Raw genomic sequence first — 72,089 nt, 5'->3', positions numbered from 1 at the left:
TTCATAGAAAAAAAATTGTCCCCAAAGAATTAGATAATTCACTATCTTATCTTTTATCTATCTCTCCTCCTTTGTCAACATCAAAAACAAATCATGAGCAGAAGGAAGAAAAACATTTAGCAGTTTATAATGAATTAATAGAGTAGAGCATGCCATATCGTTCAAAGTACCATTTCTTGGCCTAATAGAGTTAATCTTCATCAAAAGAAATTATGAAGATCAAATGATAGCAAAAGGCCTTTATGACATAATTGGTGAACACGTGATAAACTATATTTAAGATCATTAATAAGTAAAACATTTTTTATGGAGGTAGAGGAATTCGTACCTATTTTTCTAACTCCAACAATTTTACCTTTGTTGTTGTCTCCATAGGTCACATGTTCACTATTTTTTAGAGAAATATGAAGAAACTTTGATACATCTCCCGCCATGTGTTTGGAGTAACCGCTATCAATGTACCAACTTTGCTTCAAGGAGTCCATCATTCATATAATCATATTTTGATTTTGGTACCCAAATTTTCTTGGGTCCTTGAATGTTAGTTTTGACTAAAGATCCTTTTGGAACCCATACCATTTTTTCCAATGCTACTACCATTCTTTCTAATATAACATGTTGATGCACTATGACCTTTCTTACCACAATAAGAGCATGTTAAGAAGGGAAAGAAATTTTTATGCATCCTTTGTTGATTTTCAGGATTATGTCCTAGTCCAGCCTTATCAAAAACACTTCTTTGTTTGCCTAATATAATATCTAAATTATTTTTACCAAGAGTAAATTTGGCAAGAGCAATTTTTAAATCTACAATTTCTTCTTTGAATTTATCACAACATTCACATGAATGAGATGCTTTATTGTTTTCTTGTAATAAGCATTTTGTAGATGATTGGTCTTTATCTACTGATTTTAATGTTTTAACTTCATATTTAAGATTTTCTAACTCTACATTTAAATTCAAAATTTCCTTTTCTAAACTTGAAATGGTTTTCTTAGAATATGAAACTAATTTGGCAAGTTTGATAGATTCTTTATGCAAGTTATTGAATGCATCTTGAAGTTCATCAAAAGAAATAGATAAGTCATAGTTAGAAGACATCACCTCTTCTCCGCTTTCATAATCATTGGCCATGAGGCCCAGATTTATGATTTGATTTTCTGAATCACTTGATGAATCCATGACATTATCTTCCCAAGTGATGTATGCTTTCTTTTCTTTCTTTGAAATTTTTCTTGTCAGATTTTTCCATTCTTCTTTTAAAGACAGGACATTCAAATCTCAAGTGCCCGGGTTGATTGCATTCATAGCATTTCAGAACTAAGGAGGAATCTTCTCCTTTCTTCTTTGGATTGAAGTTTGATCTCCTTTTATTTCTTTTGTTTCTCAAAAATTTATTGAATCTCTTCACAAAGAGACTGAAATCATCATCTTCTTTTATTTCATTCAAGTCCTCTTTGTCACTTTCTTCTTGAATAGAAGATGAGGCTTTAAGTGCAATTCCTTTCTTTTTCTTGCCATTTTCTTCATGTTGGTTTAGTCTCATAAGTTCCATTTCATGTTCTTGAAGCTTTCCAAAAAGAGTTGCAAGAGTCATGTTAGCGAGATCTCTCGATTCTGCAATTACAGTTACCTTTGGTTGTCATTGTCTGCTTAAACATCTTAACACTTTGTTAATGAGATCTTCATTAGGAAATATTTTTCCCAATGATGCAAGATGATTAACTATATGTGTAAATCTCTTTTGCATATCTTGTATGGTCTTATTTTGATTCATTCTAAACAATTCATATTCATGTGTGAGAGTGTTTATTCTAGATCTCATAACATCAGTTGTGTCTTCATGTGTAACTTGTAATGTATCTCACATTTCTTTTGCATTTTTAAAATTTGAAACTCTGAAATACTCATCCATGCCTAATGCAGAAGTAATTATATTCTTGGCTTTTAAATTATATTGAACCCTTCTTATTTCATCTTCATCCCATTGTTCTCTAGGTTTTTCTATAGTTGCATTGTCCACTATCATTGTAGGAATGAAGGGACCAATTTCAATGGCTTCCCATATATTTAAATCTATGGCTTCTATAAAGATCTACATTCGGGTTTTCCAATAGTGATAACCCTCGCCATTGAAAATAAGAAGCCTATTAATAGAATTTCTCTCAGGAAATGGAAAGTTAGATGAAGCCATAATTATTCTTGAAGCTTTTAAACTTTAAACAAGAATCCTGCTTTGATACCACTTGTTGGACAAGTGGCCTCAATAACTTAAGAGGGGGGAAGGGTGAAATAAGTTTTAAAATTTTCCTACTAACAAAATTTAACCCCCTTTTAAATGATAGGCTCAGAATGCAGAAGAAGAAGCAACAATCAATTTAATCGATGTTCTTTAAACGTGCAAGACAAAATTGATTACAATAAAATAAATGAGAAAAGGGAAGAGAGAAATGCAAATTCAATTTATACTGGTTCGGCCACTTCCTATGTAAATGTCCAGTCCTCAAGCAACCCACTTGAGATTTTCCACTATCTCTATAAATCATTTACAAACTTTGAACACACCTTGAGATCCTTCACCCTTGTGTTCAAGATTCTCCAAGAGACAATCAGTCTCTTGATTACAATTGAGTTTTTGAGATGAACAAAAAGATTTCTTTCCTTTAGAGTAGATGATACAAATTGAGGATCCTAGAGGAATTTCTCTCTTTTAGAAATGATAATACAAATTGAAGTTCCTAGATGAATTCTCAATAAATTTGCAAGTGTTTGCCCAATAGTTGTTGAGAGAGCATTTGACAATTAAGTTCTCTTAGAACATCTCTCTCTTATTTTTCAAAGTCAGACACACATATATATAGGCCCATTGTGACTTTTCAAAATGGTTTGAAGAGATGTGTCTTATCAAAAAGCTTTTCTGAAATTTTCTCACTGGTAATCGATTACAGGTTTCTGGTAATCGATTACACAGTTATATTTTGAAGGGTCATGACTTTTCAATTTGAATTTCAGGAGTTCCATTACTGTTAATTGATTACAAACATCTAGTAATCGATTACAAGATTCAAATTTCAAAACCCTTTTGAAAAGCTTATTTCCAAATTTGTCTTTGGTAATCGATTACTAGTGCCTTTGATCTCTTGGAAACAATTTGTTTTGAGGCAAAAACCAATTAACCAGTGAGATTGTTTGAGGCCTTATCTTTTTCTTGATCTTGTTTGGTTGACCTTGAATTAATCTTGAAGCAATGCTTAACCTTTGATTGTTTGTTGAAGCAACATTGTATGATTCTACTTTGACATCATCAAAACTCTGTATTCATACATTCACAAGAAGAACTTTGTCTCTCTCATCTGGGGTCCATTGTTCTTTTAGTTTGTGTATTTTAGCTCTAGTTTGATTTCTTTTCTATGGTTTGTTAGGATCAATCTATATGATGTCCCATAGATCCTCATCTTGAGATTCTAGGAATAGCTTTATTCTACCTTTCCAATAGTACATATCTTTTCCATCAAAACCAGAAGGCCTATTGGTTGAGGCACCTTCAGGTATGAACACTATTGGAACATGTCCAACCAACACTTCTTCCAGGATCTTCCTCTCACACTATCAAGTGTGCCTAACCCTGAGAGTTAAGCTCTAATGCCAATTGAAGTGGCAAGAATACCACAAGAACGGGGTGTTGAATTGAGATTTTGAAAACTTCGGTTTCCTTTGAAAACAAAAGGTTTGTGATGTTTGTTAAGAATGAACTGAGTTCCGATGAAGAACTGTTCTAAGCTCAAAATAGAAATATAAGTTGCTAAGAATGAAAATGCAACCAGTTCTAGAAATATCTTTTTTTGCAATTAAAAGCTTTTGCTTCAAAGATATTCGTATTTGATGAATTCGGTTGATAAAGTTCAGATTGATATCCCATTCTAATGTAGCACAATCTCATCACTCTTTAACACTAATTCACATGTTCATGCATTCTGAAGTTGGTTACTTCAGAAAGACTAAGTAGAAGTTTAGTTGTTGGATTGTTAGTGTTTTGTCCAAGGTCAGATTGAGTGACATTCTTCAATCTTTCATTCTAATGATTCTCATCAATGTTTCTTATGGATAGCTTCAACTTTCAACAGACTTGTATCTTCCTTATGTTGATGGCTTTCACTTTCCAATGTATCTTCAGTATATGTGACCTCATATGGAAGAATAGATGTTATCCTTGTGATGCATTCTGATGTTCAGAAAATCGTAGTCCAGATCTTTACCATTCTGATGTAGACTCTGCCATAACTACATTTTGAGGTTGGATTCTCTTCATGTAGCCTTTGATAAGTCTTCTATGTAAGGCCATGTTGTTTAGTTTCTTGCCAAGAACCAAGTACTCAGAGTGAAACAACCTTCATCATTCTTATGGGCTTCAAGAAATCTTCTGAGTTCTTAATTTGGACAACTGTTTTGAACCATTTTGAGCACTTCAGAATGAATGAACATGTCTACTTCTTAAAGTAGTAAACATTGAAACACTTAAGCATAAGGTTAGTTATCACTGAAACCCATCGTCTTTTCAATTTGTATTGCTAATGATTTGTCATAATTAAAACCAAGGATGTGGATTCAACACAAAGGAGACCTTTTTCCTCTCCTTTTGATGTTGTTTGCCTAAGCCTTGGAGTGGCAAACACCTCTTCTTCCTCCCTTTAACTTCATTTTTGTTTTTCTCATAAAGCACCCATTAGAGCTCATGAAAAAGCTTTATTTTTGGGTTTTTGATTTTATTTGTGGTCATTTTTGGATTTTGGGTGATGTTGTGATGGGCTTGCTATTAGAGTGGAGGAAAGCTCCTCCTTGGACCCAAAGCTCATTCCTTTATCCTTCTTCTTCACAAAGTTCTTTTTCTTCTTCTATAGAGGTAAGAAAAGCTTAAAATTCTTGTTTTATGATATGTTCGATGTTTTAAATGGTGATCTTTGGCTTATATTGTTATAAACTATGTCTTTTTGAAATTATTGAAGCATTGGGTACCATTTTGGAAAGCCATGGAGTGATTTTCAAAATTTTCTAAAAGTTGCACACCTCAGGCTTATGCACGAGTTTTTTGGGGCTTAAGCACGATAATTTTTAGGGATTAAATAGAGCATTTTGGGGGGCTTAAGCATGAAACTTAAATGAGCTTAGTTTTCTTTTATATATCCCAATATGATTCTGCAAATCGAACCCAAATGTAATTAACTTATCTTGTGAACTAATATGAGATTTATGAAGTTGATGTCATGCTATTATCATGTAATTAACTTTGTTTTACGAACTAATATAAGATGATTATGATATGTTATGTTGAGTAGTTATATGTACATGAGGACTTATAAATATTAATTGTTGAAGTGGAGATACATGTATATTTCTTAATTATTGTAGTATGAAATGTTCTTAATTTTGCATGTATTGATGAAGGATTAGGGTTGTGTTGGTTGATATCTTGATTATGATATGAGATGTGGTTGAGATGATGTTGTTTTATGATTAGAGTTGACTTTATGTTGAGATCATGAGATTCACATTCATATGAGGCGGCTAAGAGGTGGCCCCGTGTTCTTGGGAGACTCCATGGATATGTGTACTTGAATGTGAAGATGTGATTTTGTATGTTGTTTCTTTCTTAGCATCTTGTATAGTGTTGACTGGTTCAAAGTCTAAGAAGTTTACCTTTATAGAGTTGTATATGTTTATATGCATGTTATGAAGAGTTATGAGTTGCTATGATATTGTATAAGTTTATGTTATGATGGAGTGCCACAAGACACATAATTATTCAGTTGTATAGATATATCAGATGATGTTTTATCTTTGTATCATATGTCTTAACTTTGGCCTTTAAAACATGAAAAGTTTATGAGTATTTTCATAATTAAATTAATAGAAGAGTTTAAAACGAATTAAAGTTAAAGTCTTCTATTTGAGTTAGTCCTTAGTTTCATGTAATGGCATTGGGTCGTTACATTTATGGTGTAAGAGTTGAGCATGTCTTTTGGGAACAAACCTATAGGGAATTTGTTTGTTGTGTCTTCCATTGTATAGTTTTGGTTGTTAGTTTTGTTACGAATACCTTTCCAAGAGTAGAGTATGACATTTTGTTGGTCCTAGTTATGTGTTAGATCTCTAACTTGAGTTAAAAATCCTTTGTTTGATTGTCTAGTCCACTAGAAGTGGTTAGAATGCGATTGTGAGATTGATCACCTCAAAATCATGTTTGGGCACTAAAGGTGGGAGACGACATTTTATGACAAACTTGTTGAAAAATAGGTCTTTAGTCTTCTTCATTGGGTGTTGTGAAATCATTTTCATGAGATAATGATTATTTGTTGTTAAACCATATTTAGTTGATTCTATAAGGAGATCACTAATATGATGTTTGTTGCGCGTTGAGTACAGTTATTCTTAGAGGAGAATAATTGTAGTCGATGAGTATGCTTGTGCAATCTTACTATGATACCTAATCAATTCGCATTATTAGAGACTCTTTGTGAGATATGGGTTGTCACAGTTCTTCGTGTGAGAGCCCTCAAGTTTGTGATATATCGATCATATGGTTTATGATAGATGAAGATGTGAGTAAGGCCAAGATTCCCTAAACTGAGAACTCATCTCAGATAGAATATGTTGAGGCTAGTAATCCTCAAGGCAGTATTGTGTACTGAGTGAGATTTCCTTTTGATATAACCTATGATGCTGATATGATATTTTCATTGTTATTTCTTTGTTTCCTTTCAGTGTTTTAACATGTTTGGTGTTGTTGGAAATTGGTTTTTCCTTGAAAATGAAGATGTTGTTTTATCGTTTTGCCCAAAGTGGTTTTACAAAGGTTTTTGATTTATAGGTCTTGTTTTCTATATATGTTGGTGTGACCTCATATAAACATGTGTTAACTTGTTTGACGTTGTCTAAAGTGATTTCTTCTTTGAGAATAAAGATGTTTCTTTTAACCTTATTTACTCAAATTGTTTAGTAAAGGTTGGTGTTTAAACAATTTGTCCATTTATGTTGTTGTGTTTTCTCAATGGTATCTTTTTGTTTTAAAAAATCGGTTGATTTTATTGATTCAATTACAATGTATTTAACTTGGTTTTGCTTATCTACTTTATGTAAAAACAAACTACATCTTTTGATGCAAGATTTATGTTTTACAACCTAAGGTGTTCTAAACTCGTTTTGTGAAGTTGTTTCCTTATGTTTTTTTTTCTTTACATATCCCTTAATGCTTGTTTATTTGAAAGTTAGTTATGATGCATGTAGTGTTTTTCTATAATATCTTTTAGAACTTATTTCTAAAGATGAAAAAACATTTTAGTAATTTTCTTATTTCCGATAGAAAGTTTTACTATTTCTTCATTGGTGGAAATCAATTTTGAAAGATTTAATCCTTTGCATACATTTCTTCAATTTTGGAATTTCATTTTCTGAAATAGGAAATTGATTTGTTATTAGTCTATTATTGGTTCTTTTTATATTTGTGTTGATTTACCTTAATTGTTTCAAGAGAAATCTAAATTTGAATTAAGTGATATAAAGCCAATTAAAGGAGCATCTCATAATAACTTGGTTCATTGATTGTTTTAATTTGAAAGATTTCAAAAAGAAGTTTGGAAAGATTTTTAAAAAATAATAAGTTTTTGAAAAATGTTTTTAGTGATCCAATTCTCTTATTGTATTTATTAGATTTGCTATTGCCACTATTGATTTGACACTGTGGTTGTTTTTGACTCATCACCGTAGAAACACTCCCTTAAACTAATTTTAATGGTATTTTTAAAGCATATTTTAGTAGGGTTGAAAACTTTTAAAAGGAGTTTTTCTTGAAACTAAAATTAAATACTAATTGTTGTTTTTTTTAAACTCAACTAAAAGTCACTCCAAATAAACCCTTAATTTTTCTATTTCAAATAGAATATCTTTAAAAAAAAAACTTGTAGTTAGTAGTAGATATAAAAAATATGATTATTCTTCTACATTTAAATTAGTATAATTATCTTAAATAAAAATATTTTTAGATGTTATTGTGTAACGAGATTATTTTAGCCTTTAAGTGTTCTTTTCTGATGTTACAATGTTTTTAATCTCTTATTTCTTTCTACCTTTTTTAATCTTTATTTCTAATTTAAATTTTATTATTTTTAATAAAATCATCATTATTTAAAAAAGTCTCATATCACAAAATAAATTATTTATTATAAACTTAAAACATAATTTATAATTTATATATTAAAAAATTATTATAAATTTTATTGTAATATAGTTTTTAATATTTAAAAATATTTATTTATTTATTATAATTTTTAGGTTAAAATATATTTTTCACCCTCACAAATATGAAAATGTTTAGAATTCATCCCTTCAAAAATTTTAATATGTTTTTTATCCTCACAAAATTAAAATGTCTCAAATTTTGGCTTGGATGTAGGTTTATATAACCAAACCTAAATCTGAACCTATGTGTGCATTGATGTGGGAGAGATTAGGTTTTTTTAACTTTTTGCATCGGTTAGATGTATAACTAATGTAAAAAAAATGACACAAGCAACTCTCACCTCCATCGTCATGGGTGTCATCACCTACCTACCACGACTCCATTCAATTTCCCCCTTCTTTCCTAAATCCTATCTAATCTTCGAGAAAAAAAGTTCCTTTCTACAAGGCCATCAATCACAAAGGGAAAGAAAAAAGTTGCAAATGGGAGCACAATAACCAATTAGCAAGGGGAAAATACCAATAGAACAGGAATTTCAATCACTCCAACATGCAACAAAGGAAGGAATTAATTTAGAACAAACAAATTAATTTCCTACCACATTAAAACAAAGAAAATAAAAAGATTGAGATGCAACATTATATCTACAATACAATTGAAGAAGTAGCATTGGATAAGAACCCAATGTTACTCCTTAGTTTTGTTGTTCTGACCTTATATATGGTATTTCGAACACTAGATTTGGTTTTTTCATCCTCAGATCTGCCACAAACAACACATTTGGTTATAAAGAGGTGGCGTTGATAACATCAAAGAGACCTCACAACAAGAGGACGATGTCGTTGGCAATGAATCTAGTTATCACTTTGCAGCTACAAGAGGAAGACGTTGAAAGGAGATGGGTTCACTGCTACAAAGATGGACCACTACGAGCCACGAGAGAGTGAGAGGAGCATAGAAGAGACAACTCTATGAGAGGGAGGAACAATAGTGGAAGAGGGAAGAGAGCTTTGTGAGAGGAAAGAACAACAATGGTAACAAGAGAGGGAAGGAGAAGTCAAGAGCTGAGAACTATGGATGAGGGTTAGTGGGTGGGTGATGACGTTGGTGGATGAGGTTGTTGGAGGAGTCACCAGAGACAATGGAGGGGGTGTCGTAAAAGAAGATAAATAAGAGGGTGGGTTTAATTGGCAAAGATTTTAACACATGTTGGTGTCCAATTGACCAATAGAGTGACTCATGTATATAGTCATCAGAGATGTAGGTTCCTTATATCTGAACTGATGTTCAGACCAAAATTTAACACATCTTAATTTTGTGAGAACATAAAATAGATAATTTTTTTTTACAAAAACAAATTCTGAATATTTTGATATTGAAAAACATATTTTAGTCTAAATTTTAATTATAAAAATAGCTGATAATCATTCACACGCATAATAACAAAAGTTGCTTCCTCCCTAAAATTCCTATCCCTTTGTTGCTTCTCTCACATTCTTCGTACGTGGACACCAATGCATCCTAATGAAGTTTCTAACTTATTATTTATTAATTAAAAATAAAACAATTTAGCCCTCCCAAATCCCAATTAATCCAAACAATTATTTTTCTAATGACATTATTAAATACAAGTAATCAATCAAACAAAACAAAGCCACCAAAGTAAAAGAAAAAAAAAGAGGATAAATAGTCACTTTTGTTCTTAAATGTGTAATTCGCTGATAAATGTGTTCTTGAAAGATGAAAATACAAAATTTAGTCCCTATAAGTGTAAAAAGTGCGACAAATATATTTGACCGTTAACTTTCGTCCATCACTGTTAATAAAATACCATACGTGGCACAAATAGACAAATTTATCACTGAAATGATTACCAACATGACCATCTCTAATTTTCACCATAGAGACATATTTGTCATATAATATTTTTTGACTTTTCGATGTGTCCCTGAACGATGAAAATATAAAATTTAGTCCCTGAAAGTATAAAAAGTGCGACAAATATATCTGAACGTTAATAATAGATTGTGAATAATTATTATTATTTTAAAAATTATATAATGATTGTGACAAAATTTTGGGAGAGTTATATTATGGTGGTAAGTGTTTGTGTTCTGTTATATACGTTTTAAACTATCAACACAAAAAATATAAATTTTACTGTAAAATGATAAAAAAATCATTGTTTTTGTTTAATCAAACACTATTTATTTAATTATTTTTTTTTATAAATTTTTCATAATAAAATATGAATGTCTATTAATATATGCAATGACATCAAATTCCCAATATACACTACTTGGGTCACTTTTCCCCGTCCGAGAATATCCATCTGCTCTAATTGGGCAAGCTAGAATCCTTATGTGAGGTTGGTTGTTCAAAAGACATTTCTTTTCTCTTTACCCTTTGCATCTTCATCTTTTCGAAAGCCTAGACCCATTCTTCTGGATCTTTATTAGTCCTAGGTGCAAAGCCTCTTCAATCAATAAAGACCTTTTTCTCCTCCACTCCATTTATCATTTGGTTGATTGAAAGAGGATAAGTGTTATCCATTGAGTAAAGGGAGGGACGTAAGCCTGGTTCTTCAATGAAGGACAGGCGAAAGCCTTTCCTGCCCTGCCTTTCTAGTTGGATAGGCATTCAAGCTGTTCTATTATCCCCGATCTCTGGGCTTATGTTGGACTATTTATGATCTCTTATCCCTAGGCTGATGATAGAAGAAAAAAAGGTCGGTAGACAGAGGACTTCGCTGCATAAAAGACCACATTTTCTGATTTAGACGGCACAAGTCAATGAAGCAGTAGAGCTTGATTAAGCGATGGCAGAATCTTCTATTCTACTAGAGGTTCTCCCTTGTTCTTTGAATTCGATGGATTGATCAACCCATGACACTAGACGCTTAGATAAGATGTTCTGAAGAAAGATCTATCTGACTGATAGGGATTCTCGAGTTATGTAAGGTTCTCCTTTGTAACCTCAGTCCGAGAACATCCCATCCTCTGCAACAGAAGACTATTTGGCTAAAACAACCTATTTTGGAAAAGATCTTATGTTAGTGTTAGGAGACATTAGATGAGTCTTAAGTGGGCGCGGGTGATGAAGCTGTAGTGGACTCCCTTTTCCTTTGGGTAGTCTCTGTTTCATCTCTCTCTTTTTTGTTTTTGTTTTAATTTAAAATATTATAAAATATAAATATTATATTATATAATTTTTTTAATTGGTTTTAAAATTACTTATTTATAAATTAAATTTTATAATTTTGTTTTTTATTTTTTTAAAGAAAAAATATACAGATAAAGAAAAATAAAAAAATTGAATAAAATTATAATACAATTTTTTAGTTACTTTGTATGTACTTTTGTAGTTAAATTTATATGGTGTTGATATTTTTTTTTGTTATGTTTGTTAATTAAAAAAATAAGAAAATTAGTTAGTAGTATTAAAATAAACTAAAAAACACACTAAAAACATAATTGCTACATCTATCGTATACAATACATAGAATTTCAAAGAGTAGTAAATGAATTATTTTTTATAATAAAAATATATTAAAAATATCTGTAAAGATATTTAATCAGCAGTTATTTTTTTATGGCACCCGAATCAATGCGACAAAAATGCGAACGAGATTAGTGGAATCTTGATCCAAGGAGAAAGAGGACGGTAAAAGATCGTCCTGAAATCTTCTCATTTTCAATTAAATCTAATGACATGAACAAGTTAATTATATTTAATAATATAATTATATTAAAAATAATTATATTAGAAAATTTAGATTTTAAATAAAAATATTCATCTAAAAAATATGTTAAGTAAATTAAATAATAAAACAAAAATAATTATATTTAATAATATTATTTTTTAAAAAAAATTAAAAAAAATTATAAAATTTAATTTAATAAATAAATAATTTTAAAACCAATTAAAAAAATTATATAATATAATATTTATATTTTATAATAGTTTAAATTGAAAAAAATAAAAAGAAAAAATAAAATCTCAAATAATATATATTAAAAATTAAACTACAACAGTAGATGGAGAAAAAATAAAAGAAAGGAAATATGTATTTCCGAACAAAACCATGCTAAGGTCATAACAAATTTATTCCCGTGTCATAACATTTTGAATACTAAATTTTATATTAAGTATTTATTAACGAATTACACATCCTAAACATAAAATGTTGATCTCTCCGTAACACTGAAAATTTTCTTAAAGTAAAGAAAGTATCTATTCAAAAAACTTGGGAAGTTTTCTGACCTCAATCCGTCGTCGCGTCCTTCTTGTTCTCAGAACCAAAACCCGGTCTTCGTTTGAGTTTCTTTGGAGAATCCGTTTTCGATATTCGGAGTCTAGGGTTTGTGGATTCGACGGCGGCGGCGATGGCGCAGGCGGCGGGGCGGAGCAGGGTGGTGGGAGACTACGTGGTGGGGAAGCAAATCGGCGCGGGGTCGTTCTCCGTGGTGTGGCACGGGAGGCACAAGGTGCACGGCACCGAGGTGGCGATCAAGGAGATCGCCACGCTTCGCCTCAACAAGAAGTTGCAGGAGAGCCTCATGTCCGAGATTTTCATCTTGAAGCGGATTAACCACCCTAACATTATCTCTTTGCACGATATCATAAATCAGGTTAGGTTTCAATTTTATTTTGTTTTATTTGTTTTCGTTGTGGATTGCTTTTGTTTAGTTAGGACCTTTTAGTTTCATGGTAGCACCTTAGGGTATTTATTTCCGTAAGTTTCGATCCTTTAGGCAGATTATGAAGCCAATCCTAGGCTCAGTAGCTACTTGTCCCTCTCTGAGGATGTATTATTTGCCAATTGAATCATACTATTGGATTGGTGTGGATTGTTGAAGTTATAATCCTAGGTTTAGTCATACTTAAAGTTTCTTGTCTCTCTCTGAGGATGCGTTATGCGGGAATTGAACACAGGTCCTCTTCCGTTTTGTCAACTAAGTTATATCCGTTGGGTTGGTGTGGATTGTTGGAAGTTTTATTTGTTAGTGTAGTCTGATGATGTGGTTTGGTTGTTTAGTTTGTAAGTTATAACTTATAACGTGATCTAAGTTTACTGTGTGATTTGGTAAATTAGGAAAAGTTATTAGTGTGAGGATTATTATTTTTTTTTTGTGGGGTGCAGGAGTTTTTACACACACACACACATAATAGTTGTTTTAATTAAATTGTTTTCAGGGCATGACAATGGCTGACATATTATTAAAATATATGGGCTTATATATATATATATATATATATATATATATATTTATTTATATATATATATAGACTTCTTTACAATGAACTAGTGATGTTTTAGTTTTAGGAGCTTGAGGATGTGCGATGAGTTTGGTAATTTTGAAATTGGTGTTTTTGCTTTTCTATGTGGTTGGAACTAGAAAGATTTGAACAGTTTGTTTTTTAGTGGTGAGAATGTTGGCAATCTTCTGTTTGACCTGAGGAAGAGAAAAAATTCTTTGGAAAAAGTGCCTTGGTTCATGACAAAACCATGGTTGCAGCTGTGTGGGTTCTGTACTGTAGGATTTGAAGAAGAAAAAGATTTGACCATTATGGGGGTGTGTGTGTTAGATCTAAGTGATTATGTATGTTACTATTTATAAGAAACTATTTTGCTGTGGAGTGTAATTGCATCCCACTGGCATTTCGGTTCATTGCTTATCTCTATTTTGAGAAAAACAATATGCAAGTTCTTGCTATTAACGATGATGCAGTATTTTTCTGTCTAGTTGCATCGGGGGTGGGGGGGATTCGTGATTATAAAGCACTGTGTGGCTAAAGCTGGGTTTAGTGTAGGAATGAAGAGCATTGTATGGAAAACAAAGGAGTGATGGTGACCACTTGATTGTAAAATGACATTTGTTGTTTAAAATCTGTTAGTATGCTTCTGGATTTGTGCCGGCAAAATGGTAGCCTGCCTTAGGTAGATGATAAGTGGAGCATCATGGCATTGGATCTATCTAGGCTGGATTTATCTTGTGCTGATGGCAGACAAAATATGGTTGTCTCATAGGGTATGAATCATGGTTTAAGTATTAGGTTTGGCTTATTTTAGTCAAAACCAAAAATATGAGGTTTGAGTAAGAATTGTAGCCAGTAAAATTCTAAGAATAGATTGGTCCGGGTTAAATTATTATTTGTGGCAGGTGTGATGCCAAATGAAATACACATTCATTGGTGCATCAGAAAGTCCCTGCTTAGAAGTGTCATTCACTTTATGTAGGTTCCTGGGAAGATACATCTTGTGTTAGAGTACTGTAAAGGAGGAGATCTTTCCTTGTACATTCAACGCCATGGAAGGGTACCAGAGGCAACTGCAAAACATTTTATGCAGCAGTTGGGTATGTTTCAACTGTATACAGTTATGCTTTCTTTAAATGTTCTGGTATTAAATGACTACTCTGTGTTTCAGCTGCTGGTCTACAAGTTCTTCGGGACAATAACCTTATTCATCGAGACCTGAAACCACAGGTTTTTATTTTGATTCTATTCCTTACAACATAAATGCCTATCAATTGGTTTATGTCTCATTAGTTCAGAGTTCTAGCTGATCCCATTCCACATAAAACTTAATCTTTGTATGAAGATTGAAGGTTGCTTTGTTATTTTATCCAAGTATGGTAATCACTATCGTCCTTGAAACAGAACCTTCTTCTCTCCCGAAATGATGAGAAGTCAGTGCTGAAGATTGCTGACTTTGGATTTGCAAGGTAGCCTACTTATTTCTACTTCATTCATATCCGTATTCTTTAAAACCAGAAAATGATTAAGATCTCAATAAAAGCCTAATTTTTTCCAGAAGTATTACTCTTTATGTTTGTGGCTCACTATTTGACTTGAGATAATTAGTGAAAATATGCTTTTAAATGAGTTCAATGTGATCATAATAATACAAATAAATTTGGGTTTCAAGCCCCCATGAATTTCTAAGTCTTTGCACTGTGATCTGACAAATTACACCATGTTGCTTGCTTTGACATTCATATGTTCTTTATGCCTTCCAAATTTCTGGGTATTCTTTCAAGAAAAAGTTCTTCTCTCTATACTCCTTTCTGTAATCTAGCCATTAAAGCACATTTTTCTTCTCGGGCAGATCTTTGCAACCTAGGGGGCTTGCTGAAACCTTGTGTGGTTCACCACTCTACATGGCTCCAGAAATCATGCAACTACAGAAGTATGATGCGAAGGTGATTTTAATTTTATATCTTCAGAACACAAAAGCATTCATGATTAGTTTCCTTCCTATTTATCTCAAATTAAATATGCAGGCAGATCTCTGGAGTGTTGGTGCAATCTTATTTCAGCTTGTTACAGGAAGAACACCTTTCACTGGAAACAATCAAATACAGGTATAGAATTGATAATAGTGCCTCCTTTTTTTGTAGTCTTTTGAGTATTCTTTCAATGCTAACAAAGTAATTCTTTCTAACCAATAATCTATATTGTTTGGTGCTATAGTGTTGTCCTCCAATGGGCATGAGTCTTTTTGCCACCTTAATTAACTTAATGTAACTTGTAATCATGAACTCTGCAGTTACTACAAAATATTATGAAATCAACAGAATTGCAGTTTCCGTCTGATAGCCCAAGTCTGAGTTTTGAATGCAAAGATTTGTGTCAGAAAATGCTACGTCGGAATCCAGGTATGTTTTGATTTTAGAGCAAATTACATTTGCACTCCCTCAACTATGGACTTATTACGCGCACACCCCGTCCAATCATAATCCCTACACAAACCTCCCTCAGGTTTACATTCTCATTACACTCGCACCCCCTCTGTTAGAACAATGTTGGTTCTGTTAACCCAAGTGGTCACATGCAAGGCACATGGGTTATATAATGAACTTTTTGGACAGAATTGCCCTAATATCTTTCCCTGCATACATTAGACAAACTTCCCAGCTTAACAAATATTCCCCAACAAGCAACACTGTCCCTGCATATTCCATTTGCTTTCAACATCTAAAATACCAATTCATGTGGTATTTTCAATCAAGAACAAAAATGCCTCGTGACAGATGTTCAACTAATACTGAAACCACAAAAATTGGATAAGTTTCCCTGCATATTCCGCTCCTCATCTATGATCCTTTACATAGCAACCTCCCGCTCCAGACTTAGAAAATAACCAAGACGAGCCAACACACAAAGAAAGTCCTCTCAGATTCACATGAACAAAGCCCTATGTCCAGATGATCTAGCAATCTCCAAACAAAGCCCTTGTAGATTCACACTGCCGCATTTCGCAAACCCTAGTAGAGCAGATTTGGGGATTTCTAATTTGAGAGAGTTTACATGAAGGTCTTCAATTCAGGGTGGGGTCAAGTGTTAAGGGTAAATTGGACATTTCATTTATTTTATCACTGTCATTTATGGTGAAGGTTTAGGGGGTGTGGAAGAAATGTATTTGAAGGGAGGAGGTGAGCATGTAATAAGTCCATGGTTGAGAAGGTGCAAGTGTAATTTGCTCTTGATTTTTTTGAAGATTAAAATTTGAGACATAAATGAAGGGTGAATCTGTTGGTCAGTTTAAGATATTTAACAGTATCATTGGTAATTATTAAATCACTGTTACTTGTCTAATATGGTTCGTGATTTCCTTGGTATCATTTGTGACTAATTTCCTGGGAAACTAGCTCCAATAGAGAGGGTGGGGGAATGCATGTGTGTTTCAAACTTTCCTATGTAAAATTAGGTTTGCTTTGGTTAGCATCAGCATGACAGCTCCTTCACAAAATTGAGCTGACAAATCTGATTTTCCTTGGTGTTTCAGGCTTTTAGCTAACTGAAATCATCCTCCTGCTAACCAATAGCATACTAACAAGAATCAAGGGGTATTTTCATTTTGTTCTTTTTGCTAATGTAGATCAGACCACTTGATAGGTGAATGCTTATTTTAGCTTTCTGTGCAAGATTTAGATACATAACTACTTGATACAAGGGTCCTGTTGCAGAGGTTAGTTATTACAAATTGTTAGGAGTATAGGCAAGGCAACTTTCAAAGAGTCTTATGAATTAAGGAAGGGTTGCCCTACGTTCAAGGGGTAGTTAATTTGGGGATTGATAACAGACGATTAGTTGGAGCTTGATTTAGTGATGATTGATTGATAAAATATGCTTGTACTAATCTCTAGTTTATAATATAAAATATAAATTGAGGGAAATTTACATCTTGTGTTCCAACCTACAGCCCTTCATGCTCTACTTTTTCAACAGTTTTTTTGTGAGATAAACAAGGAAAAGGGGATGATATAAGTTCATAGGGTGCTTTTCATGATTTTCAGTACAACCCTACCTTATTCTGATACACTGTTCTGACTTCTGTATCTTTCTTTAACTTCAGTGGAACGTCTAACTTTTGAAGAATTCTTTAACCACCCTTTCCTTGCTCAGAAGCAAACAGAACGGGATGAGTCATTGAGGTAAAAACAAAGGCTCTTAGAATTTATGATTATTATGGTTTTTCAGTTTGCAAATATAAATAATGTGTAGTTTGCAGGAATAGAAGTTCTTCAAGGATGGATGGTGGGTTTTGTTCTACAGTGTCTGATTTGAGAAGAACCGAGGAAAATTATCAAGAAGATTGTTTGCCTTTCATGTTAGATGACGACTCTAGTGGCCCCGAGGGGAGTTCATCCTTTTCAAGGAAGAAGTCCTCAATGAAGTCGACCTATGGATTTGATCTAAATGCTAAACTAGATAAAGCAGAGTCATCATCTCCTATTTCAGGATTTGGTAGTATGACACAAAGATCTGAAAACACTACTAAAAGATTGGACAACCATACAATTTCAAGAAATCTCACTGATCCTCTAGAATCTCCAGAGCAGCTTTTCGCAAGTCCTTATCCAAAAGGTAATGCGATACTAAAATTTCTATCTTCCTTTTCTGTTTTTATGGTTTGATTAAGCACATATTTTTTTCTGAATAATGTATAATACTGCTTATTTATGTGGAATATGTTGCAGTTATGGATTCGCTGGAGAATATTGATCAAGAATATGTTCTGGTGTCTGGCCCCACTATAGATGTTTCATCTTTGTCAGTGGGTGCTTCAAGGCCCATCCATACCCCAAGTCGGTCAGGTAGTTTACCCCAAGAGTCTTCTAGTACAATCACAAGACTAAGTGCTCCAATGCCAATAGTTGGTGTACCTACCAATAGTGTATGCCAAATTGGAAGTTCAGGAAGTCAGGACTCTGCTCCTGGGACATCACTTGGATCAATGGATACAGGTGATGAACAACCATCTGCTCACTGCATGACAAGGGTGAAATCATTGCAACAGTGTGCATCTTCCATCACAGAATTAGTTAATGAAAAGGTAAATGCTGCTAAAAGTTTGCTTTCTACCATGTCTTAAAGTGACTGTAATTTTGCTCACTACATGTGCATGTATGGGAAAATCATGAACTAATTTTTCATTCTTTGTCTGTTGTGGAGCCTATGAAATAATCTTTTAAACTAATCAGAATCAAGACATTGCTTGTAGTGTGAGTGATACAATATGTTTCATATAATGGATACATGCATTCTATTTAAACAATAGGTTAGCTAGGTGTTTTTGTTTGGCTTTTACATATAATAGAATTAATCAACAGGATAGGGCTTATTTAATGTTAACAAGTTAATACAGGATACTGGTCTTAAATTACTGTGGAAAGCTGCGGATGTGAGATAATGCCTAAAGCCTAATGCAACTTTTGGTCACCCCCTCCTTGCCCATTGCACTAGAAACATGCTGGCATTGTTATTACTTATACGATAATAAAAAAACAGTATAGCAATTAGTTGTTCCTTCAGTATGCATTATGAGGATCTTTCCCTTTGGTGGGAAATGAAAATGATTGAAACCTGTTTCCTTTTCATTGACCCTTGGTATGTCTTGTGCTGCTGCCTTTGGCATTATGTAAAGTGGTTATAGTGTCTGAATGCTATGTTTTTATTTGTGTGGTGATAATATATTAATGATACTCACCCTGTTGATTGCTCCATGTCTGTCTCTTCTCTTAAAAAAATGTAAAAGATGGAGGCAGGAAAGCATCTAGAAGCATTTTCTATTCAGCTTGTAATTCTTGCAATCTGGAAGCAAGCACTTCACATATGCCATACACAAGCTGCCTCAGCCATGGAAGGAAGTCCAAATCAAGAAACTTCAAGATATAGAAGGAGCACCAGTAGGAAGCATGGTAGTCCTGATTCTGAAGAATGCCTTGATGGAAACACCCTAGGGCCAAAGGATATATTATCTCAAATTGAAAGTGAATTTTTGAGGGAATTTGAGCATGCTGAAGAACTTGCCAAGACCATTGAGCCTGGTATGGCTTCTTTTATTTTAATTTATGAGCTGAATGGATAATTAAGTTGTCTTTTTTTTTTTTAAATAAGCTATCTTCTGCACTGATGCTCATAAGATAGAAGTTTCAATTCTCAGATAAAATATGTCCGCATTTCCATGCTTCTTATGTAAAAGAGTTTTCTATGTTTAAACATTTAGATTTTATGAGCTGATGTGGTGTCAACTAAATTGGATGTGATGTTGTTGAGAGTCATTATTGGAGATGATGAAGAAAGAAAATTGTTGTTAGCTATGGATAATGATAGATTTATTCCAGCAAATATTTGCAAATTTTTCAAACTTGAGAATCTCATGAACTCGTAAAGCTTCCATAAACATGACTTGTAGATTCAACTTATAATGAGGCATTTACTTGCACTTTTGTTTTCTATTTTCATTTTCTGTTTTTACTTTTTAATTACCAAACTGCCACCTTGTTTTCAATTTGTTTCCTGTTTTCAAAGATTTGTACAGGAAAAAGAAAAAAACGAAAACCCAAAAAAAATGTTTTCAATGTTTCATGTACAAATCTTAGAAAGCAAGAAACGGATTGAAAGTAGGTGGTGCTTAGTTTGAGTTTTTTTTTGTTTTCATTTTCTAAGAAAACAAAAAATAAGTGAAAATATGTTTGCTTAAAATTTAGAAAACATTTTCTCTGAAAATATTTTTAAAAACAAACCCAAAACTGAAAATAACAAATCAACGTTTTCAGCCTTTTCTGATGAAGTGAAAATGCAGTGGTACCTTAGAGTACTTTCTTCTAATACATGTTCTCTAGATCTTGAAAATTTGAAAATGGAAGTTATTTTCAGAAAATGAAAACAGAAAACAGACACTCAAACCAAGTGCCACCTAAGGTGGCAATTTTGTAATTAAAAAGTGAAAAAAAAAATGAAAACAGGAAGCAAAAGTGAAAGTAAACGCCCCCTAAACTCTTCAAGAGTTTTACCTAATATAAAAATGTTTAAAAAACTGGTAATATTCAAAGCTTCAAACATAGAGGTAAAAACCTATCACAGGTCATGGTAGAGACACAAAAAAAAAGGATGTGTGTTATTAAAATGACATTTGATTTGGTTCCAAAACTCTAGTAAAAAGGATGTGTTATTAAAATGTCACAGGCTATAGTTATATTAGGTTTTGTGACATGATATATTAGATGGATATTATGGTGTTCATCTAGAAAGTAGTGCATATCAAAGCACAAGAGCTTAGTTCTTGTTTGTGCAAAGCCCCCTATTTTATATATCCTTTCTCCTTCACAATGGGCTTTACAATATTGGATTCTTGCGTTGTTGGGTTCACACTTCACAGATGTTGTCACAATAGAAAGCAACAACTTGACAATGCTTAAGTTTGAAAGCAACAAAACTCATGCTATTATTAAGCTTTGATTAGTTTGCAGAAAACATACAACAGTGATGATTTGATCAATTTGTGTTATTGATTTGATCCCTAGATAAATGTTACAATTATTATTTATGTTGCCTTTAGAGAGTGTGGGTAGCATATAAGACTGTTGTCGTAGATCAATTCGGAGTACAAAGTTAGATTTGATTTGAAACTCGACTTCTTCACTCAAGAATTATGCAAGGTTGCATGAATTAACTGAGTCTTCCGGAGTTTATTCAGAAATGATTTGACGAGTTAACTCAATTTCTCTACTTACGATCATAAACTCATAATATGTTGACTCGAATTTTAACAACAGTGACTATTTGGAGTCTATGGCCTTGTTACAATATGTGTATGAGATAGTAATAACTAATAAATGAACATTTCTCCTTTCTCTCTCTGTGCGTGTGTGTGAGAGAGATTCTAGTTTCATTCCATAATATATGAAATATATAACAATAGAGACTGTTTCTATCCTGATTGCAGGAAACACAGAGATGCCAGATGCAATGGAGACAATATTTCAATCCGCCCTTGCTTTTGGAAGACATGGGGGTGTCAGTATTTCTTTCTGTTTCTCATTTCATCCATCTTGAAAATACAAAATTGAAAATACCATCTTGAAAATACAATTTTAAACATCTATGTACCTAAATAAAAAGAAAGGATGCCACATCATTGATTATACAAAATTATGGTTATCTTCAACATTTTATGGATGGTAAAATTGAACAAACATGGGGATTTAATTGGTGATCCAAGCTGAAGTTGTGTGTTCTCGTTGTCGGCAGGTAGAAGAGCTCATGGGTGAAATGGAAAGTGCAGCTGCATTGTATTCAAAAGCTGTCCGTCTGTTAGTTTTCCTTCTAGTGGAAGGACCATCCCTGATTCTTAATCCTCCATTTTCACTGACAAACTCGGACCGTTACAGGCTTCGGAATTACATTGATATTCTTAATAACAGGCAAGGTTATTCAAGGTCCCAACGAATGACACTACTGAAATGTGAAGACTGTCAAGGTATCCTTAAGGAAAAGTTTTAGCAATGGTTATTTATCTCCCATTTCACACAACAAATTATTTATTTGTACAGTTATTCTTTTAGGGAGGGGAAATTGGGGATGCTGATGGGAGTAAACCAGCACAAGATAGGTTGTAAAGTTCAACATATCTGTGATTAGAATGATGGTCAAATGTGCATTTGATTATGTATGCTGTCAGTTGTCTCGTGAATTCTGTGATGTGTTTGAAATTTGAATTTGCTTTTTTTTTTTTTCTTATTAAAACATTAGAATATTAAAATAATAAGCATATAATAGCACTAGTTAAAATTTGATCGATGACTTTAATTTGGTTGCATTGGCATTTAAAGAGAAAGTTCCATGTGACCTTAGTTAATGAAGTATTATGCATGATCGATTAAATTCATGATGCAAAGCTTCTCATTATCATGAATTGTCCATTAGCCGCTAAGGTGGAGAGATGTACAAGGGCTCCAGTCGTTCATGATAATATCATTGGCTAACACTAGAAGTTGATTTCATTACTGGTCAAAGCAATGTAAACGACTTTTACTTTAATGGAAGATTGAACATTATTACAAATTATTAAATTTTGTCGCTACTAGCTCACTTTAGACTTTAGAGGGTTGAGAAATGATTTTCTGAAAAAGAAAAAGAAAATTGAGGGGTCCAAGTAAAGTGGAAGGTCACCTTTTGGTGGATGGAAATGGGAAAATGCAGTAACTAGGAAGTGATCCTAGGTCGTTTCCCAACGAGCAGTGACAAGCCAAATGTTCATAATATACTTGCAGTAACAGTAACGATGGGGGGGGGGGGGTTGGTTGTTTGGTAATTAAAGAGCAGACAAATAAAATGGAATACGAAACTACTAATATTAAAAACGGGTTGTTTCCTCTGATTCAGAAGCCACTCTCTTATCCTGGGTTATGGAGAATTCGTCCCTAACAGTCAACCACTTAATCCAACCCTATTTCAATTTACTAAGCGAAAATCAACTTAGGGTTTTCAATACGTGATTAGGCACCACATACACCAGTTAGCCCTTCGTCCATTAAGCATGAACGCAAGTTAGGCTCAAAGGCAATTAATCGAACACGAAGCGTGCACTGATTAATATTCACGAAATTGGGATAACTGGTGAAGGGAAAACTGCCAGGAAACCACATTACAAACGAAACCTCAAAGAGAGTTGGGCTTCGTCCTCAAAAGGAAACAACACCAGAAAATCTAGTCTTTCATGGATTCAAACAGAAAACGCAAATGAAACATGAAGCAGAAACGTAAATGAACAAGAACGTAAATGAACATAAATGTAAATGAACAGAAACGTAAATGAAAGTAGAAGAAGAAGCAAGAATGAACTCGTAATTAGAGGCAGAAAACGTAAAATTGCATTACGAACTCAGAAACGTCAAAACAGAAAAACGAAAACCCTAAAACAAAGCTCTGAATAATGAATAGCATAACAGAATAGAATGCCCTGCACGAATCCCAAGGCAGCTATTTAAAAAGAGTCACTCAAAGTCACTGGGCCCTATTTCAATACTCTGGCCCAAAACGAAATAAACACTGAACAACATAAAATAAAATTGCGAAATTTCCTAATTAGAAATTAACTAAGGTAAGCGCTGCTTTATTTGCCCTCTTCAAGTCCACAACCAAAATCCGGATTAAGCCCAATGTTTCATTAATTCCTGAAATTAGATTAAAAACATCAAATTAGCTAAATGAGCCCAAATAATAAAACTGCCTAATTAATTGACAATTAAGACCAATCAATAATTAAAATGGTGCAAAAAGGGTTTAGAAAATAGAAGAAAATGATGGCACATCAAAACCCCCCATACTTAGCCTTTTGCACTCCTGGGCAAAATGAAACAAAGAACAAAATCCAAGGATATGAAAGGGAGACAAACAAAAACATTCACATATTTCTCAATGAACATCAAGGAATGAAAGGAATGGGTAACATCTAACATAAGGAGATCCAAAAAGTCAAGACATTCATGAAAATCATCCAAGCAACCCAATCATGGCAAAATAGTTAATCAGCTCAAGAATGAAAAGTGATAAAGCCTCACAAGATATACACTCTATCTCTCAAGTGTCTAGGCTACTATTTACCCTCAAAGCACCCATGAAAGCAAACACCACATAAACTTGGCAAGATTCTAAAATTGACAATCAACCCATAAACACGAGCACATGAGGATCAAAAGGTCTTTTAAGGTTGTAATGGGGCCAAGGACAAGGTATGGAGAAATATGGAATAAGTGGCTAAATCCCAAAGGAATAGAGGAGCAAAGGGGAATAAGTGCATATTAAGAAGAAGAAAAAAAAAAGAAGTAAAGATAAAAATTAAACATGAAGAGTAGAACCAAGAGTTTCATCATTCTTATGCCATTTAAGATCTTATTCACTCAACTTTATTGCTTTTCTTTTTTTTTTTTTTTTTTTTTTTACTCTTTAGCCTTTGAGAAATAACATTTCATTCAGCATGTCCAACATTTAACCAATATACAATGTACATCAAGTATGGCCCAAAATACATCATGAAGCATAGCCAACAAAACAAGTTGTCCAATGAAACAAAAACCCCCCACACTTATTCCCAAAACAATTCCAAAGCTCCAAAATTCCTTAAGGATATGGTAATATCATGGTTTTTCACTTAAGGCTTGTAGTGAGCTTCAAAACAAGGAAAGGGAAACAAGGCTCAAAAGGGCTATCAAAGGAATTAATTCAAGGTAAGTCCATTTGGCTAGAAGCTTATAAGAACAAAATTGCCTTAATCATTTCCAAATATGCATGTGAATTAGGACGCATCAACAAGAATCAAGCCAAGGCTATTGTGCAAGCAATCAATGGGGCAAAACACACCAAATGATTATAATGATGGATGGCTCAAATTCTCACAAAGGTAAAATCATCACTTTCAAATTGAGCTTTCAAAACTATCATGACATGTAGAGAAGAATCAAGGATTTCAAGTCACAAAATGTCAAGAACTTTTATTTTCAAAACAATTACCCATTTCTTGAACATATCCTATAATTCAAAGAAAAACATGCAAAGTTGTACGTGCACACGAAATTGACCCAAAATATTAAACTGAAAATCCGATGAAACTAACAACATTAACAAATTAACAGAACTAACAAATTAACAAAACCAACAAAACTAGCAAAACCAAAGAACACTCCCCCCCCCCCCCCCCATACTTAAACAACACATTGTCCTCAATGTAGCACAATTAAAAGATTAAAAAAAAAATTAAATCATCAAAGAGAATCGGACAAGTGTAATAAAAGCAAAGAAGGAGATAGGAAAAGAAAAACTCCCTGAGTCATGGTGGAGGAAGAGTAGGGTGGAGTAAGGAAGTCTCTTCCACCACTACGTCCACTAAAGAAGGGTTCGTGAGGAATGGCTTAAGTCGATGTCCATTGACCTTGAAGCTCTTGTTTGTGGAGTCGCTTTTGATCTCAACTGTACCATAAGGAAAAACATTAGTAACAACAAAAGGACCAATCCACTTAGACCTCAACTTACCACTCATGAGTCCAAGTCTAGAATTATACAATAACACTTTTTGCCCAACCACGAAGTCTTTTTTAACTATCATGCTATCATGGAACTTCTTGGTCTTTTCTTTGTAGAACTTGGCATTCTCGTAGGCTTCTAGGCGGATTTCATCTAACTCACTCAGTTGCAACTTCCTTTCCTCGCCAGCTTGATCCATAGAGAAGTTGCAAGTCTTCACTGCCCAGTATGCTTTGTGCTCAATTTCCACTGGAAGATGACATGCCTTTCCAACCCGATAAGGAGACATTCCTATGGGTGCTTTGTAGGCAGTCCGATGTGCCCAGAGAGCATCATCAAGCCTGATACTCCAATCTTTCCTGCTTGGCTGCACAATCTTCTCTAGAATTCTCTTGATTTCCCTGTTAGAAATTTCTGCCTGTCCATTAGTCTGGGGGTGGTATGGTGTGGATACCCTTTGTACCACCCCGTACTTTTTAAGCAGGGCATGCATTGTCCTGTTGCAAAAATGGGTTCCTTGATCACTAACAATTGCTTTAGGTACTCCAAACCTGCAAAACAGATTAGACCTGACAAAGTCTGCGACAACTTTAGCATCATTAGTTCTAGTGGGCTTGGCTTCCACCCATTTTGAAACATAATCAACTGCAAGGAGAATATAAACATAACCAAAAGAGATAGGAAAAGGACCCATGAAATCTATACCCCAGACATCAAACACCTCACAGAATAGCATAGGTTGCTGAGGCATTTGTTGTCGCCATGTAAGTGTATTTCCTGCTCTGTGACACTGCTCACAAGTGTTGCAGATCTACCACGCATCTTTAAAGATGGTGGGCCAATAAAAACCACAATCAAGCACTTTGCGAGCTATCCTTTGAACACCCAGATGACCTCCTGGTGCGGAAGAATGACAGAACTGCAAGACTGAGTCAGTCTCATGATCTGGAATGCACTGTCTAATGACCTGATCACTGCACAATTTCCACAAGTAGGGGTCATCCCAAATAAAATGCTTAGCATCACTTTTAATCTTATCTTTTTGGGCCTTAGATGCTAAGGGAGGAAAAACAGAGGCAACTAAATAATTGACAATGTTAGCAAACCAGGGAGTAGAAAGAGAGTCAGAAATACTATACAATATATACAAATGATCATCCGGGAAATCATCCCGAATAGGTGAATCTGCATCAGAGACACGTTCGATCCGGCTCAAATGATCAGCAACTAGATTTTGTGCTCCGCTCCTATCACGGATCTCCAAGTCAAACTATTGGAGCCAGAGCATCCATCGGATCAACCTAGGCTTAGAATCAGCCTTCTTCAACAAGTACTTTAGAACTGCATGGTCAGTATAAACAATAATGCGAGTACCAAGCAAATAAGATCGAAATTTTTCAAGAGCAAAAACTATGGCTAGAAGATCTTTCTCAGTAGTAGTATAATTTGCTTGGACAGCATCTAAAGTCTTAGAAGCATAATATATCACCCTGGACAATTTATCAATTTTCTGAGCAAGGACAGCCCCCAATGCATAATTTGATGCATCACACATAAGCTCAAAAGGGGCTGTCCAATCGGGTGCCTGGATGATGGGGGTGGTAGTCAACGCTCTTTTGAGGCAATCAAAAGCCGCTTTGCATCTGTCATTAAAGTCAAACTCCACCTCCTTTTGCAACAAGTTGGACAGTGGAAGGGCTACTTTGCTAAAATCCCTTATAAAACGCCTGTAGAATCCTGCATGACCAAGAAAAGATCGCACCTCTTGCACACAAGAGGGGTAAGGCAATTGTGAAATAACAGAAATTTTTGCAGGATCTACTTCAATGCCCTTATTGGAAATAATGTGACCTAAAACTATACCTTGCTCAACCATAAAATGACATTTTTCAAAATTTAGAACAAGGTTAGTTTCAATGCATCTATTCAAAACTTTTTCCAAACTATTCAAACAACCATCAAAAGAGGATCCATATACAGTGAAATCATCCATAAACACCTCTATGCAATTTTCTAAAAAATCACTGAAAATACTAATCATGCACCGCTGGAAGGTACCAGGGGCATTGCACAGGCCAAAAGGCATCCTCCTATAAGCAAAAGTGCCGAAGGGGCAGGTGAATGTGGTCTTTTCCTGATCCTCAGGAGCAATAGTAATTTGCATATAACCAGAAAAACTATCAAGGAAACAGTAGTGGGATTTACCTGCCAGGCGTTCAAGCATCTGGTCAATGAATGGCAGGGGAAAATGGTCCTTTTTGGTAACCTGGTTCAGCCTCCTATAGTCAATGCAGACTCTCCAACTGTTCTGCACCCGAGTAGGAATCAGCTCCTCCTTCTCATTTCTGATCACTGTGAGGCCAGTCTTTTTCGGGACTACCTGGACGGGACTCACCCATTGGCTGTCGGAGATAGGATAAATGATTCCAGCTTGCAAAAGCTTGGTTATCTCCTTCTTCACAACATCAAGAATCACCGGGTTGAGTCTTCTCTGTGGTTGTCTTACTGGTTTAGCTCTATCTTCTAAATTTATTCGATGCATACATGTGGATGGGCTAATACCAGGAATGTCCGCCAGGGTCCAGCCTATAGCCTTCTTATGCTTCTTGAGAACTGACAACAACTTCTCCTCTTGCTCATCAGCAAGGGAGGCAGATATAATCACTGGAAAACTCTTGCTATCATCCAAGTAAGCGTATTTTAAATTTGATGGCAGAGGCTTCAATTCTGGTGTGGTCGGCTGGACAGTGGTAGAAGGAGATGGTTTCTCAGCCTTTACCTCATAAAGAAAGTCAGAGGTATGTGTACTTCCTGAAACATGGTTAGTCCTATCTGACTCTATAAAATCAATCTCAAGAGGTAAAACACCACCACCAGGCATGCAATCAATATCACTCTCAGATTCACTCTGAGCATCAAATTCAGACATATGATCAAGTACAATTTCAGACTCAATGCATGAAGAGTGAGAGGCATGCAGATTAGAATAAAGATCAGTCATGTATTCATCAACAACATGGTCAATTATTTCAGCACGAAATACAGAAAGATCTTCAGATGGGTATTTCATAGCATCCAAAATATTAAAATGAACAGTTATATCACCAAACTCCATGGAAAGTGTGTCTGCATAAACATCTATCTTAGTTCTAGCAGTTTTCATAAAGGGTCTGCCTAGAATGATGGGAACTGATCCTTGAGAAAATCCATCTTCCATATTCAAGATATAAAAATCAACAGGGAAAATCAGTTCACCAACTCTAACTAAGACATCTTCTATGAAACCAACAGGATAGGCAACACTTCTGTTAGCTAAATGAATTACCACATCAGTTGACTGCAAGGGACCTAGAGATAGAGAATTAAAAATAGACAGAGGCATAACACTAACAGAAGCTCCTAAATCTAGCATGGCATTGTCAAACTTACTATTCCCTATAATACAAGGTATGCTGAATGTACCTGGATCTTTGCATTTTTCAGGAATTTGAGGAACAAATTTACCAATCAATGCGGAGACATTTCTGCCCATGCTAATCCGTTCACTTCCTTTAAGCTTCCGCTTATTAGTGCACAGCTCCTTCAAGAATTTGGCATATCTTGGAATTTGCTTTATTGCATCCAACAGAGGTATGTTTACCTCTACCTTTTTAAACGTTTGCAAGATCTCTTTCTCTGCCTCTTCCATTTTTTTGTTGGAAACTGCCCTTGGAGGGAATGGAAGAGGGGGAATGTGCTGCTTCTGCAAATCAAAATTACCTGTGGAAGAAGATTCACCTGCACAGAAATTGTTAGGTAAATTTTTGTCATCACCTTTTTCTGGAATAAAGTGAAGTTTGGCAGGTTCATTTGCAGATGAGGAAGGTGCTACGGGTTGAGGTCCTTGACATTGCTTTCCCGACCTCAATGAAATGGCACTGACATTTTTGGGATTTTGGACATCTTGAGAAGGCAGCTTGTCAGAATTCTGGGACTGTTGTTGATTCAATTGGGTAACTAATTGTCTCATCTGATTGGTTAAGCTCTGAATGGAGGCTCTGGTCTCTTGCTGAAACTGCATGTTCTGCATAGTCATTTGCCTCACAAGTTCTTCGAGGGAAGGTTGTGGAGGGGCCTCAACTGTTGGCTGTTTCTGGGGTTGTTGCTATTGTTGGATTGGTGGAGGAATGTATGGTCTGCTTGGGCCAGCAACATTTTGGAAGGAAAGAGCAGGCTGCTGTTGTTGCTGAGGGCTGGACCATCTGAGGTTAGGGTGATTCCTCCATCCAGGGTTGTATCTGTTGCTGGAAAGGTCATAATTGTTCTGCTGTGGTTGATTTTGCTGCTGAGGTTGAGGAGGTCTATTGTAAATATTTGCAGCATAAGCTTCAGGCTGCTCAATTGCTCCAGGTTGCTGCATGGATGGGCAAAGGTCTGTATGGTGGTCAGCAAAGGAGCACAAACCACAAACCCTTGCGACAGGTACAAATTTCTGATTCAAGGCCAGCTGGGTTACCAAGTTGACCAACGCATCCAGTTTGCCTTCAAGCTTCTTAGTTTCAGATGATGCAGATGGGTTTGTAGCTACCTCATGCACTCCTCTAATGACTATGGCATCATTTCTGGCGCTAAACTGCTGGAAGTTGGAGGCCATCTTCTCAATTAAATTTCTGGCTTCAGCAGGAGTCATGTTTCCAAGGGCTCCACCACTGGCAGCATCTATCATACTTCTCTCCATATTACTGAGTCCTTCATAAAAATATTGGAGAAGAAGCTGTTCTGAAATCTGATGGTGGGGGCAACTGGCACATAGTTTCTTAAATCTCTCCCAGTACTCATACAGGCTCTCTCCACTGAGTTGTCTAATACCTGAGATATCCTTCCTGATGGCTGTGGTCCTGGAAGCAGGGAAAATTTTTTCTAAGAATACTCTCTTAAGGTCATCCCAGCTCGTGATGGACCTTGGAGCAAGGTAATACAGCCAGTCCTTTGCCACTCCCTCTAATGAATGAGGAAAAGCCTTCAGAAATATGTGATCCTCTTGGACATCTGGGGGTTTCATGGTGAAGCAGACAATGTGAAATTCTTTCAAATGTTTGTGCGGGTCTTCACCTGCAAGGCCATGAAACTTTGGAAGCAAATGAATCAGTCCAGTCTTAAGAACATATGGGACATCCTCATCAGGATATTGGATGCACAAGCTTTCGTAAGTGAAATCAGGTGCAGCCATTTCCCTTAGAGTCCTCTCACGAGGTGGAGGTTGTGCCATGTTCTCAGAATGTGCAAAATTAGAATGCTCAGAATCAGAATGCTCAAAATTATAATGCTCAAGATCAGGATGTTCAAAATCACCAATAACAGAATGCACAGATTCACCAGTTATGGAATGCTCAGAATGATCAAAAGGTATAAAATGATGCCTAACTAATCTATGAAATGTCCTATCTATCTCAGGATCAAAGGGTTGTAAGTCAGATGGATTGCCTCTAGTCATACACTACATTCAGCATGCACACAACTAGTTGCCTTGTCATGTAAATAAAGGTGTAGGTTTGAACTACAGCTACCCTCAAATGATATCCAAATGACTTGAAATTTTGTGAGCAACCCTATAAAATGATGAGAAGACAGCACAAAAAATTTCAGACAAAAATTCAAAGTCTAACTATGAAAGCTAAAAATGGTAGGTTAAGAAAAATAAGTGAATAAAACTTGAAAAATAAAAAACTTTTGACAGAATCGCTTTTTTTGGACGATGGAGACCTCAGCCGGCCTACGGCCAGCTACCGCGGCGTAGGAAATTTTTTCTACCCCAAATGCATATATAATAATTGCGATTCTGATAACCGGAGCAAAAGTTATGGCCGTTTGAAGTTTTGACAAACACAAAATTTGCTAGTTTTTTGGAACTTTCAAATCTAACCAAACTAAAGGCTCTAGCTATTTTTCCCACAAAATATGGATTAAAAGAAGTTACCACAAAAAAATTCAGCCAAAAATAACAACCCTAGCTACTAAAACAAAAAATCGCAATTAATTCAGCATGGGTGGTCGCTAAAATCCGTCTCTAATTGATTTCTACTACTACTCTGTTTTTCTGCAAGCTGATTTCTACTACTACTCTGTTTTCAAGCACAATCTTCACAGCAAAACACCCAAGACTGAAACAGGGGAAACGCTTAATGGTAAAACTGAAACAGAACACACATTAAACAAAATACCAGGACACTAATCAACACTAACACACATACTAACACAATACTAACAATTAAACATAAAACACGAAAGGATTAAACACACAACACTAGCTAGCTATTATGAACCTTTGGACACTGCTCCCCGGCAACGGCGCCAAATTTGATCGAGGTCGTACCCGAATCAAATAAACATGAAAATGCAGTAACTAGGAAGTGATCCTAGGTCGTTTCCCAACGAGCAGTGACAAGCCAAATGTTCATAATATACTTGCAGTAACAGTAACGATGGGGGGGGGGGGGGTTTGGTTGTTTGGTAATTAAAGAGCAGACAAATAAAATGGAATACGAAACTACTAATATTAAAAACGGGTTGTTTCCTCTGATTCAGAAGCCACTCTCTTATCCTGGGTTATGGAGAATTCGTCCCTAACAGTCAACCACTTAATCCAATCCTATTTCAATTTACTAAGCGAAAATCAACTTAGGGTTTTCAATACGTGATTAGGCACCACATACACCAGTTAGCCCTTCGTCCATTAAGCATGAACGCAAGTTAGGCTCAGAGGCAATTAATCGAACACGAAGCGTGCACTGATTAATATTCACGAAATTGGGATAACTGGTGAAGGGAAAACTGCCAGGAAACCACATTACAAACGAAACCTCAAAGAGAGTTGGGCTTCGTCCTCAAAAGGAAACAACACCAGAAAATCTAGCCTTCCATGGATTCAAACAGAAAACGCAAATGAAACATGAAGCAGAAACGTAAATGAACAAGAACGTAAATGAACATAAATGTAAATGAACAGAAACGTAAATGAAAGTAGAAGAAGAAGCAAGAATGAACTCGTAATTAGAGGCAGAAAACGTAAAATTGCATTACGAACTCAAAAACGTCAAAACAGAAAAACGAAAACCCTAAAACAAAGCTCTGAATAATGAATAGCATAACAGAATAGAATGCCCTGCACGAATCCCAAGGCAGCTATTTAAAAAGAGTCACTCAAAGTCACTGGGCCCTATTTCAATACTCTGGCCCAAAACGAAATAAACACTGAACAACATAAAATAAAATTGCGAAATTTCCTAATTAGAAATTAACTAAGGTAAGCGCTGCTTTATTTGCCCTCTTCAAGTCCACAACCAAAATCCGGATTAAGCCCAATGTTTCATTAATTCCTGAAATTAGATTAAAAACATCAAATTAGTTAAATGAGCCCAAATAATAAAACTGCCTAATTAATTGACAATTAAGACCAATCAATAATTAAAATGGTGCAAAAAGGGTTTAGAAAATAGAAGAAAATGATGGCACATCAAATAACATCTAAGAAAAAGGAATAGCCATATGAGGGAAGTCCTTATGAATTACTATTTGGTATGAACGAGGAAAGTAACGGTATCATGATGGCATTATATTGTTTTGGTTTCAGGTAAAACATGATCTATTTGGTCAGAATTTTGAGACTAAATTTCATATTCAAATTGGCTGCGTTTGGTGACATAGAAATAGGCTCCCTGTAGTAAGCTTATTCCAATTAAAAATGTTGATGCTAATGCTAAATGTAAGGGTGTTGTTAGGTGAACCAGAAACCAGCAATAAAATAAAATTTCGAAAATGTCCTTAAGTGTTTTTTTCCCTTTTAAGTTGCTTTTTTTTATGGTAGCGCATTCATTTATTCCTTTTCTCCGTTTCTTTTGGTTTTTTCATTGTCGTGAGAGGTCCATTGTGCCACTTTGGTCGAGGTATAAGTTTTACGGAGGTACGTCAGTGGTGGTTGGTTTGGTTGTTAACAGATGTGCGTTATTTAATTTATTTTTTTTTGCGCAAAATACGGATTAAAGAATCCGTAAGTTATATAAAACACGGATTCGTTAATCCGTAAGTTTTATATAACTTATGGATGGCTAATCCGTATAAGTTATATAGATTGAATAATCCGTATAACTCATACGGATTGGTTAATTTGTATGAGTTATACGGATTTTTAATATTTTTTTAATTAAAAGAAATATTTAATTTTTAAATTTTATTAAATTATAAATATATTAATATGATTGTTATAAAAATGAATGTGTAAAAAAAATTATTTGTTTATTTGTTTATTTGAAGTGTAGCTTGATAATTTGTAAGTATTTATTTTTATATTTTGAAAATGGTATTAATTGTAAAATAATTTACACTTATAATTTATGTATAATTTATTTGAGTTGTTGTGGTCTAAAATTAATTTTTTTTTTGTGGTTATAATTTCATGAATTAGAATTAAGTTGAATAATATAATTTATTGTAGTACATATGGTTAGGTTATAATTTTTTATCTATTATATGGTTATCAATTTTAAGTAGAAACACTTGATAGTATTGGTTTTTAATATATAGGGTTATCAATTTTAATGTTTTATAATATTATATGTAGTAAAAAAATTACCTAGGGTTTTGTGTGATAGTATATGTATGGTGCGATTAGGGGTTGTTTGTTTGTGATTGAAATTTTTTAATGTCTTGTTAAGATGAACGAAGATCAATGGATGCATGACAATATAATGTCTAAAGAAGTTGATATAAATGAACAAAATGAAAACGAGCTGATGTGAATGAAGAACATGTTAATTGTTCTGATACGTTTAATACTTCTGAGGTATTAATATGATTTATTGCTATTAAAGTAATTAAATGAATGTTCCTTGAAGACTAAACTAGACATCAATACGGTTAATTTTAGACAGTCATGTGAGCGGCACATGAATTTTAGAGATTTTTTTTTGAAAATATCTTCTTCCTTGAATTGCAAATGTTCAATGCTAAAAAGAGGGAACTATGCACAATGATGCAAAATTATGACCTTCATTGTTCTTCAAAACAATATCACTCTCCAACAAAACCGAATTAAGTTCAACTGTCAAGCAAACCAAGTTAATTGTGAAACAAAATCAACATTCCTGCGAGACAAGAACTAATTTATCCAACAATGATGCAGGGAAAGAAAAAGAGGTAAATGACCAAAGTAGAGCAAGAATGTAGTCATTCTCAATTTATACCCAATCAGTAGACACAATGTGACCAACAAACATCATATAAAAGAGACATCAATTAGAGTATAATGAAGAAAAACAAACAAACAATTTTGAAGAGATATCTCATGCATGATGAGTTGAAAAGAATAACCAGTATTGGTAATTATACTAGTATTAGTCAACAAAGTTGTTACTTATATTTTAAGTGACAAAGCTTAATAATTATTGTTCATTCTTTGCAGATGTTGAAAATAACATCTCTAAAATTCTTGAGCTTATTAAGAACAAAAGCCATAGCACAAAAAGATGATGGGAACCACAAACATTCTACAAGTGGGACAAAACTTGTTGGGTTAATAAAGGATTTATACAAGAAGCAATAATCACTTTATGCCCTATATGATTGTGTCACTGAAGATTTTGAGAAAGTAGTTTCTCGCAAAAGAATCAAGAAGGTTGTAGTGTCTTCCTTTGACTTGGACTCTGAATACTTTTCCCCAGAGGAAGTAGATGGTATTAAGAGAAAGTTAGAAAAAGAATATCACGGTGTATCTGATCTAAATAAAGCCCAAGTTGGCTCAAACTTAAAACCAAATTGAACAACAATTGGGTCAAGATTTTCTTCAAATACCATACGAGCGTTTTCAATTTGCCAACTTTAAAATACAACTCTATAAACCCTACTTCAAAGAACTCATTGTATTGCATTCCAATCTTGATATCAACAGAATGAACTTGTCAATCTTGTTTGTCATGTAGAGGATTACCATTTTTCATTGAAGAATTGAAGGTAAAAATATAATGGTTCCTTTTATTCAAAAAGATATAATGGGATACTTGTCTGAGGCAAATGACGACACATGAACAAGCCAAAGAGAACACAACAGAGGACACCTGAACGACAATGTCAGAGGCCGCAAAGGTGACTTTGGCGCAACAGAGATGAGTGCCACTATGATAAAGGAAACACGAACAACAATTAGGGTGAGGACAACACAGCCATAGTGCAAATTGAAATTATAAACCAAATACGAACAACAATAATGAACAGCTTGTCATCTGGTATCCGTGAAAGGCACAAATGGGGGAGGAAGGGGAGAAGAATGCAAAAAATCGACAGTGACTCAGACGACTAGGGTTGTCGTGCTTTGTTTTGAGAAATTTTAGTTTCCAACGGATCTCTATTCCATCAATATAATCCGTTGAAAATATCAACTTTCCAATAGAAAAATCGATCGTCAGTAAGATCCATCGGTTTTTTGAAAATTTCTGACGAAAATTATTCCTTTGGTAAATTGCGTGGGAAAATTGAAAATTTTCGACGGAATATTTCCCGTCGAAAATAATGATTTTTCTTGCAGTGTATTTTGTTGTGTAATGTAGTTAATTTGGGATGTTTCGAATTTTGAGTTCATCATGAACAAATGTATTTCATATGTTGGTCAGCGTTGGAGAGCATTTAAGACAAATCTCAGTACCCATTATATATATGGGAAATTGAAGGACAAATCTCCTTGTGATGTCTATGGGTTCATCGACGATGAAATGTGGGAGAAGTTTGTTTAGATTCGACGGGACCCTGCCTATGAGGTTAATTGCATTTTGTTGTGTTTTTTACCTTAGCCATTTTTTCTATTACTCAATACAGTAATGGGGGTGTTATTATTTATAATAGGAGAAAATAAAAAAAGCACACAAGATTCAGGCACATAATCTCTACCCTTACACTGTCTAATTGGGACTATGAATTGCTTGAGAAGAATATAGTGAAAGAAAAGATGAAAGCACTTGAAGAATCTTCCCAATCAGATCCCATGTTAGTTGTTGATCCTCGATCTCCACCTAAACGCCATGAGAAATGGAAGAAAGTTTGACAAAAAAAATCAGGAAACTTTATTAATGAAGAAACACTCATTATGGCTGAAAGGATTGTAAGTTAATATTTTATTCTACATGTACTTGACAAATCACATTGGGATTGTAATTAACTATGGTAGTGAATTATATGTTGTAGGATTCCCTTGTCAAGGAGAGCCTGTGACACCCTCTACCCCTCACATATATATTAATAAAGGAATAAAAATTCAAATATTAATTAAAAGTATTTTTAAAACATTTTTAAATACAAGCTTTTCAAATGGGTAAAAGGCTCACATTCACTTTCTTCTACATCATATTCAAACTTGTCCAAATAAATAATAAAGTCATCTCGACTCAAAGAAAGTCATATAAGTCTCATACAATTAATATAGAACCTATATCCTAATGTCACATCCTATCAGAGCGTGGTGTTCCCGTGTCCTCTAGCATGAGGTTCTTCATAGTCATCCACCTATTCATCTGCTCCCCCGAACACAAAGTTCAAGATCATCACAGGATCCAAACACAAACAGCAAACCGGGAGTGAGTTATCACATTGCTAACTACTAGAGAGAAACAACACAACATATAGTAGCCAAATACAATTTACTTAGCATATCTCACATTATTTCATCACTTTGTCATTCATCAATCACACTTTTCATCCATCAATCACACCTTTCAATCATCAATCATTATACACAGGAATCACACACTCTGATCAAGACATAATAACACATCAATTTCATAATAAACAATTAGCAAGCGTATGCGAAAATTATGCTAAGACTCAAGCCTATATGCAATGTGGTACCATGTCAGTGAAAAACCACCCTGGGGCGCTTAGGAGTACATAACAAGACACACCACACAATGGGTTTGTCAGGTCACTCTCACTAAGTAAGATCATAGGGAGACCAGTCAGGGTCACGATGTTTTGCAAGAATGCTCCAACCATATGGGATCAACATAGGCTTAAAGGAGCACTCAAACCCGGTGACCCCCAAGGCCTACACTCCGAAGAGTCCGTCAGGGCCTCTCCCTCCTGATTCAGGTCCAACCCCTAAAATTATTTTAGCACACAGAATCTATCTATGAACTGTACAAAACACACGACTCCTCAATTGTTCTCAAAATAATTTTAACTCGTCGCCCTTTAAGGGTCTTATCATTAACTCGTCGCCCTTAAAGAGACTTAACATTAACTCGTCGCCCAAAAAGAGACTTAGCATCAACTCGTCGCCCTAAAAGGGACTTAACATCAACTCGTCGCCCTAAAAGGGACTTAGCATTAACTCGTCGCCCTTGAAGGGACTTATGATCGTGTGATTGTACAATTCATAGTTCACAACTCAATGCACATATATATCTCAATCATATACATACTCAATTTATCACATACACTTAATCCCAATCACAATGGTATAATCTCAATTTAACATGTTATCACACCTCATGAATCATGTACACTTTACCTATGAACTATGCAATACACACATCTACTCAATTGTTTTCAAAATCATTTTAACTCGTCGGGTTCCCACAGTGGATCCCATCACAATACTCGTCGCCCTTAAAGGGTCTTACAATTGTGTGATTGCACAGTTCATAGTTCAGAACTCAATACACACATCTCATCTCAATACACATGTATTTCATCATCCGTCACATGTTCAATTTATCACATACTCACAGTTTGAATCATCATTTCATAACCTCAACATAACAATTTATACAAAAGATTTCATCACAACATGGGGTGTAAAATCCCTGAAATAGTTTCTCACAATTATATCAAAATCAATTAATCAAATTCATGGGTTAAACACAAAGACATCAAGAGCACTCAAGTTTATCAATCAATTCTCATCAGGACATCAATTGGTACATAGAACACAATAATATTATATTTATAATCGTAAAGAGAAAATTATAATTCAATAAACATCCTAAAATAAACCCAAATTTAGTTCTCTAAGGATCCCTACACATGTTCATTTTAATTCCCAATTGCGATAAACTCATCCCTTACCTCTGAGCGGACTCACGTGTCTTTAGCCAGCGATAGTAACATCTCTAGCGGTTCCTTGAGATTCCTTCAGTTATTCCTCCGAATGCTCCGATAGAATTCTCAAACGTTAGAGAGACGAAGAAGAGATTTAAACCTCCACTTGTACTGTCTTCATGCGATTTCTTTTTCTCCCTCCGCGAATAATATCACGAAAATCCCAACGGTGGAAGTGTGCGCAATTGAATTTCTAATAACATATCCAAATTTCATGAAAATCCAACGGTTAACGAAACCGGGATCGTAGTTTTACCGAGACAGTTTTGGGTTTCTGCGGGAAATTAAAATGATACAATGCGAAGGGTTTTCCTCTAAGCTCAGATATGATTTTGAAATTCCCAAAGGTGAGAATGTTCGAAATTGGGTTACGAACGTGGTATTCAAATTTCACAACGATCCAATGGTGAACGAGTCCGAGATCGTCATTTTTCTGAGACAGGTTTGGTGGGCTGCGGGAAAAAGAAAGGGTTTTGGAGAGGAGGAGAGGGAAAACGAAAATGAGGGAAAGAAGAGGCATCATCAGTCTAAAAACTGACCTAACATCGCTATTTATACCTAGGGTATACACAACTTATTATTACTCTATTTATTTATTTTTAATATTTTATAAAAAGGAACTCTATTTTATTTTCTATCAAACAAATAAATGAAATACCCTTTTTATTTTCTCTCAAATCATTATTTTAATTAATAATTATATCTCCTTATTTATTTATTTATAAAATCTCATCATTTTTCTAAAACTTTATTTATTTATAAATAACAATCCTTTTTAATCTAGATTACAAAAATTGGGATGTTACAGAGCCCACAAGGATCCTTTGTTCCCTATGTGTGTCAAGATATCTTTACTATTGCCATTGGCAAACTCAAGCACCCTGGTCGTGTTCGTGGTGTTGGTTGAGGTATGGGCATTAGACAATATTTCAAACCACCTACCCATTAATGCTCTTCCTCAACAACTATCAGCTGCGACATTTAGAATTGTTTACACAACAAATACGAGTGACTAAACAGGTCATTGATTAGCTCACTGAGCAAGTGACTTGACAAGTTACATAGTAGTTCCAACAACAACTTTCATCTCTAGTTATTTCCCAACAAATTAAGGTTGTAGATACAATAGTACATTGTGTGAGCACAAAAGGGAGTTGTGTTGTTGCTGATCCATCAGGGGAGGATAATCACATTGATACCCGTAATCAATGTGAGGTATATGTTGACGTTGATCTTACCCATTTAGTGGCAATTCGAAAAGTGTACAATTTAGGGTTAGCTATACACCACAAGAAAATAGAGGATCATAATGTGAGGGTGGTGGTTAAAAAGGTTAGATATGCAGACGCTCTAGCACCTTTCCCCACTGATGAGGTTCAAACAGTGGGGCAAGCCCACAATAATTTCATTCAGTGGCCAAGAAGACTCGACAAGTTTATTTCAACAAAGGTATTCATAATCAATTATTTAGTTGTCTTTTTCATTTTATAGTTGTAATGACTTAATAATGTTAACTAATATTTTTTTACCTTTATTATTTAGATTATGGAGGGATGTAGCAAATATGTTCCAAAAAAAAAGGTTGGAACTTTAAGTTGATTCACTTGAACATTTATTCATGGTAACAACCAAAATTAAAAATCCTATAGATATACCTTGGGATCCTAATGCATTAGGCCTCCCTTTTGACATGCCATTTTATATTGCTTAGAAGGATCTCTTGGAAGTATATATATGGGTGAACAAATGCTTAACATCTCGATTATACAATTTTGGTCGATGTAAGTATATTTAATTTGTAAATATGATAATTAACTAAAAATAAATTTATTATAATTAACATATATGTCAATATCTTAGATATCTTCACCACTTATGTACTAATATGGAGGATGCACATGTTTATGGATGCATGGACCCACAATTCATTCATAATGTTGACAATAAGATAGATGACATCCAAAGCTATTTGCAAAATAGGTTGCATGAATGCAAAAAGCAATATTACTTTGTACCTTACTTCCATTTGTAAGTTTTAGCTAATTTAGAAGTTATTTCAAATTATTTGTTAATAATCATTAATTATTCTCCAATGTAGGAATAATTGGCAATTGTTGATTCTTTGTCCTAAGCAAAATGTTGTGGTGTTATTGTGTTCATTAAGTAAGAAGGAGATCAACCGACAAATGAAAAATATTGTTGAATCGTATGTTTTTATTTCTAAAACATTTCCTTTCTCATGTATTTATAACTCCAAAAAAAACCTATAATGTAATCCTCATGATTATTTTCTTATGTTATTTAGTGTCATTGACGGATATCAGAGGTTGGTGGGTTTACAGTCAACAAGTGGAAGGAAGCCTCAATGAATGTTTCCTTGTGTAAGAAATTTTCAAACTGACTATCAATTAAAAATTATAATACTTAAATAGTTACTAACTATATTCAAATTTGATGTTCATTTATAATGTGAAACGCAACCTTGGGGGTTATAAGTATGGCTATTATATCATGCATCATATGCTCACCATTGTCACTACACATTGATTCATGGAAAGATGTAAGCATTACTAAAAAAATAAGCTTTTTAACATCAGGTTTTTTAGACTTTCAACATCAATTGTGAACCGATGTTGAAACTACCATCGTTAAAAGTATCAATTTTAACATTGGTTATGAAAACCGATGTTGAAATCCACTATACAACATTGGTTCTTTCCAAAATCAATGTTGTTTAGTAATAAATATACAAAAAAAGACAAAAACAACATCGATTTTAGTGAAAATCGATGTTTTTGCATTACATCTTTTTTGACAAAAATCAATGTTGTTTTTGCATATTATTTTAATATTTTATATATTTTGTTAATATTACACAAATTAAACTTGCAAATTGAAAACATAACCAATCCAGACAATAAATTATATTATGCTCAAATTATCATTGAATAATAACTATCAAATAACGAAACAATAATTTTAATACATAAAATCATTTGTAACCTAAGCTAAACATAACTCTACAAATGTAAAATTCCTTAAACACTTAGTGTTTTATTTGTAACTCTTAGAAAACATCTTGTCCATTGGATGCGAATTATCTTTATTCTCTGTGCTTCCAAAGTTCTTGGATTAGTAAAATACTGCATGATATACCAAAACATAACTTAATTAGTGTAAATAATAACTATAACAAATAAAATTATTAGATTTCTTTATAAATTTGTATATTATTATGTTTATTTTTTTCTAATCCAAAGAGCATAAACTACCCACTAGCAACGCGCAACTTCCATTTTAGTTACTTTAGTTCAAACCTTAGTCAGAACCTAAAGGAAAAAGAACCAGTTGAATTTTTCTTCATTAACTATCATTACCTTGTTCTAGGCATGCTCTCTTTATTTAGCTTTCCTTTTTTTTTTTCTTTTTCCGAACGTCTAGCATTTTAACTTGTGACCTAACCATCCTAACCTCTGTCAACACCACTATTTCAAATAGACCGACCATTTTTATTTTTTTATTATGTGTGGAAACTGCATGATTTATGTGTGAAGGGATTGATTTTTTCATTCTAAAATTTCAATATCAATTAAAAATTTCCACCAAATTCATTCTTAAAAAAATGACCTGTGATGATATTATACATAACATATTTATAAGATAGTAGAAAATTGCCTTTGTGGGAAATATATTTGAATAAAAATATTATCAACTATAATGAATATAGCAAACAAACAAATTTATATACCAAATTTAAATGCTAATGTAAAAGAATTTGATTATGGGCCTGTTTGGATGCACTATTGTAAAAGACCTTATAGAGAAAGACCTTATCCAAGAAGCTCTTATCTGAAAAGTTACTTTTACATAAGTTAATTTGATGTTTGGATGATAAACTCTTAAGTGCTTATTTAAATTAATATGGTGTTTGGATGAAATTGTAGAAGATCTTTTGCATAATTAAAATTACCAAAAAGGATATTATATGCTTTGACATTATTAAAACTAATAATTAAATACTTAAACATTATTATATAATTATTAAATGCCTTAAATAATTAAATATTATTGAAAATAATAAAAATTATTTTCTTCTTCTATTTCATTTATAAAAATATTTTAACTTTATCATTATATTTAAAATATTGTTATATATTTTCTAGAAATTTTGATTAAAAAAGTGTAGCATATATATATAACAAACATAACTTGCAAGGTTTGAATTTTGGACCAAAAAAGCAGCAAAGTAAAAGCAGGGTAGTCTCAACATATATATATATATATATATATATATATATATATATATATATATATATATATATATATATATATATATATATATATATATATATATAAGTATTAGGATTTCTGCATCCAAGATTTTCTTGTAGTGGTATTCAATCACTGTGTTTGGAAATGAACATTTATCACGGCTTCTCTGGAAAATATCAGCATATAATATGCATGATTCTCCTTCCTTCTTGTGGAATATTATAATATGTTGTTTGTTTGCTTGGGGTGGTGTGGAATGCAGTGGCATGGTGTGATATGACATGGAATGAAATAAAAGTACCATACCATTATTTGGATGTTCTATGATAGAATGTAATATAGATTCCATTCTATTGCTGAGAAATGTTAGAATGATAAATAATAAATCAATTGCATCTCATTCCATCTCATACCCCTTAAATTGGAAGAAAAATAGAAGTATCAGTTCAGAATTGAGATTTTTCTGGCTGTCATAATATTAAATGTCTCGGCAGTTTCTGATTTCCTGTAAAGTTGGTTAAGAGCTGCTTTTGTTTCATAATAGCTAATTGGACACAATGATCCAAACACTTTCCAATAGTCTGAAGTTTAAATATTAGTCGGATAGACTATGTTTGGTCTTTTAACAGAATCATAGGGAAAGTAGTGTCGATTTGAAACAAGCAATTGGGCACACTTCTCATTCACAGAATGCCTTTTCCTTTCTGTGCTTCTTTTGTATATACTAGAGACTAACTCAAATACTTGATTGGTGCATTTTGAAAAAATTGTGAGGCAATCCTGTATTTAAGTTAGTTCTTTCTAATAAATAAGAGTTTTAACTGTCATGCAGGATTGAACATCAAAGGAGAATGTAGGCTCATTACTTCTCAGATTGACCAAAAGCAAAACCAAAGTGGCTTTGCCAAAACATTCAGATGCACCACTTCTTTGTACTGGCTGTGGGACAAGAACTGAGTTGTCTATCAAGGAGTCAATGAAGTTCAGCTACTCTGACATAAAAATGCAGCAAATGATTTTTCAAAGGATAACTTATTAGGTGAAGGTGGATATGGTCACGTATATAAGGGTGTGCTTAAAGATGGATATGCAGAAATCCTAAGACATATATATATATATATATATATATATATATATATATATATATATATATATATATATATATATATATATATATATATATAAGATAGGGTAATTGGATACTCTAATTGATCCATAAAGGTTATTAAGTCCACCAATCTCCTTAATATATTCTTATACATGTACCTGTAAAAATTGGATAAAGATAATTATGGTTCCCACTTAAACAACCTAGCTTAAAAATTGGATAAAGAAACTCAGGATACCATAAAAATTTGAGATGAGATCCTAAACAATACAATATATGGCTGGAATTAGATCATCTAGCCAAACAATTTGAATACAAGAAAGGTTCATAACAAGACAACCGAAACAATGAAAGTCCAAATTGTAGTGATTGCACAAATGATTCAAAATAGCTAAGAAAATAAAAAGGAAGCATAATTGAAACCAAATATGCAGAGCAACATTAGCTTCAACCCCAAGAATGCAAGCAATATACATAAGCCGAATGATGATAAAAAATTCAACTACAGAGCTTATATCTACTTGTAATAGTGTAAGCCGGTATAATATAATTCTTTTAATTGAAAATCTAATTTAGTTGAACCAAGCTACACAACAAACAGCTTAACAATAAGACCTTACCACCTCTCCCGCTCCTTCAGAAAACAAAAAAATCCATTGAGAGAGGGTGTCCAATGCCCTCGAATATACCAATCAGAAAATTTTGCTTGGCACCAATGTAAGTAACAGTTGGATAAATGGAAGCATAGCAAATGCTAATAATGAGACACACACGCCTAGCATTAAGAATCCAAATCGATTCGAAATGGGTTTAAGTGGGATAGTATGCAAGCAATCCAATGAATTGATAAGAGAGAAAGAAAAGGAATTGAAGAAGAACCAGAAAGTTGACTCAACAACCTCTTTCATTCTCTCTTTGAAGAAGAACATAACTCATATAATGGTTCTCCATTTATGTCAAGAATCTGAGCATTCACAAGGCCAATTTGGGCCATGTTGTTTCTACAACCACAAGCACAAAAAACTTACAAAATTATAAAATAAATTAACTAATCATATTTCTCTCTCCATGTGTACACAAGAAAAAAGACCCATGAAATTGCCAATGCTATGTCCCCAATAGCATGCCTAGGCCATTCATGTGCAAGATCCTCAAGCTTCCTCTCAAAGAAGAATCTCCACACTGCAATGGAAATGTGAAGCATCACACACCCTTAGGCAAAGAAACTCTGAAAGTCTATGTCCTTAACAAAAGCAACCATCAAGAGAAGAAATCCTATTGTGAACAACAACAAGCCAGAGAAAGAATCAGAGGTGTCAATCAGAAGCTGATCATGGGGTGTTGTCCCTTGAAACTTGCTTGCGGTCTCGGATCTGTGGCCAAGCACAAAGATCTCTTTGGAGTAGAATATCATCAAAGCTCCACAAGTAAGAGCTATTGTGGAATGAAGAACACACATAAGGGTATATATAGAAGAAACCATTTATCCGAATTCACTTCAAAGGCCTTTAATTGCTTTCTTACTTTTAACTCAATGGAGCCTTTGCCCTCTAAACCAACAATGGTAGTTGAAATTCCAATCACTTCTTTCTAGTTTCTAGTATTGTATAAGAACTAAGAACGTAAAAAACAAACACCCATAACCAATTCTAATGCTAGTTTGATACACATGGTAACTCTTCTATCAGTTCTAAACTCAATCTTTGTAGTTTCAACAAATTAGAAACTGCAATTTGCCTTTGGCATATCTATCAAACAAAGCTCAAAGCCTCAGACTAAAACAGGAAAACTCACAGAACAACTTGAATCAAAGATATATTAGAGTAAGTAAGCCTTTGGAAGTTGACTCCTAGAACCAAGCCTCTGAAGTTGTGATGATATACAGAGATGAAGCAAAATAAAAACAAAAATGCATAACCATTCTGCTTTCTTTCTTTTCACAGGAACTTGATTGAGAGACATTTCACAAGCTTAATGAAACAAACAAAAGCATAACCCTAATCCATAACAATATTGAGAAGAAAAAGAAATTAATGAAGAACATGTGATGCTAACAAAGGAAGAAGAAAAAATGACGAAGGATGATCGGAAGAGATGACTAAGGATGACCGGAAGAGATGACGAAGGAGATCGGAAGCATGGGAGAAAAATTCCGAGGAAGGCACAGCATGGCAATCTAAACTTGTCATTTTGAAATTTTCTTGAGGACATTATAGTCCAAGTCTTATTTTGGGATCAGATTCCCGAAAAGGAGATTTGAGAAGCTGAGAATCTAAGCTTGAGAGGAAGATCTGCTGACAGATTTTGCTTTTGTAAAAGTTAAAAAAAAATAATAACCAAACACTCTTAAAAAATAAAAAAAAATCTTTTTTCAGTAGATAAGATAATAAAATATCTTTTGGGCCACATCCAAACGGACCCTATGACTTTAATCAAAGTCCTTCTAATTCTTAGTTCTCGATACCTCATATTTCCACGTCAAATTCTTTCTTTTTACTTAAAATAGTGAGTTTTTCTTAAGGGATGATATACAAATAGTGATATATTGTCTGAACCAAATTTAAATACTAATATGTATAAATACTAATAAAGGATGACATACTAATAGTGACTTTTCAAGGTAGAACATTCTGACCTTTATTTATTTACAGGTCATGTGCTATTGCTTTATTCATTGTTCAGAGAATAATGAGTAACGCAAGATAAATGATTCTTTGAGAGCAAAGAAATTACTTAACTGTAACCTACGATAGCATTTTCTTAGAGAAACTTTAAGTTTATTTTAAGAAAAACAATGAACAATTATAACTAATAGATTTTGAGATTGTTAAAATTTATTTCCGTAATTGCTAAACACAATATGAAGCATATATAAATTATTCGACAAATTTCAGTATGGTCACACGGGAGGTCAAGCCCAATTGGTTCCCTTGTTAGATCACTCTCTAAATAAAAGAACCGGTGTTGGAAAGTTACACTCACAGTCATAGCCAAGCCTACCTTCAGATTCTCGTAAAAACTAACCAAAAAAAGAAGAAAAAGAGAGTCCTTGAAATTATTCTTTTCTTATTGACCAAAAAGAAAACAATGACAAAAATAATAACAATTATTATTATTATTATTATTAGGAAACAAAAGAGGAAAATCATACTTACCTTGTCCTCGTCCAACTCAGCCGTGAAGCTTGAAAATCAGAGCCACACCTATGCCACCAAAAAATCAGAGCCACACCTTAATCACAAAGAATAAAAGAAGGACCTACAAATACAATAGAGGATCCAACACTCATGGAGACGGGCACATACTTTGATCTTTGATCATAGTACATTAATTTTTTTAAAAGGTTCTGATGAGTCTCCCCATTAGATGTTCTGCTATAGATTAAAGGATCATACCTAACATTACTATCTTAAAAAAAATGTTTCGTTCTTTTAAAAATACTTTTTATACTCCACGGGTAGTAATACTTATTTCATTATTCTGTCTTCCCTTTCCACGATTAATGATCATGAATAAAAAAAAATTATTAATCGGAGTTCATTCTGCTTTTTATTTTTTATTTTTATCAAAGACAAACATATACTATATTAAGAAGGCATGAAATGTGACCCAACCAAAGATACATCAAAAAGCATAAAGCAATACAAGAAGATCAAAACAAGAGCATAAAAGCTAAGTCCTTCAAACCCTCCAAAGGGGTTAAGCAAAAAGCACCAACTAGCAAAGGGGAAAATTGCAGCTGAGTTCATTCTTTTAGTATCCTTTTTTTGTATCTTCGTATTCCTTCTTAATTATAGGAAGGAAAAGGAAATACAAGCACCTTTGCTAAAGAGAAATAATTGGAAATATATTTCGAAACTAAAGGTCAAATACATTCAAATACAATTTAGAGAAGATAACATGCACCTACAAGAAGTTATTTATCACGAATAAAAAAAAAGTTAAGAATTTGTCCTAACAGTAATTTATCATCCATAAATATCCCTGAACCATGTGAATTCACAAACAGCACCCTACCCTCAAACTCAGAGAGAAAGAAATGGGGTCTCTCGAACCCTCTTTGCCGCTACATGCTGTCATACTTCCATTCATGGCCAAAGGCCACACCTTGCCCCTTCTCCACTTGGCCGGCGTCCTCCTGGGCCGCCAACCGCCCCTTTCGTCTCCCAAACACTGCAAGACACTGACGCCCCTTCGTATGCAATGGTTATTATTCGTATGCAAACACAAAATGGCCTTACAAGGGGATCCGAATTAGAGAAAGAGAAGGGTATTGTTGTAAGGTTCATTAATCTTTTTTATTGCAGCAACTCTCTAATCACGCAATCACCAAATCTCAGCCAGGTTCAATAGATACGTTATCTAACCTTGTGACCTCTCCTTTTGTAAACCGAAACAATACAAAAGAATTGAAAAGTGAAAATGCTAACCTTTCGTGACCTTGTCGCCACTGCGGATAGTTGTGAGTGAGAGTTGACAAGTACGGCTGCGAATGAGAGTGAGAGTGAGAGTGAGAGGATAGGACAAAAAAGATTAAATATATATAAAAAATACAATATGTTTTTTTTTTTATGAGAATTGATGTTAACAAATGTAAAAATAATATTGATTTTTGAAAAATTGATGTTAACAAACTTAAAATAACATCCATTTTTTTAAAAATTGGTGTTAACATCACCACTTTAACAACAGAACTTTAATATTGGTTTTTAACAAATCGATTTTAACAAATTCATGTTATTTATAAATATGTCATCGTTCTTTTGTTAATACTGGTTGTATAAAAAATCGATATTAAAGTATCGATGTTAAAAGCCTATTTCTTAGTAGTAAAGACAATTTTCGACAAATTAGATTAACTTATATGTGTAGGATATTTGTTAGAACCCAATGAGTACTTATGTTTTGAAGAATTTGTTTAGAAAGTTTGAGTATAGTTTGTTTTCAAGTAATTAGTAGTAGTAGTGTATAATACATTTTGCTTTTATATGTCAATGAAACATAAGTTGTGGAAAGTTGTGGATGATAACAATTAGTTATGAGTATATTTTGGGGTTAAAGTATATATGAATTTGTAATTTTTCTCTCTTAATCCTTCCTTTTTGATCAAAATGTTATTTTCTAATAGAACTGAGAAATGGTATCTAAATAAAGTCATCACTAGAGATAAGTTGATATTTGTTTAACCTGTTATACATTTATATTCTTAATATAATTTACTATTTTAGCTCTGCAAAGAGATTTGGAAAAGAAAATAGATAAATTAGACTCTTTCATGCGGGACCAAAGTTAGAGTATATTAGTAGATAGAGATATAAATTGGAATATTTATAAATAGAAAAAAATCCTTAACATTACATCAAAGAGTAGTTTTGGTAGACTAAGTTTCTAACATTCTCATTTTCTAAATTTTCTTCTATAATAATATTGAATTTTTTCATTTTTTTTCTTTAATTAATTAATTTAAATTCTTGTTTAATTTCTCCTCTTGTTTGATTTAATTTTCTGTCAATTTAAATTACTCTTTTTTCTCATAACCTTTTTAAATAAATTTTCTTTAACTTCTTTTACTAATCAAATATGAGTGAATAAGCAATTTAATCCCTGAGATTGTACCCATTTTGCATATTAGTCCCTAACTTAATATTAAATTCAAAATAATCTCTATCTTTGCATAAGTGTTGCAAAATAATCCTTCCGTTAAATTTTAAAGTAACGCCGTTAGTGAGATCAATTTTAGTGCCACGTGGACTATCCAACGTGGCACTAAAGGATGACGTGACATGACACGTGGACGTGTCTCCTAAAAGATGCCACGTCATTTGATGATAACAAAACGAGTAAATAGGCAATTTAGTCCCTGACTTTGTGCCCCTATTGCATATTAGTCCCTAACTTAATGAAAAATTCAAAATAGTTCCTATCTTTTGCATAAGTATTGCAAAATAGTCCTTCCGTTAAATCTTAAAGTAACGTTATTAGTGAGGTCAATTTTAGTACCACGTCATTTGATGATGATAGAATGAGTGGCTTCTTCAAATTTGATGGTTCTGAACCAATTGAGACATATATACGGAAAAAAACCCACACACACTTGCACAAATAAAAGAACCAAAAATCCACAGCAACAACCTTATCTCTGTAGTCGTCAACACCAATGGGCGAGGTCTGCATAACCATTCTCTTTTCCTCTTTTTTTTTTCTTCAATTACCATCAATGTATCATTTCAGATTCTGATTTTTTTTTTTGTGTTTTGAATAGGAAGAGAAAATACCAGAGGAAAATAAAGTGAAAGAGAAAAAAACAAATGAAGAAGAAAAGAAAGAAGAAGAGAAAAAACTAGAGGAATCAAAAGATGACAAGGAATCCAAGGAGGAATCTGCGCCGTCAGAAATCATGCAAGACACAACCTTTGCAATGCATGGATACTTTAAGCACGATTTTTGACATCTTTTAAGTTAGGGACTATTTTGCAACAATTATGCAAAAAATAGGGACTATTTTGAATTTTTCATTAAGTTAAGGACTAATATGCAACAGGGACACAAAGTCAGGGACTAAATTGCCTATTTACTCGTTTTGTTATCATCAAATGACGTGGCATCTTTTAGGAGGCACGTCCACGTGTCATGCCATGTCATCCTTTAGTGCCACGTTGGATAGTCCACGTGGCACTAAAATTGACCTCACTAACGGCGTTACTTTAAAATTTAACGGAAGGACTATTTTGCAACACTTATGAAAAGATAAGGACTATTTTGAATTTAATATTAAATTAGGGACTAATATGCAAAATGGGTACAATCTCAGGGACTAAATTGCCTATTCACTCAATCAAATATTCATCTACCTAAGTACAAACAATGTCTTTGTGGATACGATACTCAGACTTTCGTTTTAACTTTACTACTTAGGACGAATTGGTGCACTTGTCAATCAATCAATAATGGATCAACTTGTTTGTGTTATGGTATATATATGTTTGGTTGTGATTCTGTTTACAGAGAGAAAAAGAAATATTAAACATATATATAAAAAATAAAAATCTTTAAGATCGGTTATAACCATAACCAATCTAAATAATATACTTTTTAGAACGATTTTTTCCTATAACCAATCTAAAAGGTTAACCTTTTAGACCGGTTAAAGGAAAAAGTCGTTCTAAAATGTTATCTTTTTAGAATGGTTGCAGAATAACCATTCTAAAAACTGAATATTTTAGAACGGATATAACTGACCTAAAAAAGTCATGACTCTTTATAAAGTAACTTTTTAGAAGGACCATACAACCGATTTAAAATATCATTTTTAACTGTTCTAAAAAGTATATGTTTTAGTAGTGCTAGAATGGTTCTTTCCTACAGCCTATGTAAAAGGTTAACATTTTAGATCTATTGCTGGAAAGAACTGTTCTAAAATATTATCTTCTTAGAACAATTGCAAAATAACCATTTTAAAAGCTGAACTTTTTAGAATAGATATAACTGACCTAAAAAGGTCATGACTTTTTATAACGTACCTTTTTAGACCGGTCATACAATCGATTTAAAATATCATTTTTAATCATTCTACAAAGTCATTTTTTAGTAGTTAGAATAGGTCTTTCTTAAACCTATCTAAAAGGTTAACATTTTAGATCGGTTGTAGGAAAGAATCATTCTAAAATGTTATCTTCCTAGAACGATTATAAAATAACTGTTCTAAAAGATAAACTTTTTAAAACGAATATAACCAATCTAAAACTGTTATGACTTTTTATAATGTGACATTTTAGAACGGTCGTACAACCGATCTAAAATGTCATTTTTAACCATTTTAAAATGTTTTTTTTAGTAGTGATATAACTATCTTTCTTTTAAAAAAAAAACAATAGAAGTCATCCAAGACTCAAAGATTATCTTTTAGTCTTATTTCTTGATGCTTTCATTCTCCTTCTTTTATTACTAAAAAGTAAAATCACAAAAATATAAAAAAATAGAGAACCTAATTAAAACTAAGAAAATAAAACAGATAACATCTCTTTTAATATTCTGAAATTCATTTATTTGAGGATAACATGTGTTAGAGTTTATAATAAATAATTCAAAATTTCCTGAAAATAGTAGGAAAAATTAGACAATCCAAATCATTGTCAGGAGTGAATGAGTGGAATGGAAGGTTTTGTATTTCACTCATTGTTGCTTGGTAGAGGGTGAAAACTCAATTTCGTGGTGCAAAGTAGATAACCCAAAATTTGTGGGGATATAGAGCAAAATTTGTATTTCACTGATTTGTGGGGTTATACAAACATGTGTAATTAATAGTTTAAAATGTTTTACCTTCTCATTTTTCAGTTATCAATTTTCTGCGCAATGATTGTCACCGTTGTCCTCAAGGATATTGGATCTCAGAGACAATTAGCGGGCAACATAGTAACATAGTCCTACACTTGAACAATGGAAAATGATTCTTTGGATATACCTTGTGATTGCATACACCTTTAAAGAGATACAAAAAGAGGAGAGAAAAGTGATTAATAAGATTAATAATATTGATTTGATAGAAAAAGAAAGATAACAAAAAATGAAAGGTGTTAATATTGTGTGTAAATTTTGGGTTTTGAAATATCATCACTCCTTGAACAATCAAGGAAAGCAGGATCCAACAGGCAAGAGGTTAAGATCATCATTTAACTGTTCAAAAGATATTTCCTGTATTCATTGAAAGAAGCATGGACTCTCAGAATTGTAACTCCAAACATGCATCTTGAAAGAAACACACTCTTATGTGACTTCATAATAGTACTTGGCTTATGCCATATATGATGTGCTCATTTAATTAAATGCCTGAATGTTACCTAAAGCCTCTACCCATGGTTTTAAATTGCGGTTGCGGTTAGCCAGAAAAGCTTTACATTGCAGGCAATTGCGGGAAAATACAGCTGTTGTGGCCGCAATAGCAGTAATGACTTCTCTTTCACTGCATATGGTTAATTATATCATTATTACATTTGAATTTGCTAGGAAACATTTGATAAAGTATATATGGAGCTTTGTATAATAATGTGTGTTTGGGGGATAATATGAATCTGCGCGCATAATGCATTTGTAGAAGTGCTGTTTTCTATCAGAAGGAGATAATGGAATTTCTGGTCTTCTAATGTGGGAGGGAATTTCATGTAAAATCAAATAAGAAGCTATCGAAGTGCTGCAGACAGCTTAAAGCTAGAAGTGAGGTTAAATACTCACATTCTTCACTACAGCTATGTCTAGTAGTAATTCAAGTAGCTGTCCCTAATTTCGATGTTCTGAAAGAATATAAACTTTTTCATGAATAGCATAAAAGGCAAAGCATGTTTATAGGTTAGTAAAGAAAACTTCATCAAAATGAACAAAAATGTTGTACAGTGCTGGCAAGGAAGACGTAATCTGCATCCCAAGGACTAGAAACAAAACAAAGGATATTGTCCTAAACCTCAGGATGCAGATTACCTAATCCGGACCCAGCAATCATTCTTCAAAGAAGGATTGAACCAAAAACACTAGAAACATGAACAAAGAACATTCTATAAGTCTGTAACATGTTACACTGAGGGCCATTTACCTGATTTAGCAATTTATAATGTGGTGTGATAACATTTGGGTCCACAGGAATGATGATTTTATATATATACATATAATATATATATATATATATATATATATATATATATATATATATATAATCTTTATTCTTATCAAAATCAATCTGACACATATCCAATCTTACTTAGGGATCTTCCTTAATTTCTGTAGAAAATGATGTTCTTATAAGAAAAAAAAATTACATCTTAGATCTTACAAGTTTGATGAAATATTAATTCTTTCAAGATTATGTTAAAACAAGGCTTGTAAGTTGTAATACCAAAATAATTCGGTGTGCTTCAAGCTAATACGTACTCTGTCATGTAAGTATCTTTTATTCTTTATCATTATGAACTCTGTATAATGAACTGAAAAAGGGAAGGAATCTCTGTCATGTAAGCTAACATGTAGTCCCACTGGCTTTAGCAGTAGCGCATTCTATTCCATTGTGGCCATTCAAAAAAGTTATTCATTGTCCCTAGCTTAATTGCATGTAAATCTTAAAGATATGTATAAATTATTTTTAATGCATTCTTTCAATTTTTTTATAAAGTTTTTTGTTAGTATCTTAACTATAACTAGGATTAAAACTCCATTAATCCAGACTTCACTCATAAGTTTTCAAAAAGTAATTTTGTTTTAATCCTATTCCCCTTTCTTTCCATTGCGTTTTGCATAAAAAAAAAGACTAAAATAGATTATGATTTTACTCATAAAATGATGACTTTGCCAAAGTCATTTTTTTAGTAACCATATTATTAGTGTGAATTATTTGCTAATTTTACTGATTATTAGTGTCCGTTAAAGAATTTGACCAATCACCATGGCATTTTCATTTATAAGGTTCAAATATCAAATGAGATATTGCTTAAAGAATTTAAGTTTAATTCTACTTAGACCAACGACTTGTTAATGTTATTTAAATTTTATTTCATGCTATTTTTTAATATCCTCCTCCAAAAAAAAAATATAGTAAATGATATTTCATTAAATCAAAAACTAAGATGAAGAGACTACGTACAAATTGAAAGATTTAATGATCAATGCTTACAATTTCAAGATTTAGAGTGAGGAATCGGAATTTAACCCGTGACCATCAAGTAAAAATGATGGCTTCATTACGCAATGTAGATTTTAAGTAGATAAATCGACATTTTAAAATCTGTATTGTACTCATTTAATTTCATGCTTTCAAATTCTGAACTTATGTAAGAAAATTTGAAGGTAAAATAGAACAATAATTGAATAAAGGATCTTATTTATCAGTACTTTTAGGGTACTAATTAAAAAATTATTAAAAATCATGTGAGAATACATTTTAAAATCATAAGGAAACATTTTTTTATTTTAATAAAACAAGTTCTTTTTTATTTCTTAACGGGTATTCTAAAAGTACTTATTAGTATTTGTCTTACAAAATATTGTGTAATATATATATAAGATTCTAAGTCAGCTGTCAGTACCCCTTGTCCATTGGTATAAATGATAAAAAGATAGCTTATGCTTCTGTAATGCTATCATAAAAGGCCTACGTTGTCTTTATCATGATGACATAATATATATATATATATATATATATATATATATATATATATATATATATATATATATATATATATATATATATATATATATATATATATATATATATATATATATAAAGATGGAGTTGCATCATGACCAAATTTCCATTAATATATTAATGTGGCATGTTATTATCAGCTGTAGAATTACCCAGTACGTAGATCTTGTAGATCGTGTCCTGTACTTAATTAAGGACCATAAGAATGTTATTCTTGAGGTTGATTTGAATTGAAAGGCATAGAATTAAGAATCCCAGATTGATAAGAATAAATGAGCCTGTGATGATGTCTGAGCATAAAACATGTTGATGTACCCTAGTTGAGGACCATTTTCTGCCAATAACCGATTTCCATAAAAAAGAAAGAAAATTCTCGAGCTTGCTGCCCTTACTTTTTTTTTTCTTTTATATATATAGACAAAATAATGAATATTAAAAAGTACAAGGGACACTCATTCTTATACCACAGTGCTTCTTTCCGGTTGAAGAGTAGAATACAAGAATGTGTTATATGCAGTGTAAGGCATGCATGATCATAAGTGAATTGAGATTTCAACTCTTAATTTTTATGCATTTTAAAGCTATGTTTGCATTGATATAATGCAAATAAATAAAATGGAATGAGACTTGTGGTTCTGTTGTTAAGATAGCAAAAAATAGGATAAATAATTAAGTGGATCCTTCCATTCTATTCTATCTTAACTCTTATTTTTCCTCATCTCTAATATATAGGATTTGTGATAGAAATAATAACGATCAATATGAGCAATCAATAATTAGATAATTAGAAACACTTCATTTAATACATATGAATGTGTTTCCATAGACTTTGTGATTAATACCAATGCTTATATAACATGGGAATTAATTGAATTACCTCTTGGATGCAAAATAATAGGATGTAAATGGACCTTTAAAAAGAAACTAAAGCCTGATGAAACGATAAGCCAGTTTAAGGCTATGCTGGTAATAAAGAATTTAGGCAGAGAGAACATAGATTTCTTTGACACATTTTCACCCTTATCTAGACATCTATTTGTGTGTTGTTATCGCCGGTTGTTGTGCATGATATGGTTGTGCATGAAATATATGGATCAACCATGTGATTTAATTTGTTGTCTCTAGCCATGAAAATAAAGTATGTAAATTGAATAAATCTTTGTATGACTTAAAACAAGTACACAAGCAGTGGCATGAAAGGTTGGATAATCTAGTTGTCTCACGCAGATTTATAGCCCTAATGAAAGTTTGGATCAATCTCATTATATTGAGAAGATTTTAAAGAAACATAGTTAATTACTTGGATTGTAAACTAACATGTAACACCAATGATCATAATGTTAAGTTGTGCGAGAACACTGGTGGCAATGCTAATCAATCTGAGTATGCAAGCATCATTGCAAGCCTAAAGAATTAGAGTCATTATTATAATGGTAAGACGTGACAAATACATCGAAAGCATAGCTAAAGAGTCTCTCCATTAGGGGTAGAAGGATTGATCAAGTGAGGTCTAAATAAAATTTGGCTAACCCTTTGATGAAAGGTTAGCAAGAGAGAAAATTTTCAAAACATTAAAAGAAACGAGACTAGTGCTCATAAAGGATAACCAAACCTATAAACTGAGATATCAAAATATAGATTCAAAGGGTAATAGGTTCAAAAGAGATGTGATAAACGTGCTATGAGTAAATAATTTAAGTCTCATTCATAATATGCTTAGAGCAAGATATCTAGTAGTGTTGAAAGGTTGAATCAATGATTGATTCTTAATGAGTTTTATGCTCTATATGAAATGTAGTACTTAGCTACTGAAATACTTTCATAGACTCACCTACGTGATTGTGGAAGTGGAGCCACTTCCTATAGAATTTAGGGCATAATTAAAGCATTCATTATATTGTTATATATGTGTGGTCATAATGCATGCACGCGCGTGCTTTTATATTACACCTAAAAGATTATGTATGTCATGTTGTTAGAGATAGATTTAATGATTATAAGTTGTTAAGAGTCTCACATCGGATGATTCATAAACATGATAAGTGCTTATATAGCTGGATAGGCCATTTTCTTATGAACTGATTTTTAAGGGAACTTTTTGAATGTTTTTGCTGCACTATAAATTTAATATGGTATCAGAACCATATTTTACCTCATAAACATAATAAATGCTTATATAGCTGGGTAGGCTATCCCCTTATGAATCGGTTTTTAAGGGGACCTTTCCGATTATAAATTTAATATGAGTGACTATAGTACAATCATCTAAATCATCATTACTATGAAACGATTCAAGTCTATGGGCACCATTTCACATGCTCAATTTTACGTGTTTGACTTTAGGACCTGCTAAACATGCATATTCATGGTTATAAAATAGTTGCTTAAACTTGGAATAGACAACAATTTTGTAGATGTTGTCAATAATTAATTGTTGCCTATTTACATGAGATAACGAAAGCATTGACATGAATAGACCACAATTTATAAATCATGCTTTAGACCACATATGCTCAATTGTTTCCTTTAGAAGTGCAATAAATAACATATAATAAACTGCCGGCCAAAGTAATAAAAACGAGTTACTCCCGTGAAAACCAAAATGCAAAGAGTTAGAGAGAAATGCAAAATAAATTAAACAAGCTAAACACCCGATAGCCTCACTGCAAGAACCAAAAAGGTGACACAAAAATGAATTAAACTTTGTACACACCCTATTTCATCAGGAAAAAAAGACAAAATTAATTCCATTTGTCTTCCATTTCCACATTCTTAATGAAAATGTTTTTCGAAATAAAGTAGGGTTGTTGAATGATTTGTTAAAAAAAATATTTTAATATATTGATGCATGCTAATTTTGTACATTGATGTGCAACATTCTATTTTGTATATATTTCGTACATTGTTGTACAGTTTTTGTTCATTGATGAACAACTTTATTTTGTCAAAAAAAAAAAATAGTACCAGTGTTGTTTTATAGCCATTATGAAGCCAATTAATCTCAATTACTGTTTTTTAACATATTCCAATTAAGTAAATGGATATGGGTTTCATGCTATAAAATGCGATTCTTGTGTTTTTCGCTTTTTGCTAAATTCCAAACAATTTTAAGCATTTTTGTGGCTGATTATTTGTTGGGTTCTCTATGCAAACAGTGCCTTAACTCAATTTTTGACTAGACGACTATATACATTGTTGCAAAATTCTAAAAGAATTGGAAAACATTTTGAAGAGAACTAGTTCCGTATCCGTGCGTCAGCACGGGTCAGATGAAAAATACAAATTAGAATATAGGTGTGGACTATACAATTATAATATTATACAATATTGTTATTTATTCAATTTGAAAGCAAGTAAATGAGAAAAAAATAAATATAAGCTAAAAAATGAATTATCAGCATGTATAAATTGATTTGAAGATGAAACAAAAAAAATAGATATTATATAACAAAATGGATGCAAAGTATGTTATTATGCCTTTTTATGTGCCCTAAACACTAATAAAGTCAATTATGTTGAAAGCAACGGTAGAAATAATATTACATGTATAGAAAGTAGGAAAAAAATAGAAATATTGTTCACATATTCAACAAGATGGTAATTAGGATACATTTATACTTTCTTTCTAAAATTGCATTTCTTTGAATTTTCTAAAATCACATTTTTTGTCTTCCTTAAACCGTCATGGTTACTAATAGGTAAGTTGTAAAATTAAATGTATAATATAATTGTATACATTTAATAATAACCATGCAAAACTTATTAAATGATAATTAAAACTAATATGATTGAAATATATATATTTTATAAAATAACATGGTCTATTTAGCTTTGATGATTGCATGGTTATTCATGTTTTAAAATTTAATAAAGAATGAAATACATATTTAATTTTGGTGAGGTTATTATTGTTAAATATGTTGTTAGTATATTATTTAAAAAGACTAAACTATGAAGAAAAAATCTAAAACTGCTAAGATATTGAAATGCATTTGTGATAAATATATTGAAGAACAATTGCAAGACTAAGTTGGCGCATCACCTTGGCAATGTCATATAATAAATGATTTAATAAAAACATGAGAAGAAATTAAAGTATTTTTTAATTTAGAAAACAAAATTAAACCCAAAAATAGAAAAAAAATTAAAAAATAAATTAATCTTATGTTTATGTATAATTATTTTTTTAAAAATATATAAATGATGATTAAGATAAGCATGACAATGGAGCACTCACCACGAGATTGGATGTTATTCCTTGTACTTATTTCCTAACATTGTCTCCATCCCGTCCTTGATTCTCGAAGATGATAATAAACAAGTATAAAAGAGAGAAAATGAATATTAATAACAATAATAATAGTTACGGTAGATACTTGCATAATATAATTGTAACGATATATAACTTATTTAATGAGAACCAAAACTAATATGATTGAAATATATAATATATTTTATAAAATAATACTGTTTATTTAGCTTCAATGATATTCATGATTATTCATATTTTAAAATTTTATAAACAACGAATACATATTTAATTTTATTGAGGTTATTGTCATTAAATATGTTGTTCATATATTATTTATAAAAGATTAAAATATGAAGTAAAAATCTAAAATTTCTAACATATTGAAATAGATTCACGATAAATATATTGAAGAACAATTACAATACAAATTTGGAGCATCAACTTGACAATGTCATATGATAAATGATTTAATAAAAACATGAGAAAATATCAAAGTATTTTTTAAAAAAATTAGAAAAAAAATTAAACCCAATTTAAAAAAAGTATTTAATTATATATATATATATATATATATATATATATATATATATATATATATATATATTAAATCCGTATAAATGATGGTTATGATAAGCATGACAATGGAGCACTACCATATTGTAGGTTATTTCTCATTCTTGCTTCCCAACATTGTCTTCATCCCCGTCCTTGATACTCGACGATGATAAATTTTTTGTATCCATCCACGACTTTGTATATACTTGTCCAGTCTTCATCCTAGCCTACTAAAAATGATTATTATTTTGTAACAATATATTTTTACATATTTTTTGTCTAATTTTAAATGCAATTAAATTGAATGTCATAAAATTATAATCTTAGGTCATCTATATTATAATTAATTGTTACTCTAAACTCTAGTAGACAATATATATTTTTAGAATAAATAAAATATGAATTTTGTAAAAGTACAATGAATCAACGCATAATAATGGATTGCATTCATCTCTATGCATGTTTTAGAATGACTTTTATATATTAAACATCAAAATAATACATAAAAAATTTAATTATGTTCACAAATATTTTTGGGAACTAAATGTCTTTACATTTAAAAGATCATCATAATGATAAACCAATTCTTCATGTTTTTTTTAGGAAATTACTCATGTAATCTAAACAATCATATTATAAATATTGCATATAAGATATGCTTCATATTACATGCTACATTATACTTTTGCATGGAAGCATTATCATCGACTGATGCAGAGATGCATATCTTTGCAATATAGTATTTTGTATTAAAAGTAAGTAATAGGGATATATGAATCCCAATAACATTAATTTTTAAAAAATAATTACTTGTGTATATTGGAAATAAGAGGTTGAATTGTCATTGCTATAATGCTGGAAGAGGTGTCGTACGGAGCTCGGAGTAGAAGAGCAAGAACATGAGAATGGAGGAAGCGAGTGTGATGACACCGCCAAAGAGCTAGCGGTTGAAGAAATCCTCATTGATTTTAGGGTACACGTCGAGGTTGCGGAGCTTGCTTATTATGCTGTCCATGATTATTGTGTGGATCCAAAACCAAAGATCTAATAATAAGAAGAAGAAATTAGGAAACCTAACTTCTATTAACGATTTTTGTGTGTTTTAAAATCAGAAACACTCTGTTCAATTGAAATTCTTTTGAAATTGGAATTGTAACGGGGTGTTTCAAATTGAATTCAATGTTTTTTCCTGGAATGGCGACACTATAACTTTGATAATCTTCTCTTCTATTTTTTAACTTCGTGTCCGTGAGTTTTTCTTATGAATAATAAATAAAATATTCTGATTATTACTATTATAAAAAATAAAAGAAAATAGGTTTTTGTTAATTGTTAGTGTGTAAGGAAGTTTTTTTGTGTGCCGTGTACTCTCTTCTTTTTAGATTTTAGATCTTTTCATCACCTCACTTTCTCTATAACTCTGTCAACTGCATGATGATACTCTCGGTCCTATGGGGAAAAGTTCATGAAATTAAAAATTACACTTGATCATTTGAAAATATTTTATTTTTTCTAAATTAATGACTTAATTGTATAATTTTAGTCGATAAATTCCAAGTAATTGTACGATTTAATCTATAGTTTGATTGAATTCAAACAAAAAAATTATTAAAAAAATTGTTTGAATCTCACACTTTTAATATTCCTTTAATATAATTTTTTTTCTTTTCATTTCTTTCTATTTCATTCTAATCAACCAATCTCACACTTAATAGAATATCCTACCATGACAATTTTATAACGTCATGTTGATATGGTGACTCAATTGGCATGTACGATTTTATTCATTTGATTATGTGTATAATTATTTTACTTAAAAAATAAATAATAAATTATGAGACTCAATAATCACTTCTATCATAATGAAACAATTTGATTAATCTACTTATATTTATAATTTTTAAATAATAGATTAGATGAGAAAAAATCAATCACCTCAACCACAATTCATAATTTGAAAATTCTACTTATATTTTTTAATACATTTAAGAAAAGTAAATGACTTTATTATGGGCAAGGAGAGAGGTTGTAATTCCAAAAGTCCAAAGAAGCGAGATTACTTCCTAAGAAAGTCTTATACCAAGGATTATTTTCGTAATATATTTCTCTCTTTCGTTAACACTCACATGATTTCTATGTTTGGATATTCATTGTCGAGGTCCTTTGTATTTGATGGTTTCATTCCTTAGATTATTAGATATCTATATATCTAGGAAATTTTCAAGAAAATTTGACATTGAATTTTATTTAAATAAATTATTTTAATCTCCTAAAAATATTATAGAACAATAATATAGAATTCTTAAACATTTTATATTTTGTAATTAATACTTAGCAACAAAAGTATCAATCTATAATAGTACTTAATTTTAGAACAACTGCAATCTCGATCGTTATAGAAGTATTCTTTTTTTTATAACTACTATATAGGGTGTTCTTAAACATATAGTCCAAAAGAAGATTTCAGTGTTGCAAGAGATAAGAACACTAATAATAAACATGGTGAATTCCTATTTCATTTAAAAACAAAAGACTAATCATAGTAACATTCTCTTATCGTACGTATGACAAATTTATTTGTAGCATGTCTAATGGCTCCAATAGCTTTAGAAAGATCAGCACCAAGAGCAAAAACATTAGTTCCTATAACATCAGAGAAATTGACAATTGGGTTTGTTGTCAACCTAACACTGGTGCTTATTCCAGCATAATCATGCAATTACTGAACTTTCACCTGTTCCTTAAAACAAACAATACAAATTACTGCCATAAAGGAATAGGATGCAAGAGTTTAATAAGGTTTGAGAGAGTCTTAATGAGATTGTTTTCTCAAACTATATAGTTTACTCGACACACCTAAATTTGCATTAGATTTTCCAAGCTTGTTATGCAAAATGGTTGACTATCTTACCTTTCTAGAGACCTTTGATCATGAACTTTGAAACTAAAGATAGCCTTCAGACCAAGAGCAAGTTCATTAATAGTGATAGTTGTGAAGAGTTGGAATTCACAAGCAATAACTAACATTAGTGAAATGGTCATAGGAATATAAAAGTCATTTGTAGACAAAAAGACATTAAAGAAGAAAACATGAGGAAACATCCACCCTTCAACCTCTGCCTGCACATAATCATGTTCATGACAGTCCCATTTTCAATCTTTAACCATGTCCATGAGGAAACTACATAGTTTTCAATAATGTACACATCATTAAGTTTGATTCCTTTTAGAGGTTTCTACTTTAAATAGTTAAGTAGACAATCTACTTAACCTCCACAAAATAAGTAGTACTTTCAATCAACATGGTGAATGTAGGATGAAATTTTTGCCTTAAATTAATATATATAGTAAGAACAACTTAACTCTCAACTTCTTATTTCTTCCAATTAATTCAACTTCCAAGGTGTCTCTCTTCTTCGAACCTTTTGTTCTTCCATGCTTTGAATGACTCCATTTTATCTACCTGCAGCACTCCATTTCATTTATATTACCATTGAGACTACTGATATAGTTTTATGGTAGGAAATATATACACTGATAGCAGAAATAAGTGATCAAACACCAGTTGATATGCACAAACATTCAGAGTTATATAAAAACGCAGGGTTTCAATCCAAATACCGGATTATGTCGTACCATTTTTAGGATAAGATTGATAAGTGGATTTGGTTGAAGATGCATCATGTTCTTGAAATTTAAAACTAAATGGCTTACTCTTGTGGCATTGTTGTGGAAGAACATGCACTTTCAAGCTTAAACTTCTGGACATAGATATTCGTTGGACTTCAAATTCAGAACTCGCCTATGATGGGCATCCAAGAACATAGGGAGTTGTTGAATGAGAAGAAAATAGACTAGAGTCTTTCTCACATAAGCAATTCTTTATTATCCTGGCTCAATATTATTGAAAATAGAAAAAAGTATAGCTGACCTTGAGTGTTTGTATGCAAAGTAAAGAAAAAGACAAAAGTATTTGGTTGTAAATTTGTAACGGTGTGAGCTCTTGATTTCTTGACTTAATATCAACATATTGTTTCTTGATTTCTTGATTATTTGGTTCCAACCTCAAGGCAAATTCAGCATCTGCGTTTTAAGCAAATGAGAGTCAACAAATCAGAATGTTTTAATATTAGGATAATGGACAAATACATTTCTTGGATATTAACACACTATCCATTGATTCTTTAATTTTTTTTCAATTTCTTTTCTAGCTATTATTTCCTTTATTATAGAAAGCTAGACAACCCAATAGTTCAACAGAGCATATAAGACATGATTCTGATTAAGATTTACCCAATAGGAAAACTGGCATGCAACAATTTCTTATTCCTAAAATTAAATTTATCTCAAAGTGAAAAATATAAATTAAGAGTTAATAATATAAAGAACTTAAAAAAGCAACAACAACAATTTTGAATACAATACTCATGAAAAGAATATTAATATAGCGATCAAACAGAAAAGAAAAGTAATAGTTACATTGGTAACAAAAACAAAGTATAGAAACAAAAATATTACCTCTCATTGCATGACTTCTTCCTAAAGAAAAAACAGCCTAGGAAGAAGCAGCCACACTTGTACTTCGAAACTGGAAACGATGAAATATGTTCTTGGGAGATACCATATGGCTCTGAGTTCCAACAATTGTTTAAGTTCACTTGGCCTCTCATAAGATTTTCCCAAGTAGGTGGCAGTGCATCTTCAAAATTAGCTTAAGAAATTGAAAATAAAAATAAAATCAGAAACAATAACTTTCAGTGCTTTAGTTTCAAGATAAACTGAAGTCAATCGACTCTAATATAATTAAAAAAACAAAAGACTTCATTAACCTTTTAATCTCTTACTCTTACTTGTCGCCTGAAATGAATGTTTTTTTTCTTCTTTTTTTGTTGGGTGTATGAAAAAAAAAACTTTGTGTATTTCTTTCCCAACAGGTTCCAATCTTTAGTACCTCTAGCCCTTTGTTATGACCTTCTTGAATCATATAGCTTAATTACTTGGTGAAAAAACATCCCCTTAAAGTTCTCTTTTTGGCTGGAAAACAAAAATTATAGTTTAGGTTGGGAGCATGAGCAGAATATGTTCATAGAAGTTTCATACAACACACCACTTTGAAATAAACAAACTGCTAACACAGACTGATGCCAAGAGTACTTGGCTTTATTATCTTCAAATAATAGAGAATATATTCCTTTCAAGTTGAAGGTGTTAAAGAGTGTTTTGGACTACCCTTAGTGAGATATGCACTACAACAATAACATCAAAAGCCTTATCCTAGGAGGTGAGTTTGGCTACATGGAAATCTAAGTATATAGCCCTGAAAATTTACACACGCGCACATAGAATAAAAAAATCGAGCATGCAAATCACTAACATTTGATAGGACTGTATACTTAAATAGTACTCCAAAACACTTATAGTTTTGTCCTTTCCTTTTTCCTTTTCTACTGTTGTATATTTTCATCTAAACCTTTTATTAATTGCTTTCCTAAAGCTTTCTTCCAAGCCCTTGGTACATGATGGGATGTTCACGGTTCAATCCAGATTATCTATGAACCAAAATATTTATTTTCTATTTTAGTTCTCCAAATTTAATTTTATCTTACCCCAAACTTTAGATTACATTGGAGTTGTTGGTGTCGTATCATTTGTTGTATATATGGACTATTGTATTGATAGTATTGATAGATAGAAGACCAAAATGAAACACAACTGATTTTTCAAGAGGAACCTAATAATTTAATCAAACACATCATAAATACTTTTTCATGAGCTTTGATTTCAATCAATTGAAATTAAGTTACAACTAAGTAATTGAACCAATTTAACATAGCACTAAATTGCCAAATCAAATGATGGGTTACTTAACAGTTTTCGAATATTCTCAACATTACCAGGAATGTGCTTGAAGAGCAAACCATTTGTTACCGGGAAAGGAAGGAGAGACAAATATGAGAAATTTAATAGCCATCAGCCAGGCCAAAACAGAAAAGATTAAGCAAGGCTAGAGTAGGTATAATAAGGAAGCATGCTGGAAATTGTTATCAAATGGCATCATCAATTAAATCCAGCCTCACCATCAACATATGACGCAAAGTTTATAACACAGGATATATTGACAAAGAATAGATATGGAGACATGCCCAACATGTAAAGAATAATTCCAAAAACAAAGTCACGGAGATGGAAATTTACCAAGAGTCATACAACAGCTTGCCACAAAAGTCAGCAAAAACATCATCATGGATTTTACTAGGGTTAATTGGGCTATGGCAACCAAAGCAGCAAACTGCTCAGTCATATTTGTAGCAGTTTTATACTCATGCAACACAAGCTTGGTGAATTCTTGTTCATGAAGGCATCCAAGATAAGCTATAAATTGAAAAAAAACATGAACTTGCTACCATCTTGTATAATATATCTTAGTATGCAACAAAGACGTATATACCAAGAGCAACATTCTTCAGAGCATGTCAGTTTGAGTGATTGAAGACACATTCTTTTGAGCTCATATTATTTTCCACATGAAAAAAAAAGTGAACATGGAGGAGAATCATAAAATGAAGGAGATATTTAATAATCCCAAAGCTTCAAACAACAGACCAGTTGTGCTGAGAAACTCTGATCTCAGTTCACTTTCAGCTGCTTCCTGATGGAAGTCCGAACAACATGAACAACAACCCCATCATGTCCATTATTTTTTTCCTCGCCAGGTAGTGTTATTGCCTTTGCCACAAATTCCTAGATGATAAAAACATAAAGTACAATAACTGAAATCACATGATAAAACCCATTGTGCACAAAATGAATAATCTTGAGGAAAAAACGAAGCATACTTGTATATACACATACAGTTTTCTCCAAAACATGATTTTGACAACTATCACTTTTTAACAATCATGCTTCCTCACGGGTCTGACCTTGTAGGTAATTAGCATAAACTGCCAACACAAGAATAATTACTGTGTGTCAGCAAGCAGTGTCATTGTCTTCTTAATAAGATTTGAAACATAATATTTTTAAGTATGATATATTAATTACACACAAAAAGATGGAAGTAAGACGAGGTGTTTGTCACGCAAATGCTAATGTATGACAAAAGATTTTTAAAATATGATATAAGTAGTAGATAATAGAAGTAGATTGTTGCAAGGATATGCACATAAGGCTGAGTAATTGAAGGTGAATGAAAAAAGCTATTAAAATTTTAAAATTATCATCTTTATAAGTTTCAATGTTTTGAATTAACTCTCCAATCTCTCCTCCTTTTGTTTTTTCCTTTCAAAATCATGCATTGATATTAGATAGGCAGGTTGTAAAATAGGAGTGTTATAAGAAATTTAAAAATTTATCCTTTCCTATGCTACCTATCAAAAAACCGAAGATTGATTTGCACTATAGATTATAATGTCCATGTATATAGGCAGAGAAGAAACTTCAAAGCTAAAGAAGCAAGCTCATCGCAACACTTGGTTTGGCTAAATTATGGATCATCCTTCCTAATCTTCTAATGAGCTACATTTTCTGAAAATGTTAGAACCTTCACTTTCACAGTCTCGTTTGTCCCGTTTGGGCCATTGATCTCTATATCAGTATCTTCACCATCTGTATATTCATTCTTTGAAGTAAAAAAGACAAGCCTACATAATTGTTTGAGTTCATAAATCACAATATTTTCACCCAAAGTGCAAAATGTTTACACTGCTCCATTAAACTTTATGAAAACTTAATAAAGGATTTATTTGAGCTTGAAATTGACCTTAATTGAATGCATAAGATCATATATCTTATGAGTATATATAAAATCTTTGTATGTACACATAGAAAATAAAAAAAGTAACTCAACTAATGGAAGAGGAATATTTTGCATTTGTTGTAAGAGCTCTAGATACATACTTATTAAGTGGTCTTATAGTCTTGATATACACAAAGTGATCATGTCAGTGGAATTTTCTAATGATGCATAGACCTGAAGTCATATCTCACAAGGAAGATATTTGAACACACATAACTCTTAAAAGGAAGCTTAGACAACATAGTTAAGTTACACTAACTGACGACTACTTACGGGAAGCGATGAAATGTGGAAAGCATATAATCGTGTACAAATATCAATAATATGCACATAACACAACATGAAGGACCCAAAGGAGGAGATTGTGGAAAGCATAACATAAAATGAAAGGACCCTGCCTTTTTGTATAACTCTGAATGTTTTTTTTCCAAACACGTGGATATTAGAGGTAATGGATAGATAGAAGTTTCCTCTTGAATAATTTATTATGATAACTAAATCCTAAAAATCTCAAAAAACTACAAAACTAATCAATACAAACAAACATAGATTTGGACCCTTCACTTTATCCTCAAAGCACATTCTTTACTTTCCTGCATCTTTCGTTGAATTTAACTGTGCAAAAGAAATAACATGTTCTCAAGAGAATTTTATATACACAAACTACCAAAACTTTATAAATAAAATTGAAGAAAATAGGTATGCGCCAAGAATTAATGTCCAGCCAAAAAACATGCAGTAGACATATCAAGAATCAACTACTACCTTTCCAAAAGCTTAATTGTAGTTGTTTCATCCAATACATTCTTGTTGTCACTGAGAAAAACACGAAACTCTTTATTAATTGATTGGTCCTCTAAGCTGTTATTCTTCGATGCAGAGTCATCTTCCAAGAGCAGTCGATTTATCTAAAAGATCCATATAGGAAATCCAAATTAATTTGCATGCAAAAAATATTTATAAACTCACATGGATCTTCATTGACAATCTTATTAACTTTTAAGTAATCAAACATGCTCAAGAGAATTTCATATGCACAAACTAAATATATATTAATCAAAATCACAAGGGGCAACACAATTAATTTTAAGAAATCAAATGTTAATTTTCAAACTATAAAACTAAAATATAATAAATAGTAACTACCATCAAATTATCTTAACTTAGACACACCTGTATCTTAGAATTGCTTGAGCACTCATAGCACAATCCATGATGATTTTTAGGTTCAATAACTGCAAACGCACAGTAAAACGGATACTATAAAAGGCATATTGAATTTCACCATCTTCTCACTTAAAACATGGTAATCTCCAACAATATCATATCGAACAGTTCAGTCCTGGGGGCCTAGGTCTGCAATTTTTTTCCCTTAATCAGCAAGCATGCAATAATGCATTGTAAATGAAAGTCAATCATCTGAAAGCTTGAGAAAAAAAATTATTTGATTGAGCTAACCATGTGCAATTTTCTTTTCAAAGTTCATGTTTTATAGTAAACTTAGGCATTATATCAGCTAAAACATTTCAAAGTTCATTTGGGCATTAGATCAAACACATAACTTGCAACTCATAAATCAGTCCAAAACAAATAGAAAAGAACAATATCATTCAAACAAAATGCAGTATCCAGATAAAATAGAGCTTTGGACAATGCTACACAAATACACAAATGACAATTATTATAAATAGAACCGCTACATTACAAAAAGGATAGCAAGCAACAGGCTTAAATCCTTACCAGTAACCATTAAACTTTCAACAACTGCAAAATTTAAAAAACATTGAAAACATGGTTGTTAAAAAGTCTTTAAAAATCCATTAATGTAAATATAAAACAGACCATGAGTCCATAGATAGAAACATGCTTACGAAGTGAGGTGAGGTTGTTGAGTTTAAGACGTGTAGAAGCTTCCTGCATCAGAGAATGAAAATGCAAAAATGAGATGAGGTGACTGCAAAAAGAAGTGCGATAAGATAGAAAAAACACAAAAATTCAAAAAGAAGGTTGTTAACAATAAATAATACACCATTAACCCATGTATAAAACAGAGCATGACCTTACCATGTAAGATAAGCTTCTTGAATCAGCACAAGTTGAGACCCTTACTACAATAGAGAATGAAAATGCAGGATCCCATTTTGGTTGTCGAACATGCAATTGGAATGGAGAAATGAGGTTGAAAGAAAACTAATCGGAAGCTAGGCACAAAGGTTGAAATGGAAACACAACAACTGATATTTGGTTGGCATTTTTTGCTATAGCGTGTAGAATCAACATAGGTGGCCTAGGTCACCTCATAGGTCTGGAAGCTAGTGAGACAAAAGCTTCTATTTTTGAAATTAAAATTTGAAATAAGCCGCAAAATGATAGTAGAACGAAGAAGATGAGGAAGCTCAGCGCGGGTCTTTGAAGATGAGCTTCAATGACGTGACCTCCGAGGCCTACAACCTAGCGTTGTCATAGCCTAGTCTATTGAATTTGAAAATGAAATTTGGAGAAAATCGCGAAACCGTAGAACGAAGAAGCAGAGGAAGTGAGGCGCTACTGGCTTGTGCAAGCGGAAGTAATAAAATAATGCCAAAAAATGGAGGAGGTGACGCATGGAAGAACTGATCGTTCTTTTATTACTAAAAATGGATAAGATATTTCGTGACTAACATTAAATGTTTAAGAACTAGAGTAATCATCGAAGCGATTAAGATACTAGATTAGTGGATGACTGATTAGATCAATAGATCACTAGTCGAACTAATTTGATTAGATAAATATTAAAAAAATTTAAAAATATAATATAGTTAACATAATTTAATCATTTTATGCTCTAAATTTAGAAAAAATATTAACAATTTAGCATATTAGAAAATTCTATGCATGTTACATATTGTAACAAAAATAAACTAGTTTAAATGTATCAAAAAGATATATATCTTACACATATGGAATATTATTAATAAAAAGTGTCTTTATTCTCTATGTTGAGTTGTTCGGAGAACAATTGAACAAAAAAATGTGTTGTGTCTTCTTGTGATAAAAAAGATTTATGATTAAGAGAAATTATATCTCGATTCAAGATGAACGCATCAATTATGATTCTGATCAATAACCATCTTAACACCTATTTTAAAATACTCACTAATAAGTAGTTAATATTCCGCTCAGTAACCATCTTGACACCTAGACTATTTTAAAATACTCACTAATAAGTAGCTAATGGGGTTTTACGAGCGTTTATTTTAAGTTTTAAATTTTCATTGATAGTAAAACTCATGCAAATTCATATCACCCGATTAATATGAACTTTAAAACAGTCATTTTCTCTTCTCCAAAGATTACTGCTCCATCCTCGCTACTCTCTAAGACAATGCCGGAATTGAGATCAAGCCCCGTGCCATTGTTGTACGAAACCGGGGGATAATAGATTTGTTTTTCTCTTTTCAAAACCTGTTTTGGTCCTTTCAAGATTCAAATAAATTTGTAGACGCACAAGCTTTATATATGTTTCTAGAATATTTTGCATATGGCTGATGCGTAGACTCATACACCCGATCACAATATGATAATGTCAATTTTGGAGCATTAAGCTGTTAATTGAATAGGGTACTGCACCAACCATAAAAGCTATTCCTCCCCACTACCCACAAGACATGCAGCTTGGTACAACAATGGCGCAGCTCGATCTGCACTTCCATGATGGAGCAGTTACTTTGAAGAGAAAATGTGGTATTAATTTGTGATATTTGCACGAGATTTGCGGTAGATAAGGATAAAAATTTAAAACTTAAAACAGATATTCCTAAACGTCATTAGCTACCTATTAGTGACTATCTTAAAATAATTCAAGTGTATTCAAGCGAGTATAATGTGATAGTCTGAACCAAGGTATAATTTCTCGTATGACTAGTCAACAAAAACAGAGAAAGAGAATATGACATACAAACATAGGATCACATGATGTTGCATAGAGAGAGAGTGATAAAGAAGAAATAGAAACTTTGGGCAGTGTGTAAGCAGGTGAACCTGAAGAGACTTTGAATAGTACCTATATATGGAAGAAGATGAGTCACAAAAACAATATTTTTAGACTTAAAAACTGGTTTAACTAGTGATTGAGTCTATTGGTTTTGACCGGTTTTGACCCGAGTCCATCAGTTTTAACACTATTATATATGTTATATATGTGATATTTAATAATATTTTATTATTTAACATTTAATGAAAATGTTATTAAAAATCTTTAACATGTTAAATTATGA

The 72,089-nt window shown here is 32.6% G+C and overlaps 1 protein-coding gene, 1 long non-coding RNA gene, 1 other non-coding gene and 1 pseudogene across 3 annotated transcripts; 2 read left to right on the top strand and 2 right to left on the bottom strand.

Moving 5' to 3' along the window:
• Positions 1-12,403: 12,403 nt before the first annotated feature.
• Positions 12,404-22,255, top strand: LOC114414872 (serine/threonine-protein kinase ATG1c-like). The gene is made up of 13 exons (XM_028379314.1): positions 12,404-12,865; positions 14,476-14,593; positions 14,665-14,723; positions 14,898-14,962; positions 15,346-15,439; positions 15,521-15,601; positions 15,787-15,895; positions 17,596-17,674; positions 17,752-18,107; positions 18,221-18,576; positions 19,279-19,570; positions 21,472-21,542; positions 21,777-22,255. Exons 1-13 carry the CDS (start codon positions 12,620-12,622, stop codon positions 22,026-22,028), a joined length of 2,178 nt encoding a protein of 725 aa, XP_028235115.1. The 5' UTR covers positions 12,404-12,619; the 3' UTR covers positions 22,029-22,255.
• An 8,055-nt stretch (positions 22,256-30,310) lies between these two features.
• Positions 30,311-30,417, top strand: LOC114368422. Its single transcript, XR_003657339.1, has one exon. It is a non-coding gene; the product is annotated as a small nucleolar RNA R71 (small nucleolar RNA).
• Positions 30,418-41,573: 11,156 nt separating this feature from the next.
• LOC114414867 lies at positions 41,574-48,468 on the bottom strand. The gene is made up of 3 exons (XR_003667283.1): positions 48,064-48,468; positions 47,202-47,249; positions 41,574-41,809 (listed from the first exon to the last, which is right to left on the bottom strand). It is a non-coding gene; the product is annotated as an uncharacterized LOC114414867 (long non-coding RNA).
• On the bottom strand, positions 44,933-47,183 carry LOC114414855 (annotated as a pseudogene).
• Positions 48,469-72,089: the final 23,621 nt, after the last annotated feature.

The sequence above is a fragment of the Glycine soja genome, chromosome 1, assembly GCF_004193775.1.
Source record: "Glycine soja cultivar W05 chromosome 1, ASM419377v2, whole genome shotgun sequence".
Classification (NCBI taxonomy): Eukaryota; Viridiplantae; Streptophyta; class Magnoliopsida; order Fabales; family Fabaceae; genus Glycine; species Glycine soja.
This window is presented reverse-complemented; position numbering and strand designations above follow the sequence as displayed.

Bases quoted from the DNA above. Each gene is read 5' to 3' on its own strand.
- LOC114414872 (XM_028379314.1), top strand. From the start codon at position 12,620: ATGGCGCAGGCGGCGGGGCGGAGCAGGGTGGTGGGAGACTACGTGGTG. The intron at 12,866-14,475 runs GTTAGGTTTCAA...CACTTTATGTAG, and splicing joins TGCACGATATCATAAATCAG to GTTCCTGGGAAGATACATCT. The intron at 15,602-15,786 runs GTATAGAATTGA...TGAACTCTGCAG, and splicing joins CTGGAAACAATCAAATACAG to TTACTACAAAATATTATGAA.